Source organism: Giraffa tippelskirchi, chromosome 6 (assembly GCF_054371585.1).
Source record: "Giraffa tippelskirchi isolate mGirTip1 chromosome 6, T2T-mGirTip1v1.2.pri, whole genome shotgun sequence".
Classification (NCBI taxonomy): Eukaryota; Metazoa; Chordata; class Mammalia; order Artiodactyla; family Giraffidae; genus Giraffa; species Giraffa tippelskirchi.
In genome coordinates, this window is record NC_137280.1 from 18,803,767 (window position 1) to 18,865,322 (window position 61,556).

A 61,556-nucleotide genomic window follows, 5' to 3' on the forward strand; every position below is an offset into this window, starting at 1 on the left:
CCAAGACCAGCCCTAATGAACAACTGACAGACACAGGGATATAAATGTTGCCCCCCCTTTCCTCTGATGGAACAACGCTGAGATGTGACCCAGCCCCTCTTCAAATCACCTCTGCTTTGTGTCACTTCCTTACTTGGTCCTCTTTTCTTTCCTGCCCCACTTCCTAACTCTCCTAGTGATTTTTCCTGAGAACACTCCCTAATGCTTCATTTTCCAATGGATATTCCTTGTCTCAGAATCTGCTTCCAGGGAAAGCAGAAATGGAAAACCACCAATTCTGTAATAATAATTATCATTATTTATTATTGTTATTATAATCACCTTTTTTTGACCACCTTCTGTGTAGAGATGGGCATCAGGGAAACACAGTTAAAATCTTGGATCCATTACTGACTCGTTTGATTTCAGACATGTTATTGGGCCTCTCTTATCTAAGTTTCCTCCTTTGTAAAATATGCAAAATAACCTCTCTCTCTCTCCAGGATATGATGTGCCTCTTTTTATATGGGTGTGGGCGGGCCAGGTCAGTGCTTTGGTGGCTAGTGAGGCTGCACCCAAACGACCTGCCCACGTGTCTATCACTGATGCTGGGCACCACAGAGAGAAAAAAATTATTTCCAAACCTGGCTGATTGGTGGGACCAGAGAAATGGCATTTTTCTGTATCTCTCGTGGAACTAGAGCCTCGAGGGTTTTGTAAGCGCCCATTGACACACTGGAGAGCACAGCCAGGCCAGCTCCCAGAGGGGAGGGGGATTTGTAAAGGACACTGCATGAAAGGCAGAAGAAGCCGAAGGAGAGGGAGTGGACCAGGCACAAAATGCAGCATTTAAGCCTGAGAGAGAGGAGGAAAGGGGGCCTGGACTCGCAGCTGAAGATGCCAGAGGAGGATGGGATGGGACCCGGAAGGCCTGGGGCATAACTGAAACAGATGGAACTGGATGGGGACGCGACACAGAAACACACCCAAGGTAGAGAAGCTTCCCCCAAATTTCCAATTGCTTCCTAACTGCCAGTCAATACGGTCAGAGACTTACAGCTAAAAGATTCACAACACATCCTGTCTGTGTAGCAAGAACCTTCACTGGCCAGCTGCAATGACTAGAATTACTAGGATTAACCAAGTCATTTGATTAAGGCAAGATTTCTTAACCTGAACCCACATTCCAAGGACCTTGAATTCAGAGAGTGCATGAACTTGGAGGAGGGGAAAATTGAATTTTTATTTTCACTCTTGTCTAACTGAAATTTTAATTTTGAATATAGAGAACAAAACTTAGCACTACCTAAGACTTGGTCACCAATAAAAATCATAGATATTTTCATGAAACATTACAGTTGCTGTGACTATTTCAAAACACTATGTATACTCATCCTACTTTGAAATTAAGAATACGATTAGGACTTCCTTGATGGCACAGTGGATAAGCATTCGCCTGCCAATGAAGGGAACAGGGTTCAATCCCTGGTCCGAGAAGATTCCACATGCTGTGGAGCAACTAAGCCCCTGCACCAAACTATTGAGCTTGTGCTGGGGAGCCCGTGAGCTGCAGCTACTGAAGCCCACTCACCTACAGCCTGTGCTCCACAATAAGAGAAGCCACTGCAATGAGAAACCCAGGCAACAAAGGAAGTGTAACCTCCGCTCGCCACAACTAGAGAAAGCCCGCGCAAAGCAACCACAACCCAGGACAGCCAAAAATTAAAGGAAAAAAAAAATAAAGAAGAACATGACTAAACCTGCCTCTAGATCTTATTTTCTATGTATTAATAGAGAAGAATATGTATGTTTTATATTTCACATTTTAAAGTACAGTTTGAAAACAGTATTTCAATATGATTGGTTTCCTTTTTATTTTATGCATTTGAAACCATTACTCTGTTCTGAAAGGGGCTTCCCAGGTGGCGCTCGTGGTAAAGAACCCACCTGCCAATGCAGGAGAACTAAGACATGGTGGTTCAAACTCTGGGTGGGGAGGATCCCCTGGAGGAGGAAACGGCAACCCACTCCAGCATTCTTGCCTGGAAAATCCCATGGGTAGAGAAGCCTGGCAGGCTACAGTCCATGGGGTCGCAAAGAGTCAGACATGACTAAAGTGACTTACCACACTCTTCTGAAGAGGGGTCCATGGAAGAAGAAAAAAAAAATTAAGGTATTGCAAGTCACAGATAAAAGCTCTCGAGTAATGGTTATCATTTCAACATTCATCAGATGAGCTTCATTCCCCAGTGAAGAAATTGTACAACAGAAAAAGTGAATATTGATGAGCAAAAGAGATGAGTAAGAGATGCAGCAGAGGACAGATCTGGGTGTTGGCCCCACATCCGGGCCGTCTTCAGCACCCTGGAAGGAAGTTTTAAGAGAAAGCCAGAGGATCTGTTACCACAACAAACAGACAAACAACAACCAGCTTTCTTGCTGCCAAGTCATTTTGGATTGGGGATGGGTCAGTCAAAAGGTGGGCGTTCATTCAAAATACAGATTCTCAGACCTTAAATTGAGCATGGAGATCTGTACTTTTCTTTTAAAAAAATAATATTTATTTATTTGGCTCTGTTGGGTGTTTGTTGCTGTATGGACTTTCCCCTAGTTGCCAAGAGCAAGGGCTACACTCTCATTGCAGTGCACGGGCTTCTCATTGCAGTGGCTTCTCTTGTTTTGGAGCACAGGCTCTAGAGCGTTTGGGCTTCAGCAGATGCACAGGCTTAGTTACCCCATGGTACGTGGGATCTTCCTGGACTGAGGATCGAACCCATGTCTCCTGCATTAGCAGGTAGATTCTTTACCACTGAACCAGCAAGGAAGCCCAAATCTGTACTATTTAATAAGCATCCCAGGTGATCTGGGGAGAAAATGTAAGTTGGGGGTCTTGCCTACATAAAAATGTTGGGACAGAAGAAAATGCTGTGACTTTCCAAGAATAGCTCATCTGTCCTTGTCGTACTAACTTATACTGAATTCCCTGAGAAACGGAGCTTGCAATCCCTGTGCCTTACAATCCAGCCCCTTGCTGGGGCAGTCAGTGAGTGGGGGCCAGGGCTCCATCTCTAGGAATTTTAAATCCTGTGTCATTCATAAATGTGTGACGCCATATTTTTCAAAGCACCAGGTCACACTTTACTTGGACGAAATGAGCTGTTTTAAGTAGGTTTGAGTTCTAACTACTCTTCTCATCTCAGTAAAATATTTACTTATTAACAGATACTTATGTAAATTGTAATAGACGCTTATGCAAATCATACTTATGTCCTAACCTTAGTGTAACTGAATGCAGTTTGGAGATTTTGGGGGAAGTGCTGAGAAGTAAATCCACAGCAGGTTTCAAAGAGAGATTTCCATTGCTGATTTCCCAGAGTTTCAATGTAAGGACTGTAATAGATTCAGCTTGAAAGCCATGTATTTAACATTCCTCTGCAGTAACTGTCTCTTAAATTGCATTTTGGTTTGAGAAGCAGCGAGAACAAATACAGCATGAAGGGGGAATTTTGTTGTTTATTTTAAAGGGTATGAAAATGAATGAAGAGCTTCTGCTCACCAGGAAAGAGCTTTCTCTCTTTAGTCTCCCACATGATTTTGTACCTCTGGTCACATCGGAAAGTTCTTTTTTTTTCCTAATGCTGTCTGAGTTCTGCATTTTGGTGCCCAGAACAAGGAAGTGTGGGATTTATAAGATACACACATAATAGATATATAAAGAACAAGTGGGCTTCCCTGGTGGCTCAGTGAGTGATGAAGTCAGAGCCTAAACCAGGATAGTGGCTATAAGAACAGAAGGAAGGGGCGTATGTGAGAGAAATTATGCAAGAGGACTTGTTAGGACTTGGAGCTACGTGAAAATCATAAAGAAAATAAAGAGGATCTCAAGGTCTTCATCTTGATAAAATTATGGTAACATTTCCATAAAAAGAAGATGGTTTACAGATGTGAATTGGTGGTTCTGACTTGGAAGACATTGCTTTTGATTAGAGTGAAATATCTAGGTGACAGTGTCCACTAAGCAGTTGCAACATGGGAGGAGTAAATGGCTTAAACTCTAGCTGAATGGAAGGAATGGAGAATGGAGTGTTCATTCTTTGGACGAACCCGTCTTTTATGGGAAGGAGCCATTGAAGGAGAGGGAGGCAAGTTGGATGGGTGAGAAGAAAAGTGATGTGATAAGCATGTGTCAGGTAAGCCGAAAGAGGAGACAGACTGAAGCCAAGGGAGAGGACAGGTCTTCTCTGGCGGTCCAGTGGTTCCCCTGCGCTTCCACTGCAGGAGGTGTGGGCTCAATCCTGGTCAGGGAAGAGCCCACATGCGGCAGGGTGTGGCAGGAGAAAAAAAAAGAAGAGGGCAGTGTTGGCCACCAGATACTTGTGGGGTCCACTCTCATTCTCCTTACCTTCCTGCCTCTGGATGGCTCATAAGGAGGTCATGGGGGCTTAGGAGAAAGAGGGTAGCTCTGTGGAGCAAAGACTGTAGGTCTTACACCTGTATTTTTATTCATAAATAAATCTGATCACGGCTGGTGGCACCATCGTGGAATACAGCAAAGTCCACCATTTTGATTTTTCACATAACTGTCAACATCATCGTGAACTGACATTTTCTGAGCATCAGTGTGGATGCTTTGGCTGCAAGTACAGAAACACATACTCAAACCAGTGCTAACAATAAATTGGAACACTGAGGTAGACAACCAACAATGCTTGGTTGATCAGTGGCTCAACAAAGCAAGGACCCAAATTTTTTCCATTTCTTTTCCCTGCTATTCCGGTGGAAGCTTCTTCCTCAGGGAAGTAACAAGATAGCTGCAGCAGTTCCAGGTATCATAGCAGAAGTCCATGTAACTATTTGGAGGAAAAGAGAGACCCCCTTTTCTTGTCTCTTTCTTCTAACAGTGAGGAAACCTCACAGAAGCTTCCAGCCAACTTCCCCTCATGCCTCACTGGCCAGAATTAGGTCACATACAAATTCACAACACGGTCATTGGTGAGGGAAATGGCATTGCCTGCAGAGGCAGGAGACCCATTTCTCACCATTTCCACCGAAACTATTGGCTATATGGTTGGGTCCCTAACAAAACTGGACTCTGTTAGAAAGGCGAAAGGAGTTGAATGGGGGGTACATTATCAGCCTCTGGGATTACAGAGAAATGTTTACATAGTACAGTGTTGGACTCATAATAGGAACCTAAACGTATTGGTTACATAAAAATTATACAGTAGTACACCCTAAATGTTAAATGAGTAATAGAGCCAGGCCACAGAGTTTCAAAAGAAGAACTGCTAATGGGTTCTAGTGCAATGATTTATTAAATATAATGAAAGTGTTAGTCGCTCAGTCGTGCCCGACTCTTTGCGACCACATGGACTGCAGCCTGCCAGGATTTTCCAAGTAAGGATACTGGAGTGGTTTGCCATTTCCTTCTCTAGGGGATCTTTCCGACTCAGGGATCAAACCAGCTTCTCCTGCACTGGAGGCAGATTCTTTACCAACTGAGCTAGAGGTTCTATTAAAATGCAGATACTCAGGCCACAGCTCCCAGTTCTGATATTGTAAGGTGGTTGCTAGGATCCACAGTTCTTATCAAAGAGTCATATGTACAAAGGGAACTTATGCAACATTTCCCTTCTGGGCCTAAAATTGACTGATGAGGAAAAGGTGAATTATGTCTTAGCAATTAAACAGTGTTTCCAAGTTTGAAGATACCTGTTTATTTTAGAGTACAATCACATAGAACTATCAGGGTGCATATTAATAATGAATGGAAAACATCGGCTCATGTTTATCCTTCCCCCAACCCCAATTTTTCCACCCTAAATTTTTTTATAATTTATCATACCCAGCAAACTTATAGGTCCTGGGAGAGACTATTCTTTCCTCCTTGATTGAAAAATTTATGTTTATGGAAATAAAATATTCATTTGCTATAGCTCTTATTTAACTGTCTAAAGTGAAGAAATGGAGTCTAAATTTCAACCAACAGCTTCACTCATGCTTGCTTTCATGTTGCCAATGCCATTTTCATTTATATCCTATTAACATTTATCATTAATTCACCCTCTTACTTCTGAGGTGTTGTCACTCCCTTTGCTTGGGGTGTACATGTGTACATGTTACGTATTTTATTTTTTCAAAGAATACACTCGTATTGACACACCATTTTGGATTGGATATTTGTAAAGCCTAGTTGGAAAGTGTACATGATGATCATAATCATTACAAAATTTATATGTAGCAAGTCTAATTTCAAAATCAGGTTAGGAACTTGATATTTTTTCCAGGATCATGAAGGTAGTGGAGTCAGGAAAGGAAAACAAAGATTTGATATGCCATGGTGGATTTGGTGGTATCATATAAACTGGATTTGATTTTTTTAGTATTTTTTTTAACCAGTAAGATCACCTCATAACCCTTCATACAGTATTAGCTATATCTATGCGCTCTGTAAGCAAATCGATGCATTGGGGGTATTACTAATGTCAGGGATTGTTTTGATGCAATCTGGTATTTAGTTATTTAACTTTTTTTTTTCTTGTGATACTTTAACTTTTGAAGGTGAAAAGTTTTACAAGTTTTAAGTGTTTGTGTGAGTAGAAAATAGGTTATGATCATTCACTTGCTTCTTAAGACACAGCTTGTGTTCAGCCTCTTCTTAAAGAGGGTTTTTAATGCGGACCATTTTAAAAGTCTTTATTGAATTTGTTACAACATTGCTTCTGTTGTTTATGTTCTGGTTTTTTGGCTAAGGACACATATGGGACCTTAGCTCTTAGATCCCTGACCAGGGATCGAACCCTCAACCCCTGCATTGGAAGGGGGAATCTTAACCACTGGACCATCAGTGAAGTCACACGTGCAGCTTCTGAGGCAGGTGTTTTCTGGAGTCTCAGGGCTCATCTATGAGACCAACAAGCAGGGAGCAGATGTGAGGCCCTCCGGCTCCCCATGCTGAGATTCATGACCACCACCCTGTGCCTGACTGGTAACTATTCCAGTAACTTGGCTACAGCCTTTTTGAGATTCAGTCCTCTTGTTTATGTTCCAATTCTATTCATAAATAATAATGATCATTATAGCTAGCAGTTTGTGGAAAGTCACTGGATGCCAGGGACTTGCTTAAATGCATTATCTCATTTAATTCTCCTAATAAGCCCATTGAGGGGTATATAGATGAGAACACCCAGAATCATACACAATAGCGAGTGGTAGACCCAGGTCCAACGTACACATTACATGGAGTCCCTACCTGATATCCAGTCCCTCTAAGACTGTACTTCACAATCCTCCTTCTCTTTATCTAACTCATGCTCACCCCTCACAGTCACAAAACTTTCATGGCCCCCAAGAGGAACAGTTATTTTATCAGATGTTAATTCATATTAAAAGCATTGTGCCTCCCCACCCCAACAAAGTGATATTATGATATTAATTGTACTTTTCAAAGCCATCCCCAGCCTGCTTGAGGTTTTCTACTTTGGAATTCGGGTCCCATATCACACACGCCTTTGGGAGCTGTACAACTCAGAACTGAAATCCTACTGCTGAACTTAAGACCAAGAGCTGAGATATCTAAGCAATCTAAATATCCATTGACAGAGGAATGGATAAAGAAGAAGTGATTCTATTTATACAATGGAATATTACTCAGCCATAAAAAAGAATGAAATCATGCCACTTGCAGTAACATGGATGGACCTAGAGATTATCATACTAAGTGAAGTGTGAAGTAAGCCAGGCAGAGAAACACAAATATCATATGACCTCACTTATACGTGGAATCAAAAAAAAAAAAAAAAAACAAATGAACTTACATACAATGCATAAATAGACCTACCTACACAGGAAAAAAGCTTATGGTCGCCAAACAGAAAAGGGAGAGGGGAGATAAATTAGAATTATGGGATTAACATATACACACTACTATACATAAAATAGATAACCAACAAGGACCTACTATTTAGGAAGGGGACAATTCTCAAATTTTGTAATAATGCATAGTGGAAAAAATCTGAAAAAAATAGATATACATATGTATGTATGTATAACTGAATCACTTTGCTGTACACCTGAAACTAACACAACACTGTTAATCAACTATATTTCAATAAAAATGAATACTAAAAATTAAAAAAAAAAAGAGCAAGGGTACTTTTGGACTCACGGGCCTCACTGGTGTCTCTGGCTTGCCTGTCCCTGTGCTCTACTGAGACAGCTTGCTGTGCATTAAGCCCTCCTGACGCACCCTCCTGGCCACAGGACAGCACTACCTGAGGGCACTTCTTGCCTCCTCCGAACACCAGGTTCTATCAGTTGGCCTACCCTCCCCTCACACCTCAGCACCTACCCGTTCAGTTCTCCCAACAGTCCGCTCTCTCTTCCGTTTACCCTTAGAATTGACTTACTCCCCTGGGTCTGTAGAGTATCTTCCATTTTCCTTCAATTAATAGACAAAGACTGACTGATTTGGCCACGTCCTCTGCAGATACCAGCCTGACCTCTGACCACGACTGAGCGACTAAACCACCAATAACAATAACTGAAAAAGATGATGATAATAGTGAAAATTGAATGTAGGGTTTATAGGAATTCTCTGCTATCTTTACCACCTTTCTGTCAATCTAAAACTATTCTAAAATAAATTGCTTACTTTGCTCTGGAGGGTGAGGGTACTATTAATATCTCTACTTTCTGACACTGTTTGTTATACAAACACTCTTGAAAAGACAATCCAGTCAAACAGCAGAAATGTGAGGAATTCATGAAACATCGTCTCTCGGCAATACCCACCCATTGTTTCTACACCATCTTGGTTTCTGGTGAATTTTTCCCATAAATAGCCACTCCACTGGCTGGTCTGATTAACTGACAGAGACTGGGAACAAATCTGTTCAATTTGTCTCATACAGCATCTTATTAAGGTCACTGTGATCAGGAATCTAGCATCATGAGGAGGCCTTCCTGTAGTAATGACAGTTATACTCCCCAGGATCTTAGAATCAACCCATTGAACAAATCCCTCAAACTACCAGGGTCTTAGTTAAGAAAAGTCATGGGGTTCTCTCCTTAAGTTTCTCTATTTGTCTCTCTCCTTGGCCCAAGGCATTAATACAAGCATGGCAGGATTTATTAGCAAGCCTAGAAGCAACCCTATAGACTCTGCCATGGCGCAAGAGGAAGAAGTTTAAAGCAATTCTACCATCTAGAATATCTCTGACCAGAAATCTGAGTCAGGGACAAATTTTGTACTGTTTTTTTCTAATTGGATGACTTCCACTGGAGGAATAATTGGCCACAGATTGTGCATAAATAACGAGTCACTTATCCCTTTGGGAAGCTCTTCCAGGTGATCAAAGGAAGCTTCATTGGGGGCTCTCAAGTTATTTGAGGGCCATGTGATCTACTAGCGGTATTTCATTAAATACTTGAAGGTCTCATAATCACCTATAAGGTGCAAGTCACCATGTTTTGGGGAGGAAGTCAAGGTAACACTTGGTTTCCATGCGAGTGATACCGTCCCGGGAATGCACACTGGAGCACTGGAGAGACAGGGTGGCTGACTCTCGGTGGCGCCCCTCAGGTCAGACCTCCACTGTTCCAAGGACACAGGTTGGCAGTACCACCAACATGGCCTCTCCACCGGCTGTTAAATCTTGGCATTCTCAGGTTGCTTTGAATAATCAGGTCTGGCCTTTGTTTATGGAGGAACTGCCTGACTGCAGTCAGACTAAACTCTCCTGTCTGTCCATGTCACCAGGCGGGTGGCATTTTTTCCACCCCGAGGAATGACTGAGCAATGGCTGTAGGAATGGGGTTGGGGAAGACATCTAGAGGTGTGGACAGGGGTTTTGTGTGGGAGGTGCAGGAGTTGGGACACCCCTTGCTATTTCAGATAGATGTTTTGGATAAGTTAAGGAAAATGAGGATCAAACTTCAAACTGTGTTCAGAGCCATCTGGCAGGGGATGGCAGACCCAGCTAGCAGTGATTTAAATCACCGTGCTTACAAGAGTTTAGCAGAATCATGCTAAGATGTTTTCATTCCAAAAGAAGACTCCAGGGACAATTCCAAAGGACAAAGGTCCTTAGGGTTCTTGCTCCCCCACCCTGGATGACCTGCTGTCTAAGGTGTTATTTGCACAGGTGGTGGGTTGCTGTTCTCCTTTCGTCATCACATATTCTGTGTCCCATTCCAGTAGCTGTACCTTCGCCTCTCCCCAGTCGTTCCCTCCTCTCACCCAGACCTTTCATCTCTGAGTCAAGCACGAGAGAGAAGGCGTTTTATAAACTTACAATGACTCATGATGTCCCCACTTTGGCCCATGAGCCACTGTAGAGAGAGTTGATGAGCAGTGTATTGAACCAAGTGGTCACTATCCGTATGCTCTCTATCACTGTTGTTTGACAGGCTGTGGAAACTTCTGTCTATCCTGGACAAATATTAGTACCAGTCATTACAAGGGGCGGACCTGAGGCTAAGTGCCAGAAATGTAGGAAGAGAATACCCTAGCAACCATGGCCACATTTGGAGTCTTTGAGATGACATGGCCTGCAACCACCTCTCAAGTTTTCCTCATTTACAGGCAATTATAATTCGATCCTTGGCGGTTCAGACAGTAAAGAATCTTCCTGCAATGCAGGAGACCTAGGTTAGATTTCTGGGTCGGAAAGATCCCCCTGGAGGAGAGCATGGCAACCCACTCCAGTATTCTTGCCTGAAGAATCCCATGGACAGGGGAGCCTTGTGAGTGACAGTCCATGGGGTTGCAAAGAGTCAGGCGCAACTGAGTGACTAACACAGGCAATTAAGCAGAAGATCATTTATTGCTCAGCAGACCATACAATCTAGCCTACAACTGATTCCCAGAAACCGTACAGTTGGGTTTACTATCAATTTCCATGGACTTCTTGCAAATTCCATTAATTGACCTATGCAATGCTCATCCTTTGTTTTTCAAAAAACTCTATCTTTGATATATCCCATCCTTGTCACCAACACTATCAAGAACTGGGAAGGGTTTGAGATTTTACCCAACAAGTTAGCCTGGCCTGTCGTGGATGCTGGTAGTGGACATAAAACCCCTGGGTCAGAGACAGAGGATTTTTTTTAAAGTCTTATTTATTTATCTATTGACATATAGTTGATTTACAATGCTGTGTTGGTTTCAGGTATACAACAAACTGATTCACTTATATATATATATACATATATATATATATCCTTACATATATATATGGATATATTTTGATTCTTTTTCTTAAAGGTTATTACAAAATATTGAGTATATTTCCCTATGCTACACAATAAGTCTTTGTCAGTTTTCTATTTTATGTATTGTAATGTATATATATTAATCTGAATCTTCTAATTTATCCCTTACCCTCTCCCCCTTTGATAACTATGTTTGTTTTTATGTCTGTGTATCTATTTGTTTTGTATGTAAGTTCACTTGTTTTTTTTTAGATTCCACATATAAGCAACATAATATATTTGTCTTTGTCTGACTTACTTCATTTAGTATGATAATCTCTAGGTCCATCCATGTTGCTGCAAATGGCAGTATTTCATTCTTTTTTATGCCTGAGTAATATTCCACTGAATATATGTACCACATGATCTTTATCCATTCACCTGTCAATGGACATGTCCACATCATGACTATTGTAAATGGTGTTGCTATGAACATTAGGGTGCTTGTATCTTTTCAAATTATGGTTTTTCTCCTGGTATATGCCCAGGAGTGGAATTGCAGGAACATATATTGTTTGTCAAGAAATTGGGACTCTGAGAACATTCTGGGTCTAGTACTAGGGTTCTCTGCCTCAGCACTACTGACATTTTGGATCAGATGATTCTTTGTTGTGGGGCTGTCCTAAACATTGTAAGATGTTTAGCAGCATCTATGACTTTTGCCCTGATTTCACTAGATACTAGGAGCATCTCATTCCCCACAGGCTGTGACAAACAAAAACATCTCCAGACATTGCCAAACGTCCCCTAGTTGAGAACCACTGGTCTCGTGTATCTTATTATTATTCTTGGCTATGCTCTGCAGCTTGTGGGGGGATCTTAGTTCCCTGACCAGGGATTGAACCCAGGCCCTCGGCAGTGAGAGCACAGAGTTCTAACCATTGGACCACCAGGGAATTCCTTAGCATATCCTATTCATTAACCCTGAACATTAAACTCTAAAAATTCCAGATGTATCAAATAATTTTCAATGCTTTACCTTCAGAGTAGGCTTAGTTCTTCAACTAAATCTTTAATGTTGATGATGAAAACAGATATTATGATGTAATGAACATATTTTACATAAATATTTTCCTACCTTTTCCCATTATTTCCATCCTTATGTGGATGAAAATAGAATGAGCATTTTTAAGGCTTCTCGCCTATACTGTCAAAATGCTGACCATAAAAACTGTACCAGTTTACAGACCCACTAGCAGTATAAGAGATTCTGTCTTATCATACTCTCACCAGCACTGGCTATTATGTATATATTCCTATCTTTGCTAATGTAAGTTATTATTTACATTTATTTTTATATTATTTATTTTGATAAATATTTATATGTATGTTATCTTATTTATATCTTTGAGCACTAGTAAGAGGGTGCATTTCCCCATATTATTTCAGCCAGTGGTATTTCCTTTTATCTCAATTTTTTGTGCTTTTTGCTCATTTCCCAGTTAGGGTCTTATTATTAATAAGACCTTCTTATTAATTTGTCTGAGCTCTTTACAGAATATAAACTGGATACCATAAATTTTTACCAAAAAAAAAAAAAAAACCAGTTCATGAAAGCATTTGAGTTCTTAAAGGTATGGGCAGATGGCAATGGATTTACATTACAGCAATTAAAGTGATCTCAAATGGGGTTCTAAGCAGACCTAATTTTACAAGTTCTTTATCACGTTGCTTTCTTTCTTCTCTGCTCTCTATGCCTTATGCATTCCTTGCATGCCTTCACCTGCTCCTCCTGTTTCCCTTCATTTCCAATCTCTATTGGAAACTAGTTTAGATATGGCTTTTGTTCCTTTGTCTCCATGTAACCAAGCTCAGCTTATCTTAAACTCTGCTAGTTTATCTAAGTGTTTTCCTAAACAAGGACACTTCCTTTTCTAAGAGGAATATCAGTGCTACCTTTCAAGATATTACAGTTGTTGTTGTTTAGTCGCTTAGTTGTGTCTTATGACTCTGCAACCCCAGAGACTGCAGCACACCAGGATTCCCTGTCCTTCATCATCTCCCAGAGCTTGTTCAAACCCATGTTCATTGAGTTGGTGATTCCTACAACCATCTCGACCTCTGTTGTCCCTTTCTCCTCCTGACTTCAGTTCATTTCAGTTCAGTCGCTCGGTCGTGTCCGACTCTTTGTGACCCCATGGACTGCAGCATGCCAGGCCTCCCTGTCCATCACCAACTCCCGGAGTTTACTCAAACTCATGTCCATTGAGTCGGTGATGCCATCCAACTACCTCATCCTTTGTCTTTTCCTTCTCCTCCCGCCTTCATTCTTTCCCAGGATCAGGGTCTTTTATGAGTCATTTTTTTGAATCAGGTGGCCAAAGAATTGGAGCTTCAGCATTAGTCCTTCCAATGAATATTCAGGACTGATTTTCTTTAGGATTGACTGGTTTGATCTCCCTTCAGTCCAAGAACTCTCAAGAGTCTTCTCCAACACCACAGTTCAAAAGCATCAGTTCCTTGGTGCTCAGCCTTCTTTATGGTCCAACTCTCACATCCATACATGACTACTGGAAAAACCATAGCTTCGACTATACAGACCTTTGTCAGCAAAGTAATGTCTCTACTTTTTAATATGCTCTCTAGGTTTGTCATAGCTTTTCTTCCTAGGAGCAAGTGTCTTTTAATTTCATGAGTGCAGTCACCATCTGCAGTGATTTTGGAGTCCAAGAAAATAGTCTGTCACTGTTTCCATTGTTTCCCCATCTATTTGCCATGAAGTGATGGGACCAGTGGAGAAGGCAATGGCACCCCACTCCAGTACTCTTGCCTGGAAAATCCCATGGACGGAGGAGCCTGGTAGGCTACAGTCCATGGGGTCGCTAAGAGTCGGACACGACTGAGCGACTTCACTTTCACTTTTCCCTTTCATGCACTGGAGAAGGAAATGGCAACCCATTCCAGTATTCTTGCCTGGAGAATCCTAGGGACGGCAGAGCCTGGTGAGCTGCTGTCTAAGGGGTCGCACAGAGTCAGACACGACTGAAGCGACTTAGCAGCAGCAGCAGCAGCAGCAGCAGATGGGACCAGATGCCATGATCTTAGTTTTCTGAATGTTGAGTTTTAAGCCAGCTTTTTCACTCTCCTGTGAAAAATGATTTTGATTCCTATTGTGCAATTAATTTCAAATACTTTCCCCACTTAGTTTCATTGAAACATTTACCTTTTTCCCCTGAAAAAATTATGAGGAAAAGATAAATCTTCTCTATGCATTTTTTTCAGTGCTTTAAGCTTAGAAGGTGCTTTAGGTACGTGGAAATGCAGGAAAAGATGTGTCATGCCTGCTATACATACTTAGATACCTATGATGCTCCTATGCATAGTAACGAAAAGCAAGCGTCCCCACTCTTTGTAAAACACATTTCCTTCCTATCAGAAGCCATTAGAAAGCAAGCATGCCCTGCTTATTTTAAACATGTTTGCTAGATTTTTAAATGAGACATGCTAGGTTTGATGATAACTGGAGCTAACATTTATTGAGCAATGCTTTATACTGCCTCTCAAGTATAACACTGTGCTTAAAACACTGCAAATTGTCCAGACAGCAGAAATAGATGCACTTGAGTTTAAAAATTAAGAAACAGACATGAGAATTCTGCCTCATGGCCACACACAAGCATAAAGAAACCAAAATGTTTCAAATGCAGACCCTAATTTTCACTGCCCAAAGCAGCTATCACTAGTCTCACTAGAGGGTATTTAAATTTTAATTAATGAAAGTGAAATAAATTTTAAAACTCAGTTCTTCAATCACACTAGCCACATCTCAAGTGCTCAAGAGCCACTTCAGTCTAGTGGACACAACATGGAGAGCACAGATTAACAGTTTCACCACCGAAGAAAGTTGTATTGGACAGAGCTAACAAATCATGGCCTTTGGGCACACGTTATGATGCCAGATAAAGCCCTTGGAATTTCTGAATAGTTTCCAAAGCTGTGTTACAGACCCGGTTGTTGGAATTGCCTGAACAGCATCCAAAATTAGTGAAAAGCATTAGGTTGAGGATAGGTTGGTTGGTTGGTTGTTACTTTTTATTCAGATGTATTACTAAGGTTCTAAGAAACTTTGTGGTGAATTTCTGCATGGACACAACATCCTGTAAAGGCATAAGATAGGTCAGAAAACCTGGGTTCTATATAATGCATAGTAATAACAGCAACCCTTCACTAGGCATTTCCTATGTGCCAGGCACTACACTTCATGTAATCCTCACAACACCCCTATCACGTATGTATTATTGCCACCAGTTTACAGGTGAAGAAGCTGAAATTCACAGGCCTGGGGTCACACAGCTAGTCAGCAGCAGAGCCAGGACTGAAAACCAGATACGTCTATTCCCTTGTGCTAAACAGCTCTGTGATCTCTAGCTCTTCACCTTCCCTAATATAAAAGTACTGAATTGAAAAATCAAAAAGTTTTTGATTTTTTTATGCACAGAGAAGATTTGTTTTTTCCTCATAATTTCTTCAAGGGAAAAAGATAAATGTTTCAATGAAACTAAGTGGGGAAAGTATTTGAAACTAATCGCACAATAGGAATCAAAAAAAAAAAAAAACTGAATTAAAAAGTTCTCTAACGTTTCTAAACGATGTTCTGAACCAGAATAACACCACCTACCTTCCCAAGCCAATGGAATACGCACGGCTCAGGAGAGGGGCTTGCTATCTTTTTTTCTCCCAAAGGATATGATCTCTCCTGTCTGTGCCTCTGCCCTGTAACCTTGTTTGGTTTTCATTTTTATCTACCGTGGTTCCAACTATCCGATGTTTATCACATACCTCACAGACGCCCGAACTAGATTACAAGCTCTCTCCTGCAAGGAGTGATTCACGCCGGTAGACAACCCTAAGAAAATGAGCACAATGACGAGCGCAAGGTAAATGCTCCAAGGACATTTATGGAATTAACTCGAAGTGGACTGGAAGGAAAAGGTGAATCAGGGGCTGAAGGGAACTCTTAAGGATATTACTCAGAAAACCGCGGTGTCCGAAGAAAATCGTGAGTGGAGAAGCCTGAAGGCAAATTCCAAGCCGTAGAAACGTGAAGAGAAGCGGGGTAACCTTAAGGATGGCAGCGCTGAAATTCACAGGTGGCGGACGGGACTCCGGCGGAATTCCAGAAGCAGAAACCCCACCCACCCCGGAAGAGCTCCGCCCGCTCAAACTCCCGGCTCTCCCCTGCTCCCCGGGGAGCCTCCCAGCCCCGCCCCTCTTCCGAGGGCTCGGCCGCGGCGGCTGCGCAGTGGCGCGCGCGTAGGCGGAGCGGCGCACGTAGGCGTGGCGGCGCGCGCCGCGGTCAGCTGACCGTCCCGGCTGGCACGTGACTTGCTCCGTAGGCGCAGGGGTCGAGGAAGCTGTGAGGCCGCAGCTTAGGTCGCGGAGGGGATGGAGCGCTGAGCCGTTAACACCTGCCAGGCTGTACTCCTCTCTGCCTGTTACTGCCGCCACGTCCTCGTTTGACACTTCCCTGGGTTAGTGAGCGATGGCTACGCCGCCTCGGGAACCCCGGCCGGGCCGAAGCTCGCGCTGCGGTCGCCGATAGGGAGGGATGGGGGCGGGCGCGGGGGCCGAGGCAGTGGCGTTGGAGCCGCCGGCTGGGTGGCCGTGTCTGGTTTCTCGGCGCGAGTTTGTCGTCGCCGTGGGCCTGGGTTCTGTCTCTAAGGGGAAGGGAAGGAGGGGAAGAGAGAAAGGGCCCTAGGGGCTGTTCTGTGGCAGAGGCAGAGATAAACACTGCGGGTCTGAGGCGTTTCTCCTTGGGTTGGGGTAAGGGTCACAGCGAATCCTCGCTCAGGGGGACGAAAGGTAACAGAGTGGCCCAGGTGAGGATCCGGGGTAGTGTGTGTGAGGTCACAGCGAGCGGGACAGCCTCCCCTGGGCGTACGCGCTTGCGAGTAAGGTGATGGCAGTTTAGAGGGTGTAGGAGACCCTCACCGAGGACGCAGGGTTCCTGTGACAGGGGAAAGAACGGGATTCCAGAGAACTCAGACCGTTTTTTTTTTTTTTTAATTAGAATGGGGAAGGGTAGGCAAGAAACCCTGAAAAGGAACTGGAGGAGAGAGTCACACAGGCAAATTGAATCACCTGAGAAACAGAGGAGCAAAGGGGAGAAAAGATTAGATTGTGTTTGCACCCCTCACTAAGGGTGATTGTAACTACCACCCCCCACCCCCCCCGCAGACAGCGCTTCGAAGTACATAGGAGATGTTGGATTATTTGGGGGTTGGGGAGACTGTGAAGATCTGTTTTGGCCTTCCAAACTTAGCCTTTGGTACTGTCATCTACTCCCGAATACCTTTTATTGAACAACAGTCACAGGAATTACGGTTTTTGTTTCTGTTTTTTTAAAATTATTCTGTTTTTGACTGTGTTGGATCTTCCTTGCTGTGAGCTGGCTTTCTCTAGTTGCCGCGGGGGGGATACTCTCTAGCTGTGGTGTGTGGGTTTCTCAAGTTGTGTGCTTTTTTGTGAAGCACAGACTCTCTAGCGCGCTGGCTCAGTAGTCGTGGTTTAGTTGTCCTGATGCATGTGAGATCTTCCCTGGCCAGGGATCGAACCCATGTACCTGCATTGCGAGGCAGATTCTTCACCACTGGGCCGCCCCGGAAGCCCCTTTCATGTTTGTTTTGTTCTCACAGGTCTTTGAGAGGAAGTAGATGAAAATGCCATTCATTGTATAGACCGGGACCTATCTAGCTCTAGCTAGATAGGACCTAGAAACAGATCAAATGATGTGTTTTAAGTCTAGCATAACTTATACTGTCTTCTGACTGCCAATTACCTGCCCAGTACTTAAGCACAATCTAGAGAGAAGGGTGAGTTTCTCCTAGTGCATTCTTACCCTTGATTCAGCACTTTAGGTGAAACTTGAGTAGGGCAGCTTCAAAGGGATTCTGCAGCGGTGGTCCGTGCTTTAAAAACCGCTTTTTAGTTAGCTTGGGTGAAGCTGTTCAGTTTACAGTTCAACTGGAGGAGATAATAAGCAGCAGGGTGGGCAAAAGGTGCTCAGCTTGTCAATCACGGTTCTCTGGCAACCAGCATGTCTCAAATTGTGCTGAAGCCCGGGTTTGTGTCTCAGAACTCCCGGATCTTTTTCTCATTTGGTGTATCTTGCGGGGACTAGATAAAATCTAAAGAAACAGTACTCGGGATCTGACTAAAGTAAATGCTGAGAGCTAGATGGTTCATGTAATACTGCTTTTAGAACTGGGCAGTAAATGATCGCTCTTATTTTTTTTGATGTCAGTCTTTGGAGCCTTAATTACATTAGTTCTCTCTACCTAAAAAGAAACATTTGGGCTTCAAAAGTCTGATTCTCTGATTATTTCCACAACTTTATAAATAATTGCATTGGCCAAAGAGCAAAGCTGGAATGCCAAAATAAACCTTTGCCAAAGGGTCTCCTTGTGGTCCACCAGTCCCTAAGTGATCAATCTTCCTTTTGAGCTTGAGTCTGCTTAGGGGTAACTACAGAGAAGGCAATGGCACCCCACTCCAGTACTCTTGCCTGGAAAATCCCATGGATGGAGGAGCCTGGTAGGCTGCAGTCCATGGGGTCGTGAAGAGTTGGACACGACTGAGCAACTTTAGTTTCACTTTTCACTTTCGTGCATTGGAGAAGGAAATGGCAACCCACTCCAGTGTTCTTGCCTGGAGAATCCCAGGAACGGGGGAGACTGGTGGGCTGCCGTCTATGGGGTCGCACAGAGTCGGACACGACTGAAGCGACTTAGCAGCAGCAGAAGCAGCAGGGGTAACTACAGTTTGCACCAAATGTGTGTGTGTGCTCAGTCCCTCAGTCATGTCTGACTCTTTGTGACCCCGTGGAAATACGTACCTCTTTGTTGAATTTTGTTCTTGTGCGTGTTCTGATCTGTCTGCCAGAGTAAATCTTTTCCGTTCTTTGGATGTACAACTTTATACCTTTTTATGTACGATCTAATTCATGTTCAGCTCACATTTCACTGATATTTTAAAGACATAGTAGAAACCATTAGCATGGTGCTCTTGGAAAGACGGCTCAAGCGGTGAAACCGGGCAATCTAAATTATCCTTTCGACATGAGTGATCCTTGGAACTAGAAAATTCAAACTCTATTCTTGATAATGAAGCAAAATTCTGTTCCACAGGTGTAGCAAATCTGCTGTATATTTATTGAGTTCCAAGAGGAGTCCTTAGGGCAGTGGAGGAGAGGTGCTTTGGTTCCATCATAGACCAGAAGACGCAACCTTAGCTCTGTGTTTGAAAATAAAATGCTAGACAGATTAAAAATGGTGTTTTATAGAAAGAGGTTGATGTATCTTTTAAGATACTTTATGCAAACTATCCATGAATAGGAAGTTATGTGTAAATAAAGGTAGTTAACAAGTGGATTGACTTAACCATGACAGTTTTTTTGATGTTGTTAATGAGCTAGCCTATAGTTTAGTGTTTCCCCACGGGTGCTGTTGGCATTTTGGACAGAACTGCCTCTTGTTTGGCCACCAGCTGCTAAATGGTGGTAGTGACCCCCATGTTGGGACAACCTAAAATGATCTCAGACATTTCCAAACTCTTCCTGGAGGAGAGAGGTACCATTTGGTTGTGTAGAACCCTATGCGATGGCATCCTTTATCTGTTGAACATATATACCTGAGTGCTTCTTAGTGACAGGCTCTCTACTATATGTTGGGGGCATAGAGGTTAAGAGTAGTGTTTTAATAAACTTGCATGTAAAATGTATGTAGTCACTAGCTCTGTGACCTTGGCCAAGACTTCATTAACTTCCCTCTCATCTGCAAATAGGGGTGGTGATACCATCTTCCTCGAAGGAATCAAGTACAAAATTGCTTAGCATGTTGAGTGCTGATCACATACTGCATATTCAGTAAGCTGGTTGTCATTAGCAGGAAACAGGATCTCAAGCTTACTTGAGTGATAAATTGGGGAGAGCAAACTTGTTTCAAGTATTTGGCTTGTTGAATTTCAGGCTAGACTACATCGTCTTAGAGATATTAACACCTTTTGGTGAAAAACGTGGTGTTGTGATTCAGTCACTATTATCAGATACCAGCCTGAAAGAGAAGGGAAGTAACATTTTGGGAGACAGTGAGTGTAGAGTCAGGGAGTTCGCTGGCGTGGAAGGGATTGTTTGCTCCCTGGGTCAGTGTTGAGTGGCAGAGAGGAAGTGTCTGGGCGCTCCGAACCTTCTGGTGATTCCTTTCAGTAATGGTACAGTGCCCTCCTTGCCTGTCTATGGATTCCACTTGCTTTAGCAGAAATTGCAAGAGATTTTTTTTTTTAAACATTGTGTTATGTGTTATTATCTTTATGGCTTGTTTCTGTTTTTATGATGGCATCTATGCCTAAGTAAGGCTTGGCTTTTGCAAATGTATTTCTAGCCAAATACAAAGATGTAAAAAAGATGGCTGTTTATAAAATACATCTACTAAAGGTCTTTCACATTTCAGTGTATTTATGGCATGAAGTTCAGGTAATCCTTAATGTGATTATAGGCCATCTATAAGTGCTGTTTCAGTTGAAGACAAAACAACACAAAAGTTAAGATTGATTTAAAGAAGGTGTGTGTCCTGACAATTTTAAACTTAACATATAAATCACTAAAGTCTTCCTTGGGAGGTAAAATTCCTTGTTGTTATTGGACGCTTTTATTTAAACAAGTTTTATTGTGAGCAAGCCCCTCCAACAATCCCAGTTAAGATGTTTCCTTGTTGAAGGATAGAATTTAGCATTCAGAATTACTCATTCATTCAGAAGTTACCATTCGGGTAATTATTCTTACCTTTTATTTGTGTGGTATTAAAATTTCAGGGGAAGAATATAGCAACCTTTTAAGACAGATGGATTGTGGCTGTTTTGCACTGTGATCAGTTCTGTTTGAAGTTGACGTGTCACAGTTGGAAGGCTGTGTGATATTTCATGATATCTGAGGTATTCCTCCTCGTGCAGGTTGAAATAAGCCACTTTAGTGAATAGCTTGGTATTTTCAAGGACGGTAAAAGGATGTTTTTTTGCATGTAGACCACTGTCAGTCTTTATTGTGAAATTTAAATTTACTGTGAAAGGTGGTTGCATTTCAGAGACTGAGGTGTTGGTTTCTTGAAAGCAGTTAAATATTGGAGCACTTACTGGGATGCTCTATTTTCTGTGGTTGCCCCTGTCTTGCGTCAGGCTCGTACTTTCATCCACAAAAGAAGCGCTAGTAGCTGTTTGGGTTTATTACCCTCATGTCTTGTGTTATCATGATAGTTGTTATTTACTCTTCTTTTGGGGTAGGGGTACACTGCGAGGCATGTGGGATTTTAGTGCTCCTGAATCCATGACCCCTGCAGTGGAAGCACAGGCTTAACCATTGGACTGTCAGGCAAGTCCCTATTTTACTCTTTTTATTTTGCATCCTAATCACTTGTGGTCGGAAAATAATCCACTGCTTTTAAATTCTTAGAAGTGGGTGATACAATAATGAAATAAACAGGCTCTGAGCTTTGAACCCAGGATTTCCTTTCTTCTCTCCTTCTTTCCATTTTGAAAAAGACTTATTACTGTTTTTTTTTTTAAAAAGCATGCTTATTGCAGTCAGACAAGATAGAAGTATTTAAGAAATTTGACTAGAGTTTCTCTTGCGCCTCCAGTGTAGTCTGCTTGATTTTTTTTATGTTGTCATGTGCCTTGTTTTCTTTCTACTCCTCCTTGGAGGAGGGCAGGGCAACCCACTCTAGTATTCATGCCTGGAGAATCCATGGACAGAGGAGCCTGGCGGGCCACAGTCCACAGGGTCACAAAGAGTTGGACACAACTGAAGCGACTTAACACGTACAGCCTCCCATTACCTAGAGCATTTTTTTTTAATTCAAAAAAAAAATTTGTGGCACCCTAGCTCCCCAATCACGGATCGAACCCCTATCCCTGCATTGGAAGGTGGAGTCTTAACCACTGGACCTCCAGGGGAAGTCCCTGTAGCAGTTTTTTCAGCCCTGGAAAAAATTTTCAAGAAGTTTTGGTAGTGAATCAGGACTCTACACTATGGTCACAAAACCACCTATTTATATATATGGTATTTAAAATCCTCTATATTCTGTCCTTCACAAATGAAATAAAATTGTGTATTTCTTGAACAAAGTAATAGTTTACCCAGATTTTGTTTTGTTCTGTACTTGATTTCATATATCATTTTGCTTTTCACTTATTGTTTAAGTTCATAAGCCGCCATAGAAAGCATGCAAAAAGTGGGTTGATACATTTAAAGTTTCTACATTCCATAGAACAAAAATCATTCCTGCATTATAGAACTGACAATACTGTGTGATTCTTGATAGTGATGATATGACATGTAGCCATCTTATTAAGGAACGGTTGCCATTTCATGTAACATTTACGTATAATTCATTAAATAATCATGGAAATGCTTGTTTTACTACAGTGGTTCTAAAACCTGACTGATCATCTGATTTACTTGAAGGACTTAACAAAAAAATAAAAGAGTCCTGGGTCTTACCCAGTATAGATTCATGGAATATAGGAGCAAAAAAGGATCCTGGATGTGGGAATCCAATCCTCTCATTTTGCAAATGAAGACATTTACGCAGACGATGACATGTAGAACTGGGATTAGATTCCAAGTCTTCATATTCTCAGTGCAGTGCCCTGGTGGTTACATTGCGTTTCCTGAAGCTCGCCTTTGGATTCTTTGTGGCTGCAGTTGCCAGTGAGATAAAAAGACCTTGATCTCGTGCTTCAGGCACAGGTACATTCCAGCAAAGAATGACTAAAGAGCTTTAAACTAGACAGTTGGCAGAGCTCATGGTGCTGAAGGGCTTATGAATACCTTATGAATCCCTGGGGCATCCTGAGGAATCCCAGGAAGATCAGATCTTAACTGATAGGGCTAAGTTAGCCCCAGAGTAAAGATTTAGACCTAACCTAACAAAGTATTAGGCTGGCCAAAATTTTCTTTTGGGTTTTTCCTTAAGATTTCCTTAAGAAAACCCAAAAGAATATTTTGGCCAACCCAATGCAACAACCAGCCTTGAATGAAACATGCTAAAAGCTTAAGTAATTTAATTGACTGTCAGAACAAAGTGCAACATACTTTTATTAATATTTAGTTTTTTGGTCGCATCAAGTGTCTTGCAGATCTTAGTTCCCTGATTAGGGATTGAACCTGGGCCCTCAGCAGTGAAAGCGGAGTCCCAACCACTGGACCACTTGGGAGTCCCCCCTTTTTTAAAAAAAAAAAACTTTAAAAGCATGACATTCTTTAAAAATTGTTTTTTAATTAGGTTTTATTGGAGTAGAGTTGCTTTACAGTTGTGTTAGCTTCTGCTATATAGCAAAGTGAATCTGCTATATGTTTACATATATTAAAACACGACATTCTTAAAACAAAATCCAGTGATCAACAATTTAATGTTGTAAATTACAGATATGCTCAGGGATTTAATAGAAAACATGAAAATAATGAAGAAAGAAGTTTTAAAAGACGGAACTTATAAGGCTGAAAAATACGTCTAGAGTGAAAAATTCACTTCTTGAGACAGATAGCAGATAACTGTAAAGAAAAGGTCAACCAACGAGAAGATATAGCAAGAAAGTTTCTAAACTGAAGTGTAGAGAGAAAAAGAGTTGAAAAAAAAGAAAGAATGGAAGCTCAGTGACCTGTGGGACAGTGTCAGGTGGTTTAATATACATGCCCTTTCTGTCTCAGAAAAGGGAAAGAGAAGCAGGAAAAAATTTTGAAGAAAATGAATTTTGTCCTGAATTGTTGAAAACTCTAAACACAGGTTCAGGAATCTCTCTGAACTACAAGCAGGATAAATCCTTGTGACCCTGGGGTAAGCAAATCATAAAAGAAAAAGTTGATAAACTGGACATCAGAATTGAAAACTTCTGCTCAAGAGCACCATTAAGGAAAGGCAAGTCACAGAATATATGTTTTATACACACACATATCTCAAAGAAATTGCACCAAGATCATAAAAAAACTACTATAACTCAGTAAGGTCAATGCAATTTAAAAAAAAAAAATGGACACAATATTTGAATAGAAACTTCACAAAGAAGATATACAACTGGCTGATAAGGTGAAAAGATCCTGAACTGTAGCCATCACGGAAATGAGAGCTACAACCCACTGGAATAGCTCAAATGAAAAAAGCTTGCAGCACTAAGTGTTGGTGGGCATGTGAAACAACTGGAACTGTGTATCTTGCTAATGAGATGCAAAATACTTCATCTGCTTTGGAAAAGTTTGGTGACTTCTTATAAAGTTCAATATAGGTTAATCATTTGACTCAGAGATTCTACTTCTAGATGTTTATCCAAGAGAAATGAATATGTATTTTCACAAAAGCTTTGAAAAGGAATGTTCTTTGTTGTTAGTGGCCCCAAACCGGTTACAAACCAAATGTCTTAACGGGTGAATGGAACCCCAAACCATAGTACATTCATGTAACGGAACACCAAGAAGTAAAACAGAATGAATTGCTACACAGCACGTGGACAAATATCAGAGCCATGCTGAGCAAACGAAGCCAGATACAAAAGAGTATGCAGTGTGGACTTCCATTTACACTGGAATTCTAGATTAGGCCCAATGAGCCTGTAGTGTGACAAAAAAACAGATCAGCATCTGCCCAGGGTCGGCAGTGGGGTTGGGATTGACTGACCCTACATGTGAGGGAAGGGTTTGGGAAGACAGAAATATTCCTAACCTTGGTTTTGGTGGTGGTTACACAGGTGTATGTGTTTGTCAAAAACTCATCTAACTCTGCTCTTGTGGGTACATTTTATTGTATATAAATGATATTTCAGTGAAATTGATTTTTCTTTTAATGTAAAGGAAGTAAAGGGGACCTAACCAATTTATAAGCAAGGTACTTTATTATCTTGTTTCATCTTCACTGTTATGTATTCATTCAGGAATATTCAACATATAGTTTTTGAGGTTCTGCATACCAGCTTCTGTGCCAGGTACTGAGAATACACTTGTGAGCAAAAACCATCATGCTTTCCACCTCCTCTAATGTGCAGTTTATTTGGCAGAAAGATATCAATAAAAAGTGTCTCTCAAGGAAATATTGAAAAGGTGCTATGAGAGCATGTAACACATATATCTTAGCATATAAGCATGTGATATATGACACTCATGTGATATATGACATAATGCACTATAATATATATTTCATAATTTATGAGGCATTTTCTGTGCCTTGATTTCTTCTTTTATAACTGCTGTCCATCCAGTATGCTAATTGAGTTAATTGATATAAACTGTTTTAACTGGTGCTGGTAGATAGGAAGTGCGCAAGAAGTATTGGCTGCTATCTTGATGACATTTGACAATTATGGTTGTCCAGTGTTGCGGGGTATTAGGTGTGCTAAGGGAACACTGAAGTAGGACCAGGTTTGGGGGAAGAGGTTAGGAGTTTGACTAGAAATGTTTTTTTGTTTTTGTCTTTTGAGATAATTCGGGTGGAAATGTCTTGTAGTCGAAACTTGTTGGGTACGGCTCTGGATGAGCAGACAGTTTGGGAGTATTCAGCACCTAAACTGGAATCACCTTGAGTATAAAAAAGACCACCCAGAGAGCAACCGTATACACACATATAACAGAGGGACTTAAACCTAGATCCGAGTTTTGAGGAGTGCCTTTTAAATCATTTTCTCTTTTAACATGTGATTTGCCTATGTTAATGCCTGACTTCCAATATACAAGATGAAACAAAGGGAAATAATTAGGCATAAAAACCAGTGAGTTGAAGCAGGCAACAGAGGTAGAAGTGTCCAGACTTTTTGGACAGGTTTGACTGTTTCTGTGCAGCTCAGAGAGAAAGGGAAATGTGTTTTGTAACATGGATTTCATTTTTTTACCATCCCTTTCCCCCGCACACACACACAAATATGTTCATCTGCAGAGATTAGTTTGTTGGAGCTGAGCTTAAATTGTACTTAACTTTCAAAGAGAAAATTTTTTATGTGACTTGTTTAAGTGACCAGATAACAGTGGGCATTGTTTAAAAAATAAAGAATTTGTTTACAAACAGGGATTTTGCAGAAGACTTACTGATGCTTTTCTCATGAGCAGTTCTTACATTTATCCTTAGATACTTCAGTAGCTTGTCTTGCCCATCAGGCTCCTCTTGTATAGTTAGTTTGCTTTGACCAGAGGATAGAAGAAATGAGGCCATTGCTTTGCCTCAAGTACCTAGAGGTTCTTTCTGAATCCCTCTTTTTTATATTTCTGTATTCACACCTAAAATAATGAAAGACAAAGGATTAGTTACTTGCAGCTTTACCAATTTTTAATGTCTGTGTTACTCTTAGGTTGTTTTCTGAAAGACTCTAAGTTAAAAAAAAAGTTTAAAAACATTTAAATATTTTTCTTGACACTGATTTTTTTTCCTCCAATCAGATTTTTTGATTGGTTCAGAGTCATTGGTATATTTCATTTTTTCATAAAACAAGCATTTATGAAGTCCCTGATGTTGACAGGAATTGTGTATGCTGGGCTTTCAGGGTGTTAGAAAAGAAGATATGATTATAGTCCTTCAGGATTTCCCAGTCAGGTGGAGAGGAAAAGATGTTATGAAAAAAATGAAACAGAATAGTGTGATAACTGCATTATAGTGGCATTGATAAGATAGTAAGTAAAAAAGGTAATTCCTACTTGGGATACTGGGAACAGCCGTTGAAGGCCAGAGGGGACTCTAGTTCTGTTTAGAAATAACATGATATTTCATTCAACCCTAATGAAAGCTCAGTAAGTCGGGCAGGTATTTATTTATAAATGAGAAAATGTGGTCCTCTTTCTTATTTCTTGAAATCTTTTGAAAACCTGTTGGCTGAAAAAAGATTTTCTAGAACTCTTAAGTGGTATGATAGTGACATCTACTGTAATAGCTCATATTGTTACAGTCTTTGAAGAAACTGCAGTTTAGATAATTTAACAGTGTCATAGTAAAAAATTGATTCCACCACCTGCCATTTTTCGAGGAGAGGAGGTGTGAAAATGTGTCATCCAAGACTGGTTTTCTGGCCAGGCTGAGTGCTTTGTCTGGGCCTGCCATCTCTATAAAAGCTCTGTTTAGTTTGTTGGCCTTTTGAGAGAGTGTATGTAGCTCTTAGTGCAGCTTTTTTTTTTTCCCCAGTAATGTTGGAAAGATTATCTTAGAGTAGGATTCTTGAGAGATTGATTTAGTACTGCCATCTGTATTTTTATCAGTCTCGTCTCTGAGTATGTTTTTTAATCTGTAAATGGAAAGGATCATATTTATCTTATAGAGGTGTTAGGAAGATTAATTGAGATGATAATGTATAATAGAGCAGTACCTAGTATATGGTAGATGCTCTTGAAATGGAAGTTAGAAAAAAACGACAAGTATGTAGAATGACATCTGTGATCACCTTCAATTGTGTAATGACTAGGTAGGGTTAATTACAGTGGGCTTCTAAAATTAGAAAAGTCCATTGTAACTATCATGCTTTACATTTTAAAGGAAATTTAAATTTGCAGAGTTCTTTCACATTCATTATTTGATTTATTATCAGAACAACTTTGTAAGACAGTTAATCTTCTATCTAAGACTCCAAATTTCAGAAAAGGTTTAAAAACAAGCTGTGGTAGTAGAAAGTTTATGTTAGTTATAATGAAAGCATATTAAAGTAGAAATAATGATACTGTTATATTGAGTTCTTTTATATTTTGTGTTTTCGTGCTTTACCTACTTACATTCTCAAGAGATTTGGCTTTGGGCTTTGTTTTCCTGTGTGTGTGAGAGAGAGAGGAAGGAGGGAAAAGGGGAGAAGAAGAGAGATTGGGGAAGAGGGTTGTGTGCTTAATGGAACTCTGGAAAGCGAGAGCCACAGCCTCTTACTCAGATTCAATAGTGTTGTATGTTATGCACCCCTCCCAGGCATATTTTAAATAAAAGACTGATTTACAAGGCTGACTGGCAGTATTTTTGTGTGTGTGCAAATTTGTAAGCGGTTGATGGCCATTAAGTATATGCTAGGGATTGAGATTAGTTTGACTAGGGATTAGAATTTGGCTGACCTTGTAGGATTTGCTAAACCAGATGTGGCAAATTTATTTGGTGGCAACTGTTGAAGTGCATTGATTCAGTTTTTTTCAAAGGTCAAAGTTATGTATGGTTTTCACTTCCTATTTAGGTTTTTTATTTTAAAAATGTAAGATAAACCCATTAATTGGTGACTCTCCAACTTCTTTGGGGTATTGTAACTGTTGGTGGCTGACATTTTTCATAGTCTCCCTTCTTGACTAGCTCCCATTTTAGGATGTTGGGTAATTTTTTAAAAATTGTGTACTTCATGTATTAGGTGTTTATTATCACTTTTTCCTAATATCATAAATAAATCACCATTTCCCATTTATATGGACTTATATCCAGGTTAGTAAATTTGACTCTGTTTAGGATTGTGTGCCGCTGTTGAATCCAATTTTGCAACAGGCTGTGCTTATCACTCTGAAATAATTTAGAAACAAGTGGTAGTAAATGTATTTTTAGTTTGTTTTGTTTTACATTTCAGAGTCTTAATTTTGGAAGAAATATCTGGTAAACAACATGACTGAGTTCTGGCTTATATCAGCTCCTGGGGAGAAAACATGTCAGCAAACATGGGAGAAATTGCATGCAGCAACTACAAAGAACAATAACCTTGCAGTTTCTTCAAAGTTCAACATTCCTGACTTAAAGGTAAACCTGTGCTGTGCAGAGTAGTTCCTGTGAAGGAAAGGACAGCTGTCTACTTACCTTTTGGTCAAAATGAGATACCCAGGTTCTTTGGAGAGAAAACTCTATGGATTGGCATAATTTACAACTTACCTTGTTCTTTCTAATTTTCAGATTTCAGATAACAAGAAAATTGAGTTTTTTGAAGAAAACTACTAAAACAAAGTAACATTTTCCCCTAAACTTCTGTGCTTTTCTAAATTATAATTTAAATTTTAATGAGAAATCTTATGAAAATACTTGATGTGTTACTTTCACAAATATGATTTTTAGAAGTGAGAAATCTTAGGAATATGTATTCTTAAGTATCACAGTGAATACGTTTTTCTGTTATTCATGTGATACTCACTGATATCGTAACTGTTTTACCATTGCATCTCTTTAAATTATTCTTGGCAAATCTATTTATTTAATGTAGTTCTATCTATTTAACGTTTATTAAACATCAGTAACCTAGCAGCCTCTAAGTGAAGCAGACTGCCAGTAATCAGTTGACTGAACTTTGTAATGGATGGAAAAGATCATTATATTTATATTTTGCTGGTTAACCAAATTGAGACAGTTATACACAGCACTTATTTAAGAAACCCACTCCACTACTCTCGCTTGGAAAATCCCATGGACAGAGGAGCCTGGTAGCCTGCAGTCCACGGGGTCGCTAAGAGTCGGACATGACTGAGTGACTTCACTTGCACTTTTCCTTTCATGCATTGGAGAAGGCAATGGCAACCCACTCCAATATTCTTGCCTGGAGAATCCCAGGGACGAGAGAGCCTGGTGGGCTGCCGTCTATGGGGTCGCACAGAGTCAGACACGACTGAAATGACTTAGCAGCGGCATTTAAGAAATACTTAAAGCCCTTTGATACACTCCTATAGACTGTGGACATTTCTTCTAAAACATGCTCATTTATACATACATGGTTTTGTGAACAAATTGAATTACAGGGAATTCTCTGGTGGTCCAGTGGTTAGGACTCAGCGCTTCCACTGCTGGGGATGCAGATCGATCTGGGGTCTGGGAAATAAGTTCCCGCATGCCCTGTGGCATGGCTAGTAATAACAAAGATTCCTTTAAAAAAAGACAAAAAACTCAAATGGAACTAAAGACCCTCTGATGCACAGCCCTGGATCCGTGTTTAAAAGCTGCTAATGTAAACCACAACTTCAAATGAACCCTCCCACTGGGCAGGACAAGTAGAGGCACGGGCCTGTTCTTGTGGAATCTTCACATCTAAATGGTTGTCCTCATAAATTAGAGGATTATCTTGTGCATATAAATAGCTTTGAAATGTCTTGCATTTTTTCACTGCACTTGCATATTATGAAATAAAATATGGAGAACTTAAGATCTGCAGGCCTTTCAAATCAAGATGTTGTATTACCTTGTTTTTTTAAAAAAGGATGAAATCTAAGTAATAAAATGTTGTATTTCCCTTCTAGGTTGGCACACTTGATGTTTTGGTTGGTTTGTCAGATGAACTGGCTAAACTGGATGCATTTGTAGAAGGGTAATGTATTTGTTTATATGCACGGGCTAGAGCAGAATGAGAGTGGCTATTATCAGGCTCCCTGGGATTGGGTTTATTATTATATATATACATCCTCTGCTTATTGGAATGAATATAGAGATCAGTCAACTTTAGTACCTTTTCATCCCCCTTCTGTTATCATAAACATCCTGTTCCCCTTAGCGGTTATCCCCTACCCCCACTACCCACTAATCTGCGTTCTGACATTATAGATTTGCTTTTTGTGGGCATTTTATATAAATGGAATCGGAAAATACATGGTCTCTTGTGACTGGCTTCTTTGCCGTACAGTGTTAGTCACTCAGTTGTGTCTGACTCTCTGCAACACCATGGACTATAGCCTGCCAGGCTCCTCTGTCCATGGGATTTTCCAGACAAGAATACTGAAGCGGGTTGCCATTCCCTTCTCCGGGGGATCTTCCGAACCCAGGGATCAAACCTCGGTCTCCTGCACTGCAGGCAGATTCTTTACCATCTGAGCTTCCAGGGAAGCCCTTCTTTACCTTAGCGTAATGTTTTCAAGGTTCATCCATGGTGTAGCATGTATCAACATTTAATTTCTTTTTATTACCAAATAATGTTACATTGTACAGATAGACTGTATTTGATTAATCCATTCATCAGTTGATGGACATTAAGGTTATTTCCACATTTTGGCTAATATGAAAAAATGTTGCTATGAATATTTGTGTATAAGTATTTATATGTTCATATGTTTTCATTTCTTTTGGGTGTGTACTTAGGAGTGGAATTGCTGAGGCATACAGTAACTGTATTTTCAACATTTTGAGGACCTGATTGTTTTTCAGAGTTGGCTGCACTATTTTACAGTCTCACCAGCAGTGTATGAAAGTTGTGATTTCTCCACGTTCTTGATGAGACACTCATTACTATCCATCTTTTTGATTATAGCAATCCTAATGGATATTAAAGAGTATTTCACTTAAAGAGTGTTTTTGATTTGCATTTCCCTAATGGCTAATAATGTGTTAAGCATCTTTCCATTTGTTTGTTGGCCATTTGTGTTTCTTCTTTGGAGAAATGTCTGTTTGGATCCTTCGCCTGTTTTTTAATTGACTTATTGTTCTTTTGATTATTGACTTGTAAGGGTTCTTTTTATAGTCTGGATACAACTCTCTTATCAGATAGGACTTGCAGATATTTTCTCGCATTCTCTGGTTTGTCTTCACTTTCTAGATGGTGTCCTTTGAGGCACAAGATACTTTGCTGTCCAATTTTATCTCTTTTTTTTTTTTGTGGCTTATATTCTTGTCCTTGTATTTAAGAAACCATTGCCTAATCCAGGGTCACAGTTTTGTGTCTATATTTTCTTCTAAGAGTTTTCTAGTTTTAGCTGTTACATTTAGGTCTTTTTAATTCATTTTGAGTTATTTATTGTATATGGTGTGAGGTAGAAGTCCATCTTCATTCTTTTGACTGTGAATATCCAGTTGTCCTAATGCCATTTGTTGAAAAGACTATTCTCTCTCTGCAGTGAATTGTCCTGACACCCTTGCAAAAATCAGTCGAACATAAATGTAAGGGTTATTAACATTTCTGAACTCTCTTGTGTTCCATATTCCTGTCCTTACGCCAGTACCACATTGCCCTCTTTACTGTAGGTTTGTAGTTAAGTTTTAAAATCAGAAAGTGTGAGTTCTCCAAGTTTATTTTGTCTTTCAAGATTGTTTTGGTTATTCTGGTTCCTTTCGTTTCCATTTGAATTTTAGGAACACTGTGTCAAATTTCTGCCAAAAGTCAGCTGGAATTTCAGTGGGGATTGTGTAGAATCTGTAGATAATTTCAGGAGTGTTGCCACCCTAACATATTAAGTCTTTGGTCCATGAACGTGGCATGTTCTGCCATTATTGGAAGATTTATTTGTTGATGCTTTTGTGTTCAAGATTCAGTTACATTAAAAGATTTTTCTAGACTACAGGTTTACTTATGAAATTCAGTTCCTGTGTATTTTAGCTGAAGGTGGATATGTTATCCTTAATAACTTTCTGTATCTTGATTAATTGACAGAATCAGTCTACAATCCATTTGAGTCTTGACATACAGAGCTTTTAATACTTAGTTCAGCTCAGTCGTGTCGGACTCTTTGTGACCCCATGAACCGCAGCACACCAGGCCCCCCTGTCCATCACCAGCTCCCTGAGTCCACCCAAACCCATGCCCATCGAGTCGATGATACCATCCAGCCATCTCATCCTCTGTCATCCCCTTCTCCTCCTGCCCTCAATCTTTCCCAGCATTAGGGTCTTTTCCAATGAGTCAGCTCTTCGCATCAGGTGGCCAGAGTATTGGAGTTTCAGCTTCAACATCAGTCCTTCCAGTGAACACCCAGGATTGATCTCCTTTAGGATGGACTGGTTGGATTTCCTTGCAGTCCAAGGGACTCTCAAGAGTCTTCTCCAACACCACAGTTCAAAAGCATCAATTTTGCGGTGCTCAGCTTTCTTTATAGTCCAACTCTCACATCCATATGTGACCACTGGAAAAACCATAGCCTTGACTGGATGGACCTTTGTTGGCAAAGTAATGTCTCTGCTTTTTAATATGCTGTCTAGGTTGGTCATAACCTTCCTTCCAAGGAGTAAGCGTCTTTTAATTTCATGGCTGCAGTCACCATCTGCAGTGATTTTGGAGCCCAGAAAAATAAAGTCAGCCACTGTTTCCCCATCTATCTGCCATGAAGTGATGGGACTGGATGCCATGATCTTAGTTTTCTGAATGTTGAGCTTTAAGCCAACTTTTTCACTCTCCTCTTTCACTTTCATCAAGAGGCTCTTTAGTTCTTCACTTTCTGCCATAAGGGTGGTGTCATCTGCATATCTGAGGTTATTGATATTTTTCCTGGCAATCTTGATTCCAGCTTGTGCTTCATCCAGCCCATCGTTTCTCATGATGTACTCTGCATATAAGTTAAATAAGCAGGGTGACAATATACAGCTTTGACGTATTCCTTTTCCTATTTGGAAGCAGTCTGTTGTTCCATGTCCAGTTCTAACTGTTGCTTCCTGACCTGCATACAGGTTTCTCAAGAGGCAGGTCAGGTGGTCTGGTATGCCCATCTCTTTCAGGATTTTCCACAGTTTATTGTGATCCACACAGTCAAAGGCTTTGGCGTAGTCAGTAAAGCAGAAATAGATGTTTTTCTGGTACTCTTTTGCTTTTTCCATGATCCATCGGATGTTGGCAATTTGATCTCTGGTTCCTCTGCCTTTTCTAAAACCAGCTTGAACATCAGGAAGTTCATGGTTCACATATTGCTGAAGCCTGGCTTGGAAGATTTTAAGCATTACTTTACTAGCGTGTGAGATGAGTGCAGTTGTGCAGTAGTTTAAGCATTCTTTGGCATTGCCTTTCTTTGGGATTGATATGAAAACTGACCTTTTCCAGTCCTGTGGCCACTGCTCAGTTTTCCATATTTGCTGGCATATTGAGTGCAGCACTTTCACAGTGTCATCTTTCAGGATTTGAAATAGCTCAACTGGAATTCCATCACCTCCACTAGCTTTGTTTGTAGTGATGCTTCCTAAGGCCCACTTGACTTCACATTCCAGGATGTCTGGCTCTAGGTGAGTGATCACACCATCGTGATTGAAGCTTTAAAGGAACAGGCTTGAATACAGGGGAACTTATTCTCCAAATCTGTGCAGAAGGGTCTTCCCTTCTGTGTTCGACTTTTCTGAATTGATAGAACTTGAAATGCACTGGCTCTGGTAATAGAGACTGAGGTGTTTCAGAGAGATCTTTCCACATAACAACATGTGGTAAGGAAATAAATAGACCTAAAGATGTACTGGGTTTCCCAGGTAGTGCTAGTGGTAAAGAACACACCTGCCAATGCAGGAGATGTAAGAGACGCGGGTTTGATCCCTGGGTGGGAAAGATCCCCTGGAGGAGGGTGTGGCAACCCACTCCAGTATTCTTACATGGAGAATCACCATGGACAGAGGAACCTGGCAGGCTACAGTCCATAGAGTCACACAGAGTCAGACATGACTGAAGCAACTTAGTACCACACACGCAAAGATGTACTCCTGAGGTGAAAGGCCAGTTAAGAACCAGTTTTACAGTCGAATTAGGCAAGAAATAATGAAAACCTCAAGTAAGAGCAGGCATTAGGCAATAAAAATGGAAAAGAGAGGATGAAAGCAAAAGTAACAAATTTGCTTTTAGGATTAATAATTCCTTGCATTCGTATAGAGCAAACGTGAAAGTAATTATTGATGATACTCAAAAAATCGACGATACTAAGAATTGTCTCTTGGTTTCTTGATTGTAAGTTTTTAATTAAGAAAAGGGTTTGAGGAAACTTTCTGCGGTTGCCACCTTGAAGTGATTGTCGGTGCTGCTGTCCCACCTACCTCATTACAATGTTAAGTCATGACCAGGAAATAGACATTGGGAGGGGAGGCTCCTGAAAATATAGTTATCAACACGTATTTGGAGCCTTATTAATCACCTCAATAGCTTTCTAGATTTTTCTTTAAATCATCAGCAGGATGTCCTGAATATAGTATAAGGTTGGTGCACATTTTTTAGGAAAGTAAGTGCTGGGCAGATGCAGTTCATTTTCTTAGAAGAATTGCAAGTTACCTATGCAGTTTGTCAGCTATTCTTTTCTGCACTGTTATGCAATCTTGTCCTTATCAGTCTCCCTGAAAGATTTGAGGAATTTAAAAAATCATATGGTTTTAGACTTTGGTAGAATTGATAGATGCTAGCTTAATGAGTAAGTGTTACAGTTTTTTAAGTTGGAACATTGTGGTGGAGTAAATTATAGTTTGTACTTTTTAGTGGTCTGTTAGAACTGTTTTTTTTTTCTTTTAAAGGTGACTGTATGTCATAGATACTCTTGTAGAGATGCAGAGGGAGATGGTGAATTTCTGAGTTATGTAATGTTAAGTTGATAAATTTGATATCAGGCAATTTTATACTCTGAACTATTTTCTGTGGTAAACCTGCACTTTTTTTTTTAATTGAAGTATAGTTGATTTGCATTGTTGTGAATATGCCCATTTTTGAATGTTCATAGCACATGGTTCTGTTTACAAGATTCTCCTCAAGTTATATGGGAATAATGGTTCATCTTCGAAGGAATGGGTGAATTTTGGAGATACAGCCAAATGTATGTACAGATCCCAGGTTAAGCATGTTGAAGATTTACAGTTTACATCATTGTTTCTGAATTTGTTCCACTTTCTTAGGATTGAGGTCATTCAGCTTAGGATTGTCATTCACATCTTGTTCTTCTGTTGCTTTTTCTGGCCCTTCTTGTTGCAGGAGTTTTAAGTTGCCTTCCAGTTTACACTCCCTGCCATTAAACACAAAAGTCATAAGAGAAATTGTCCCAAGTCCTGACCATGTTACACCTCTTCCTGCTCACTGCCATCAGAGGCGATCCACCTGCAGACTGGCCCCAGCCTGTCTTCCTAGCCCAACCTCCCTTTCTCCCCAGCGTGACACTCGAGACTGTCTGGACACCTCCTCATTCATTGCTTTTCTCTCTCTCCAGATCTTGACTCATACGATGCCCTGTGGCAAGAATATACATTCTTCGTGCCTAATCAGCCTTTGAAAACCATTCCTGTCCTTCGCTGCCCTGCTCTTGATCCATTATGCTTTTTTGATTACAGCTGCTGGGAGTGAAATCTTTTTCCTTTATGCATCTCTGTCTGTAACCTGGTCATCTCAGCTGGCACTCACCACAGATTTGCTTTGAATTTAGTCATCTGTCTTTTTTGGTTTTAATGTTTCTCCATTTCAATTTTAAGCATTGGGAAGCTAGACGGTTTGTCTTACATATCCCCCCATGGCCCATAGGTGGACAAGAAACGGGGAAAGAACACAGAACCCCAGAGTCAGGGTGACAGGTTTCTGTCACTGCTCTGCCAGGAACTGGTTTTGTGACTTTTGGAACTAAATCACTTACTGTCTTTATACTTGGGTGTCTGTATAAAGTAAAGGGGTTGACAAGGTGATACACAGTTGCCTCAGTAGTTTGGCACCATGGTTTGTTTCCTCTTTATCACTGAGCAGGAGATCCCGTGGACAGAGGAGCCTGGCGGCCTATCATCCATGGGATCACAAAAGAGTCAGACATGATTTAGCAACTAAACAACAACAAAACAAATCTCAAATAGTAGATGTTCAGTAAATAGGTAATGAATAATAATGTAGGATTGCACTGTTGCTTGTTTCCTGTTGCCTGTCTGATCCCTTTTGTCCTGAGGGGAAGTACGCATCTGATGAAGGCAAGCTCCTGCTTCCCGCTTTATTCTCGCAGGGCGGTGAGATCTGCTGCCCACTCTTTCAGCTTACCCTCTCCAGCTTTCCACTACTCTGTTTCCAGACTTGATAAACGTATTGCAGGTGATCTCCTTAAAACTACAGTTATTCAGTTGAGTTTTACATATAATAAAATCTTGGTTCAGTTTGTCCTTAACATTATTTTAGAAGTTAGGACCCATTGTTTAATATTACTATACAGATGGGGTAATGGAAACAAAGAGAGTCAAATTCATGTGTTCATGTAACGTGTTCATCATGTAGCATGGAATTTAGGTTGTTTTCCTGAAAGTGACCACTGGTTTTTTTTTCTCCTAAGGGTGGTTAAGAAAGTGGCTCAATATATGGCTGACGTGTTGGAGGACAGTAAAGATAAAGTTCAGGAGAACCTGTTGGCCAATGGAGGTAAGCTAATGTTTCATGATTTGATTTTGACTTCAATAAAGTGAACGACGTAAAAAAGATCTGTAGATAAGGGTATTAAATGCAGTAGAAAGCCATTAAAATAGAATTATTATTAACAATTTGGTGATACTGCCAGTTACATTCTATCCTCTGAAACACAACCTCTCATAAGACAGTCCTACATAATGTATAGTTTTTTTTTTTATATGGATCCTTCCAAAAGCAGTGTCATAAAGATTTACCTTAGTTCTTTCCAGGATCTACCTGTCAGTTCCACTTTTAAGTGTGTTTCTGAGTTATGTGTCTCAGCATTGTTCCAGTTTGAATACTTGCAGTTTTCTCTAGCCTTTTGTATTTAATTGTGTCCAATTACAGAAGCTTTAGAATAAAAATTATTAATCTTATTGCAGAGTAATGCCTCTTCCTCTCAAGTTTCATATGGGATTTCTTTAGTACCCATAGAATAGTCTAGTACTGACCTGTGTAGCTAGAAACTAATATTTAAATAAAGTTTGTTCTGTTTAATAATAGCTTTATAAAGATGGTTTCAGCTGCATCATTGTCACTTGTACTTGCGTTTGTTGTTTTCTCCTGAAATATCAGTTTAGCTTGTGTTTCATCTTCAATTCAGCTCAGTTCAGTCACTCAGTCGTGTCTGACTCTTTGCGACCCCATGGACTGCAGCACACCAGGCCTCCCTGTCCATCACCAACTCCCAGAGTTTACTCAAACTCATGTCCATCAAGGCGGTGATGCCATCCAACCATCTTCATCCTCTGTCATCCCCTTCTTCTCCCGCCTTCAATCTTTCCCAACATCAGGGTCTTTTTCAATGAGTCAGTTCTTCACATCAGGTGGCCAAAGTATTGGAGTTTCAGCTTCAGCATCAGTCCTTCCAATGAACACCAAGGACTGATCTCCTTTAGGATGGACTGGTTGGATCTTTAGTGATATGTCATTAAAATAAGAAACAATCCTTTCCTCTCTTTCTGTTCTATATAGCCTACAATGGTAGGTCACTATGATAAATGAACATTTGTTAGGTAGAGCCCTGGGTTATCATAGGATGGTGAGCCACAGTTCAATGAATGACCACAGGGGAAAGAGAAATAGAGAAGTTTATTACTCACAGGTCCTGGAGGGAGGGGAGCAATGCAGGGAGGTCAGGGCAATGTGCAGACAGGAAGAACAGCAGGACTTGGGACACATACCTTTATTAGGGTCCATGGGTGGAGTGATTTGGGATTCCCAAGCCAAATCCTGATTGGTCAATTCAAACTGAAAAGAGGAATTTTGATTAACTTTGAAGAGCCCTGTGCATGCTCAGTCGTGTCCGACTCTTTGCAACCCCATGGGCTACAGCCTGCTAGGCTCCTCTGTCCATGGAATTCTCCAGGCAAGAATACTGGAATGAGTTGACATTTCCTGCCCCAGGGGGTCTTATCTAAAGGGTCCACTAGCAGGGGAGGCCCTGGGGAGCAGGGGAGAGTGCTTATCACAGGTTGGTATTGGAAATTGAACCAGGAGCTGAGCTTATGTTTACTTGTGATTTCAGGCTGTTATCTAGGGCTGTTAGCCAGGAGGGCTGTTACCTAGTGTGATTTCTAGGCCCCTGCTGGCTACTTGGCCACGTAAAATGGATGCCGAGGCAGCAGTATGGAGGTTTGGCTAAACTCTTAATGGTCACTGTATTTTAAATTCAGTGTTTCTCTAATCTCATTTCTTTCTTTGCAAATCATAGATGTTCAGTAGGGACTTAATCAGTTAAAAAAAATTAGTAATTTATTTTTGCTTTCTGTTAAAATAGCAACCCTAACCTGCTTACTGTTTCTGTTAATGTGTGGCTGGGGCAGAAGGACAGGAGTTAGATGTGTTAACTTAGGTGCCTTTGCTGATCTCTAGGTACTTGATGAAGTAGGGCAGTCAGTCTACTTGGCAGAATGGGGAGGTGACAATCTAGGGGACATTGCATCCAAAACTGCTTTTGAAAATACCAGATATGTTGCTGACTTGCTGGTATTCTGTTGGGAGAAGTTGAGGAGAGAAGATATTTTGATATGAATTACTTTCGCCAGTTAACTATAATTGACATTTGATTTCCCTGACCTTGATCCCATCAGGCTTGAGGGATAAAGTCATCTTGACTACCAGACTTCTAGGGAATTAGTTGTGGAGTTTCTCTTTGGCTCTGCATTTTTTATTCTTTTCCTTTGAAAGTGAAAAGGTCCATGTTTTGAATATTACTGAAATACAGACTCCTAGAAACAATCATCACATGGTTTTAAGAGACAAGTTCATTTTCAATTTGTTTGGGTAAGTTGCATAGAAATAACATACTTTTGTCCAATTCTTCTTATTGAGGAGACACTTGGCAGTAGTTTCTCAATCTCTGTGTCTCTTTCACCTTCCCATGTATCATGGGTATGTGCATATTGCATTTATTAAGTCATCAAGTTAGAAGGAGCATTTATATATATATATTAAATTTTGAGTAAGGAGAAGAGAATTCAGTCAAATTACAGGTAAAAATTTTGATTAATCCATGTTACCTAATACAGTCCCACATTTATTTAACCTTTACAAATGATATCTTTACTGATTTTCTTAATGCCAATTTTGGCATTACTGTGTAGCAAACTATAAAACAATTCTATTGCTTCTCCTCAGTAATTAATTTCTTCCCTTATTTCAGTTGACTTGGTTACTTATATAACAAGGTTTCAGTGGGACATGGCTAAATATCCAATCAAGCAGTCCCTGAAAAATATTTCTGAAATAATTGCCAAGGTAAGATAAAAAAATGACACAGGTAGGACACATTGATTTATAGTGATTCTATTTATTTTATAAGTATTTAGCTATTAAGTACTCTAATTTAGGTTTTAACAAGGCAACTTAATTATATGTGACTCGCTGCAAGTTTACTTAAAAAAGAAAGTTGTCAGAAAAGAATAACACTTTCACGTGCACATTATCCACGTGTGCAGTTTATTTTTTTAAGTGGCTAAGTTAAAGGTTGTATCAACAATGTTTGAATAAGAAAAGTAACTTTAAAATTAAAAATTTTAAGCATAACTGAGATCACATAGAATTAGAAATTGGAATTGATTAGAGATTTACAAATCATTCAGATATATGATAATGGTCACTTAAGTTTGTTTATGTACAGTACTGATTCAGATTAAACTTTATGGGTTCTGATGCCTTCTGACGTTCGGTATTGATTCCCTACCCAGAAAAATTGCCCGTATTCTCGTACTGTGTATTCTCATACTGTGAGATTTTATGAACAGTTTCAGGGAGTCCGCAGGTGTTGAAAGTCCATCCATGAACTCACTAAACTAAGAATTCCTTTTATGTTGCAAAGTCCTTGAGCTTGCGAGAAAAATGTAAAGTTTTACCTGAAACTGTAATGAGGCAGTAGACAAGGACCTATTCAGTGTTTGACAACATATCTATGACCTGGCTAGGATGAACAGTACAGTTTAAATCATTTGGACAGACTTCCTTAGCTTCCACTGACTTTATTTGTACATTGTGCTCTATGGTTAAAAGTAAATAAATTAGTCTATCAAGGATTTTAACTCAGGGTCAAATAATTTAATGAAAATGCTGCTGCTGCTAAGTCACTTCAGTCATGTCTGACTCTGTGCGACCCCATAGATGGCAGCCCACCAGGCTCCGATGTCCCTGGGATTCTCCAGACAAGAATACTGGAGTGGGTTGCCATTTCCTTCTCCAGTGCATGAAAGGGAAAAGTGAAAGTGAAGTTGCTCAGTCGTGTCCGTGTCTGAATGAGTAGTCAGATAATATAAAGTGGTGTTCTTATGACTGAGCATTATTATCTTTTAATCCTTATCAAAGATTTAGTCATCTTCTTCCTGATACTATTATAGATGAGGAAACAGGCTCAGAAAGGTGAGGTGATTTACCCCAGGGTGCCACACAGCTGATAATGGTAGAGCTAAGTTGAAATTAGTTGTTCAAATGTTAAATCTACTGCTTTGTGTTTTTTCTCCTTAAATTGTTAGTAGTTTTAATCACCTTTTTGAAAAATCAGCTTGTGTAACACTTATAAATAAGTTGAAGCAAAATTTTAATTTCATTGCAAAAATGTTTTGTGTAAGAAGGGTGGTGTTATAAACAGCAAAACTCTGTATGATTTCGTTCCTTTGGAAATTAACTCTTCAGACTTCTATATTAAAACCTTTTAATTAGCCATGTCTTTAATCAGTGTCCTAGATTTCATTTACATGGTTTAAGAATATAGTAACAATAATGAAAATGCGTGTAGACTAAAACATTATCTTTAGTAGAAAAGATTATATGAAAATTCCCATAGTTATTAAAAATGAAGTGGGTTATTTTTTTAATGACCTTTAAAAATAATGCCTTTAAAATAATAGAATATTCTTACATCAGGAACTAGTGGTGGGTTTGTTTTTTAAAGTTTAAGCACAGCTACTTTAATTGTATTAGTAGAGGCAGATTTAGGAAGATTCTCCCTATTTCTCTTCTTTCTTCTGTAAAGGGTGTGACTCAGATTGACAATGACCTGAAATCTCGAGCATCTGCATACAACAACCTGAAAGGGAATCTTCAGAATTTGGAACGAAAGAACGCGTAAGCATGTCAACTATATGTGAATAATTTAGAATTGGAGAAGCACTGTGGCACAGGGGTCCCCAATCTCTGGAATCTAATGCCTGATAATCTGAGCTAGAGCTGATGTAATAATACTAGAAATAAAGTGCACAATAAATGTAATGGGCTTGAATCATCCTGAACCACCCGGCCCTGCCTCCCTGGTCCATGGGAAAATTGTCTTCCATGAAACTGGTTCCCAGTGCCAAAAATGTCGGGGACCACTGCATAGCATACACTGGATAAACTGTTGTTGGGGGTTTTAGTAAGTTCCAGTTTGTGCCATTTCTATAGTCAGATGGTGTTTTTTCACTTCATGGAGAAAAACTCATTAATTCAGGCTAGTCAAAACAGATGTGAGGCTGATTTATTATGCTCATTTCATACATACTACTTCTGAGCTGGGTCCTGGTTGATCCTTTATCCATCTGATTTTTCACTAATTATCTAAAGTTAATTGTTTTAAATTAAATCATAATTTAATTACATAGCAATTATCTGCTGCTTAAAAGAATTCTATAGAAAAATCCTTTTTTATGTAATTTGCATTCTTTGATTTATCTGTTTTCCAATCTGTTTCAATTTTTATCTGTTTTTATGTTTCAGTTTTTCATGTTAGGTTTTCTTAAAATAGAACACTCTTCTTTTGGTTGATCTCACTGTAGTATGACTACTACAAGTGTAGCTTTAAGCACTTAACTCTTCAAGGTATACATACATTCGTATCCCAGAGGCAAAATTGACTTGTCCTGTAAGAGGTACAAACAGGGCAAGTCATTTTCAGTGTGAAATCTACTGGGAGACCAAATGAAGACTTGCATTCATAGAGTTGATTGTTGAGTTAACTAACCAAAATTGATACCGAAGGAGAGGGAGGAAAATCAAAGGTTGGGCTTAGATGATATGATTTCATAATTATGGTGAGGTAGACTTTAATTGATGCCTAATGAGTAACACTGTCCCAGTCAAGACATTATATATGTAATCAAGAGAAGGGCTGAGTTATAATAATTAAAACAAACACAAAGGGAGACACTAGAGGCAAATTCTGATAAAATTTTGACATTTCTTTGGGTTTGGGTATGGGAAATACTCAGCTAAATTTTGGCTTCTTACCAAATAAAAATGTTAACTCAGGCTAATCCCTCTCCAGATATATGTATAGCATATGTAACTATACTTAGCCTGCTGTTTCTTTACTTGTGTTATGGAAGCACATAATTACCAGCCTAATGATCTTTTTCTTATTCCTCAGAGGGAGTTTGCTAACTCGAAGTCTAGCAGAGATTGTGAAGAAGGATGACTTCGTTCTTGACTCAGAGTATCTCGTCACATTACTGGTTGTAGTTCCTAAGTATGTCTTTTCATTACAGAAGGTTTTTACTTATTAAAATACAAGAAAAATGTTAGTGTCTGATACTGTAATTTGAAGTTTTCCACAAAACCCAAGTGTAAATGGAATATCACCTTGTCATTTGTTCTGTCATTTTGTTTTGTCAAACAACATATACTCCACTCATATGGCACATACAGTGGAATTTAGTTTGTAACCTGGTAATGGAGATGTCAGTTATAAATTGAGATTCTAAATCAAGTTCAACTTAGTAGAGTTGACCCATTAAAAAATTCAGTTCAGTTCAGTCGTTCAGTCATGTCTGACTCTTGGCAACCCCATGAACCGCAGCACGCCAGGCCTCCCTGTCCATCACCAACTCCCGGAGTCTACCCAGACTCATGTCCATTGAATCGATGATGCCATCCAACCATCTCATCGTCTGTCGTCCCTTCTTCTGTCCTCAATGTTTCCCAGCATCAGGGTCTTTTCAAATGAGTCAGCTCTTCGCGTCATGTGGCCAAAGTATTGGAGTTTCAGCTTCAACATCAGTCCTTCCAACGAACACCCAGGACTGATCTCCTTTAGGATGGACTGGTTGGATCTCCTTGCAGTCCAAGGGACTCTCACGAGTCTTCTCCAACACCACAGTTCAAAAGTATCAATAATGCTAAACCATTGGATTTTTTAAAAAATACTGTTTTTAGATATTTCAAAATAAGTAGTTCTTTGTTTTCCTGAAAAATCTTTATGATTGATTAGGATGAAGTAAGCCCTCTAAGAAGTAAAGGATTGGATTAGATCAAAGGTTAGCATATCTTTTATATAAAAGGCCAAATAGTATTTTACCGTTTGCAAGCCATATGGTTTGTGATACAGCTACTCAACTCTGCCACGTCAGCTTTGCAGTTGTAGCTGAAAGCAGCCATCCCCAGTATGTGCATGAAGTGATGTGGGTGTTGTCAGTAAAACTTTATTTACAAAAACAGGTACAGGTTATGGACATAGTTTGGGTCAGATAATTCTTTGAAATCTCTAGATTGGGCCTTCTGTATTAATTAACATTTGGGCATAGTTAATCTTGATAAAGAACTCGATAAAGAGAGTTCCAGAAAAACATCTATTTCTGCTTTATTGACTATGCCAAAGCCTTTGACTGTGTGGATCACAATAAACTGTGGAAAATTCTGAAAGAGATGGGAATACCAGACCATCTGACCTGTCTCTTGAGAAACCTGTATGCAGGTCAGGAAGCAACAGTTAGAACTGGACATGGAACAACAGACTGGTTCCAAATAGGAAAAGGAGTACGTCAAGGCTGTATATTGTCACCATGCTTATTAACTTATATGCAGAGTACATCGTGAGAAATGCTGGGCTGGAAGAAGGACAAGCTGGAATCAAGATTGCCGGGAGAAATATCAATAACCTCAGATATGCAGATGACACCACCCTTATGGCAGAAAGTGAAGAAGAACTAAAGAGCCGCTTGATGAAAGTGAAAGAGGAGAGTAAAAAAGTTGGCTTAAAGCTTAACGTTCAGAAAACTTAAGATCGTGGCATCTGGTCCCATCACTTCATGGGAAATAGATGGGGAAACAGTGGAAACAGTGTCACACTTTATTTTTTTGGGCTCCAAAATCACTGCTGATGGTGATTGCAGCCATGAAATTAAAAGACACTTACTCCTTGGAAGGAAGGTTATGGCCAATCTACATAGCATATTTAAAAGCAGAGGCATTACTTTGCCAACAAAAGTCCATCTAGTCAAGGCTATGGTTTTTCCAGTGGTCATGTATGGACGTGAGAGTTGGACGGTGAAGAAAGCTGAGCGCAGCAGAATTGATGCTTTTGAACTGTGGTGTTGGAGAAGACTCTTGAGAGTCCCTTGGACTGAAGGAGATCCAATCAATCCATCCTAAAGGAGATCAATCCTGGGTGTTCGTTGGAAGGACTGATGTTGAAGCTGAAACTAATACTTTGGCCACCTCATGTGAAGAGTTGACTCATTGGAAAAGACCCTAATGCTGGGTAGGATTGAGGGCAGGAGGAGAAGGGGACGACAGAGGATGAGATGGCTGGATGGCATCACCGACTCGATGGACATGGGTTTGGGTAGACTCCGGGAGTTGGTGATGGACAGAGAGGCCTGGCGTGCTGCAGTTCATGGGGTCGCAAAGAGTCGGACATGACTGAGCGACTGAACTGAACTGAATCTTGATAAAATGAAATCTTTGGAAGATTAGAATTCTGTATGTGTGGGTGGGTGGCAAAAAACATTGTTAATGGTTTAATTTCTGACCCACACTGAAATCTTACTATCAGGAAATCATTGGGGGATCCAAAGTGGCGTGGGAGATTTGAGGACTCTTCTCAGCATTATTCATAAAGTTCTTTTGCTGCGCTTTCCATTTTTATCTGGTTAGAAACTGGGAATATAGGAAAATGATGCCTCCTGGAAAGGAGTGGGAAAGCACCTCCATTGAATTTACAGTGTTGACAGTATCCTCTGATTTTCACCTTTCCCCGCTTACTGCAGAGTATGGAAACATTGATCATTTCTGAAGAATTTCTGTGTATTTGTGTTTTTATAGTATGCAGGGAAATAACCTTTGCCCAGATAAAAGATTTGTCTTATGAAACCTTTGCTTAAAATTTGTGTTAAAACAAGAAGTTTCCATAGTTTTCTGTACACTGTACTTGAAACCTAGGATCAGACCTAGGGTACCTTGTATAATGGCTTATTTATTATCCTGGCTACAATACTGTCAATACAGTTCTTTATTTTTTATTGCAAACATAATCATCTCTTGCCACACCCACGAAGCCAGTAGTCTCTAGAGGAGGCTGTCGCACAGTGATCTGGGGCAGCTCGGTTACTGTCGCTTTGGTGACTCCATGCTTCTTGGTACCTTGTGCTTTCAGTAAAGGTGCTTTTACCCAGTGCTTCTTAATGGCCACTGAATACAAATGTTAGTGATTTCAGCATGGCTTCTCTCTCTGTCTCATTTCTCTCTTTCTTCCTTCTTTGCTTTCTTCTTCTTTTTTTTTTTTTAGTGAGGTAACATAAATTAACCCTAAAGTTTGAAAATAATTTCAAATCTCCATTTTGCTTTGCTTCTTTTCCAAACTGAGTTCTGCGATGTGCCTCTTTTGCAATAGTTACTGGATGTAAGAGATGGTGAGCTGTATTTCCTCCTTTACCACTCAGTGCATTTGAATTCATTCTCTGTAGGAAACTTGATTTTTCTTTTGCTAGATAGATTTGAGATATACTTACTATAGTTGAATTTCCTATTTGTCTCATAATTTTTTTCTCTTTCTGGGTTTGGCAGGAAGTGGGACTTGTTTTTCTCTTCTAGTAACTTAAGTGTACCTTTTCTGCAGGTTAAACCACAATGACTGGATTAAGCAGTATGAAACACTAGCTGAAATGGTCGTTCCACGGTCTAGCAAGTAAGTAGTAGACTTAAAGCCTGCTCTTTCCTAGAATTCCTTTGGTAGTTTGGGTGTTGGATTAGGAAATATCTTTATCTTTTCTTTGTGGTAAATTTTACAGTTTTGGAACCATCTTTTTTACCTAATAAATGAATTATATTAACTCTAGTTACTATAATTTTAGACTTGGAAGGGCCTTTGCACAGTCTCACCAACCCACTTATGTTTATAGATGTGGAAGTTTGAGGCCACAGAGCTGAAGTGGTTTGCACAGAGTCACACATCTCATAAGTGGCAGAACTGTAACCAAAACCCAGGTCTCTGGTGTGGTACTTTTTCTGCTGTACAAACTTTTTAAGATCCTTCTTTCAGTACTTATCTCATACCTACTGTGTGTCTATAACTCCCCATTTATCTTGTCAAGGAAGTATACCAGAATGGCTACTAGGGTACCATGTTGGTCTGCAGATATTTACTATCACTTTCCAGTGAGCATAGATTCTACCTAATCTGTACTTTCCTCTGAAAAAAAGATTTATGAAGCATTTTTGAACTTATGGATTAATATTCATTGTCTACAGTTCTGTGAAGTAGTTTGGGCAGTTGTTATACTTTTTCTCATAGAGGAATTAAAAATGCAGAAGAGTTAAGTTGTTGCCTAAAGCATATGGCCGTAAAAGTGTCCAATGACAAACTTCAGGTCTTTTCACTGCAAGTTGTGCACTCATGACACTATAGCATATCATCTTTTCCTTATTCTGCCTTTCCACATGAGATACTTACAAAGTAAATAGAAGTACAGTGTGTATGCACCCCCATAGAATTCTTTTGTGTGTATTATCCCTCAAGAGGTGCCAGCATGATGAAAGGAAAGTCTGGGAGGTTGTAGAGAAGTGGTGGTAGTAAGGCCAGGCCCATGAAATATTTTCTTTTCCAGTTTCATTGTGTCATATGGGAGGTAGCTTAGTATAATGGAAAGAGTCCAGGACCCAGGGATCTTGAGTTCTTTTGCTGGTTCTGCTACCAACTTGCTGTGTGACCTAGGGTAAATCTTCTAACATCTCTGGGCCTCATTTTCTTTGTCTGTAAAATGAGCATCACACCTTTGCTGTACACATTATGAGGTCCTTTTAAGACTTGATGAGATATCTGAAGTAGGAGTTCCCTGTTGGCTCAGTGGTAAAGAATCTGCCTGCCAATGTGGGAGACGTGGGTTCAGTCCCGTTCTGGGACGATCCCACATGCCGTGGAGCAGCTGAGCCCGTTGCCACAACTACGAGTTCACACTTGGCAACTAGTGAAGCCTGCATTCCTAGAGCGGGTGCTCTGCAGCAAGAGAAGCCATCTCAGTGAGAAGCCCAAGCACCACAACGAGGAGTAGCCCCTGCTCGCCGCAGCTAGAGAAAAGCCCTCGCAGCAGCGAAGACCCAGCACAGCCAAAAAATAAAGAGAGAAATAATTTTGAAAAGATATATAAAGTAGAAGGTAATATGAATCTTGTAGTTTCATAAATGTTGACTTTTTCTTTTTGAGAACAAAACCACAAACTTGTGCTCATGGTGAATTTTTTTCCCATTTTCGGGGAGTGCTTTCCATTCACACCGGCCCCTCATATGGTAAACTGAAGATTGAGGTGGTGTCTTGATACTAGTTTTCCTCTGAAGCTGTTTATCCGGACAGATGACACGTTCTTAAACCTTGCTCTTTGGAGACCGTTAAAGCCACAGAGATTGACTTGACGTTTGGGGGCGGGGGAGGAGGAGAGTGGGGACGCAGTGCACGTGGCATGTCCTCCTGCGCTGTGGTGAGCCGAGCCTGAGTCCAGGGGAGTGGTATGTAAGCCCAGGTTTACTTGGGAAGAAGGACTTCAGAAATATTACTTCAGGGATTTACATTGTTTGAAAATAAACTTTAGTAGTTTAAAGGAAAAAATTTCAGATGCTGCCAGTTGAGTATAGGCAATACCTATCTTCTGAATGACCCCCTGAGCACCCCCAGCCCTTCCTTACTCAGTGAAAACATCTGTTTATCTGTTTGGAAGTTTTAAAGACTGATTTCAGATCACCTCCTTGAAAAGGTATTTGAGTAGTCATTGAAAACAGAGCAGTAACTCAACCAGCCCTGAAGAGGATGGTTAGTTTATGTGAGGCAAACAAGTTTTAGTGGGTCAATCTGAAATTTTATACACTGTTCAGGAAAGAGCTCTATGACCTATGCTGGATTTTTTGCTGATCCTAATAACTAAAATTTTTGAGTAATTACTATGTGCTAGTTATTGTTCTAAGTGCCTTATTTTAAACTGAATTTTAAGTAGCAACACTCACTTATTGCTTTTTGGTACAATACTTGAGTGATTACTCTTGGAAGCAGTGAAGATGAAAGTGGACTTTTGAGGAAGAAGAATAGATTGAAAAAGACCATCTTCAAACCTAAAGAAATAATTTCACTTAAACACACAAAATCTAGCTATTTGCAAAATGTTCTGCATAAATCTTAAAAGATTGGACCATGTGAAATACTGCCGTTATTGGGTAGCTAAGTGCAAAGACATGTATAAATGCTGCATCAGAGTTCACACAGCCAGAGAAGTGGAGGCTAGACTGTTGTTCCGCTTCTTTTTGTTGGAGAAACTGTTCAAAAAGAGGTGCTTTTCTCTTACAGTTTCACAATTACCGCTTAGCTGTTTGTCTTTCTACTTTGGCCTGTTCAGATAAACTAGTTGGGTCAGATCATTGGTTGACTCTGGCCTTTTCTCTGTTGTGGGAAACAGCACCACAGACTTGGTGGTGCTTCACAGAAGCTGTTTTTTTCAGGGAGCTAGAGTAGAAGAAGCAGAGGATGCTAGCAAGGAAGACTTAAAAAAAAATGACACTAGCCATTGGGCAGAGAAAAGTTTCATCTGTGCTTTGGAGCTGGGATTGCAAAGATAATTTATGACGAAAAGCAGGAAAGATGCTTTGGCAGTGAAATGGGTCAGTTGATTGGAGCAGAGCAGATGGCAGGACTGAGCCTTGGAGAGGTAAGAAGGGAACAGGAAGAGCTCGTAAGCTCCAGAAGCACTGCCACACATGTAGGTGACTGACAATGCCATGAGACAGCTGAAAAGCACTGACTTTTAGTTTCGTCTTCGCTTGGTTACACGGATGAGAATATACTGTTACTGCTTGTACACAACAGTAGAACTGAATGCAGAGTTTGGAGACTCAGACCTGCAGCTCACAGACTGTTATCTCCACTTGGTTTCTGTAGGCTGTCCCCCTTGGTCTCACCCTCAACCTCTAGAAAGGCTTTACCTCTGAAATCTTGAACTGTAACTCAGCCTTCTTTCCATCTTTTTCAGTGCCACAGAATCGGCTATTGTCCACGCCTGCGGCCCCCACCCCTTTGCTTGCATGGGCCTTCAAAATGGCAGAGGACTAAAGTTTAAAAGATCAGCTGAGATTTTATAAGATCAGTTTAAAAGATGAATATGATATTGGTGGCATATTGTTAGAATCTGAGATCGCCTGTCAAGTTGGATTTGGCTCTGTTTTGATCCCAGTTTGCACATTACTGAGTCAGTTCTGGCAAACCTGAAGATCATTAAAGGCTTTTTTAAATCAAGTTCTGCCCACTTGGTAGCTGCCTTGCTTTGGATCTGATGGGCACTGGGAGCAAGAACTAAGTGTGATAGTCTCAAGAGGGCACAGATTAAAAGGGGTGGGCCAGGCCTCTGGGGGCAGGGCTGGAGAGAGAAAGAGAGAATTCAGATTCCAAAAGAGAAGAGGGTGTTTAGCCAGGAAGCAGGGAGAGTCTGGAAACCAACCAGCTGCTGGACAGTTTGTCCTTGGCTGGCCTGTTGCTGATAGAGATTGAAAAGCATGGTTCTTAGAGTTTGGAAGATTTTCCTGAGGTGACGCTTAATTTTGCTGGTTAGGAAGAAATGTGCCAGGGGCCTGTTAAGACACTGTAAATAAAAACATCATAAAGACTGAGTGTCCTTGGTGTTTGAGGCAGTACAGGTGAAAAGCACAGAGGGTTCAGGGAGGGCTGCCATACCTTTCCGTTTGTTCCTCCTCCCCCCCGTTTCTGAATTCTGCCCTCAATGTGAGTGTGAGCAATAAATATAAAGGTTTAAATGGACTTTTTCTTTCTTTCTCTAGTGTTCTCTCAGAGGACCAAGACAGTTACCTATGTAATGTCACCTTGTTTAGGAAGGCAGTTGATGACTTCAGACACAAAGCCAGGGAAAACAAGTAAGATTATTATTTAAAATTTTTTTTTTAATTTCTTAGATTACCTATACTTTCTGTGGACAATTTTGGTTTTCTTTTTTTTCTTAATTTAGATTCATCGTCCGTGACTTCCAATATAATGAAGAGGAGATGAAAGCAGACAAAGAAGAAATGAACAGGCTTTCTACTGACAAGAAAAAGCAATTTGTATGTGTTTTTAATATTTAATATTATCAGTGTTAAGCAGAAGAAAAACTGGTACTGCTTTTCTTTAAAAGAAAAAACTTTTCTGATTTTGATTTTAGTTATTTGTTTCTATTAAATAGTCAGAGTTTTCTCTAAGCAAGCTGAGATCTGTGAATTGTTATCTTAAAATGTATATTTTAAAATTAATCCCTCTAAGTCCATATCAAAAGTTAATTTTAAATACAGTGTTTTGATTAATGCCCCTATAGCGAGGGGTCATTTTAATTAAGTAATTGTTCTCTCTTTTCAGTAGGAAATTTCATTTTCTTGAGGCAGCATTTTTTTTTAATGCTGTAGTCTTTTACTGAAGGAATTTGTATTTAAACCATTGGTGAGTTAGTATGTTCTAGGCACAGTGGAGAACAGGGATGGAATTGTGAGTGAAAGATAGTGTTGACTTTCTTGCTATCCTCAAGTAAAGGATTTTTGCGAAGATTAAAGAGTGTATAGAAGGGAAAACATGATGAGTGAAAATGTGTTTCTCTTGTAATGCAAGAGGAAACAAAAGCACATTCCATTTAGAATTATTTCCAAGTACTTTATAAACCATAACATCTCAGTTGGACGAAAACTAACCCTAATGAAGTAACGTCAAGTAAAACCAGCTGGTTGAGGGGGAGATCCAAAACCCTAAAAGAACAGATATTTTAACCAGAAACTTTCACTTTGTTGTGTTGTTATCCTTTTTGCATAAATTGATTGCTGTATCCAAATGAGCCTAGTAATATTACCCAAATAACTGTTAGCTGAACTGATCGTGTGTGTCTTTTGAGTATGGAGAAATGGTAATAAGTTGTTTGAAGTTTGTTTCTTTTAAAGACGTGTTTTTATTTAGTACTAGGAATCATATTGAATAGTTTAGTAAGTTCATAAAGAATTTATGCTGTCAATACATAATAGAATCATTAAGAAATTAGAACATAATGAGCAAGTTTTAGGGATCTAGGTCAACCCCCTGATTTTACAGATGAGAAAACTAATACCTAGAAATATTAAATGACTTACTACATATTTTTCCTGTTCCTGAGAAGTTGTTCGTAATTAATTTCTATTTTGAATGTATTAAATGCTTAACAGTATTGGATAGTAAATTTAGATTTTTATACTTTGGTTTTCAAATCTATAGGACACTTCTATATTCTGTATCATTTTAAATGACTTTCACTAAAGTATATGCCTTTTTGAGAATTCCCTGGCAGTCCTGGTGGTTAGTACTCCGCACTTTCACTGCAGCAACCATGAGTTTGATCCCTAATCAGGGAACTAAGATTCTGCAAGTTGCACAGCATGGCCCCCAAAAAGAAAAATACACACACACACACACATACACACACCCACACATGCCTTTTTCTGTGTAGTGAAGAAAGTCAATGGATATTTGTATCTACACACACACACACACACACACACACCACACACACATACACGCCTTTTTCTGTGTAGTGAAGAGAGTCAATGGATATTTGTATCTACTGAGGTTACACAGTAGTAGCTAACCTTTTCATCTTATGTAAGGTAAAGTATGCAACATATGAGAATAATGAAACATTTTTAAAGTGAATTACAATGTGATTGGGGCTTCCCTGGTAGCACAGATGGTAGAGAATCCACCTGCACTGCAGGAGACATGGGTTCGATCCCTAGGTTGGGAAGATCCTCTGGAGAAGGGAATATCGACCCACTCCAGTATTCTCGCCTAGAGAATCCCCATGGACAAAGGACCGTGGCAGGCTACAGTTCATGGGGTCGCGAAGAGTTGCACATGACTGAGCAACTGAGCACACAGACACATAATATGATTGAATTCTCCTTAAGGTTCTTACTGGATAGTTACTCCTTTAAAAATACTTGATTTCTAACTGCCATTTTCAAGACCAAATTTGTGGTGATTCTCTGTTTCTTTCTATAGGGACCACTGGTACGGTGGCTGAAAGTGAATTTCAGTGAGGCGTTTATTGCGTGGATTCATGTGAAAGCTCTGAGGGTTTTTGTTGAGTCTGTTTTGAGGTAAAGAAAGCCAATTGAGAAACTTGGAACTAAAGAATGTGTAGATCCCTTGACATTGCACCTCTTTATTTAAACACAGTCTGCTAATAGGAAATTGATTTGGAGAAACCAAAGGGCTACTCATGAGGGAGAGATTGTCAGTATCATATTGCTTATGACGTGCATGTTGGTCTTGCCCTTAATACCGAGTTTAGAAAAAGATCATGCTGCTGTGCTCTGGTTCTTTCCATATTCTGTGCTTAAGTTAAACATAGGTTATGAATATTAGTCAGTGTTTGTTTAAAAGTCCTATCACATATTTTACATGTAGTTTGATACACAGTATACCTTATTTGAAGTCCTCGTTTCACAGTAGCCTAAAATATTTTATTACTTTGAGATACTTAAAATCTCAACCATCTTGTGATGCTCTGTACATGTTGCTCATATTAGAAATAGTTCAAAATATTTATCTGCCATCATGCTATTTGTAAATTTCTTTGAATTTCCATAGTAGATGGGTAATCTCATGCATTTTTTTTTCATATTCTTTATTATCGTGAAGGAATCAATAGTTGACTCTCCATATTCTTGGGTTCCAAATCCATGGACTCAACCAACTGTGGATTGAAAATATTTGAACAAGAAATTCCAGAAAGTTCTAAAAAACAAAACTTCAATTTACTGGGCACTAGTACTCTTGCCTGGAAACTCCCATGGACGGAGGAGCCTGGTAGGCTGCAGTCCATGGGGTCGCTAGGAGTCGGACACGACTGAGCAACTTCCCTTTCACTTTTCACTTTCATGCATTGGAGAAGGAAATGGCACCCCACTCCAGTGTTCTTGCCTGGAGAATCCCAGGGACGGGGGAGCCTGGTGGGCTGCCATCTGTGGGGTCGCACAGAGTCGGACACGACTGAAGCAACTTGGCAGCAGCAATAGTGGCAGCAGCAATAGCAGCAGCAGCAATGATTTACATAGCATTTGCATTTTATTTACAACTAATTACATAGCATTTACATTGTATTATAAGTAACCTAGAGATGATTTAAAGTATATGGGAGGATATATGTAGATTATACACAAATCTTACACCATTTTATTTAAGAGACTTGAGCATCCTTGGATTTTGGTATTCACAGGGGTCCTGGAGCCAATTCCCTGCATATACCTAGAGACAATGTACTAAATTTACACATTATCACTGTCTGCTGAGGGTGGTCATAAATTACTTGAAAATTGAAGAGTAATTAAAAGTAATTCCTAGTAGACAGTTGGCTCTCATTTTAAAGATTTCTAGTGGACAGTGAGGACCAGAGAAGGTGTGAGTTTCTGAACTTGTAAAGGTGGTTATTAAAATGAGGCACCTTCTCCCCATTAACAGTGATTAAAGAAGAGTATGAGAATATTTGCTTTTAAACAGAAAATCTCTGCATACGTTTGCTTGTGTTACATCCTGTATTTCTGCTTCCTTATAAGGTATGGCTTGCCAGTGAACTTCCAAGCAATGCTCCTTCAGCCCAATAAGAAAACAATGAAGAAACTAAGAGAAGTATTATATGAATTGTATAAACATCTAGACAGCAGCGCAGCAGCCATTATTGATGTAAGTATTTATTAGCCTGGTAGAATAGGAACTGGATGAATTTCAGAAAAAATTATTGGAAGAAGATGTTATTTAATTGCTTTAATATTCTCAATTTGTTAGTAAATAATTTACCTTGCTTACCCCATTTTATAGTAGTTGCTTCTTGGTATTTCTAAAAGCCAGTCATTATTTTGCTGTAGATCTGATGTTTATAGCTGCAGAAATACACACACAAGCAATGATACTAGTTGTTTACAAGAATTACAGATTGCAGAGAGGAAGAAAATAAGTCACTACTGTAACTTTATTTGGTAGAAGTAGCAGAGTCAGTAGAGCATTTTTAAAGGGAATTATCATTTCTCTAAAATGGTGTATGTTTATATCTTTTTTTAAAACAGAAATGTATGAACATTTATGCATACAAAAATGTGTGCTTTTTGTTGTTGCTGTTGTTTAAAATTGTAGCAGGCTTTTATATTTTTGTTGCAAATACCTTGCTGATATTTTTCCTCTAGTTTAGAATGGCAGTATTTCACATGTGCATTAGTTAGAACCCATGGAAGAAAAATCAAGGTTTTTTAATGGAAGAAAATGGAGGAAATGACTCTAAATTTTTGTGGAATTGTTGATTATATGTGAAGTCTAACTAATGCATAATTTCATACCAGTAAATTCTTATAACATGCATACATACTAAGTGGTATCAGTAAAAATCACAGTTGCTTTATTTTTATCCATCATTTTGTAAGCCTTGTATCTCATAAACTCAATACCCCAAGCCTGAGACTAAAAAAGTATTTTTATACAGTATGCATAGAAAAGGACAGTGGAGTCATGGTTAAACCCACACAGGCTTTGAGGGCCGAGTACTTGAATCTGGCATTACTACTCACTTGCTCTGTTTCCCAGGGCAGGTCAGCCTTTCTGAGATTGTTTCCTTATTTGCAGAATGGAGTTACAATGTCAAACTCAGATTAAATTAGGAAAAATGTATAAACTTAGCCCAGTTCATTAAGAAGGTACAAGCATACCTCATTTCATTGTGCTTTATTTTATTGAACTTTGCAGATACTGCACTTTTTACAAATTGAAGGTTTGTGGCAACTGTGCATTGTCAGATGATGGTTCTCATTTTTTAGCAATCAACTATTTTTTAAATTAAGATAGGTACATTGTTTATTAAGACAAAAGGCTATTGCACACTTAGTAGACTGTAGTGTAAGTGTAAACATATCATTAATATGCAATGGGAAACCAAAAAATTCATGTGACTTGGCTTATGGTGACACTTGCTTAATTGCGGTGGTCTGGATTGGAATCTGCTATCTCCAAGGTATGCCTGTGAATGGTAATATTTTTTCTTTCTCTTTTTTCATTTCTCTAAGTACTTAGTTGAATAATCATCTGATTTTTCCATAGGCTCCTATGGATATTCCAGGCTTAAACCTGAGTCAACAGGAATACTACCCCTATGTGTACTATAAGATCGATTGCAACTTGCTGGAATTCAAGTAAAATGAGCCCTCCAGACAGCCCTGTCCTCGTGTCGGTGTTGGTGTTTGCTAACAGACATAGGCTGCAGTAGGGCCGCACTTTTAACTCTGTTTTACCCCTTGCTTGCTTCTCACCTCCTCTCCTAGGCGCCTTCTCTCCTAGAGGTCCATTTCACAACATTTTCTTTTTAAAAGGAAATTATATGTCTTGTTTCTTTTTATTGATCAGGTCTGTAAATGTGTACTGAAAAAAAAATCAGAGTTTATTTATGAACTGAATAGTTTATTTAAAAAGGTCTTTCCTCATCCATATTGTGGTCTGCATTAATTCCATTTGTTACTGTTGTGACAAAAGCCTTGTTTACAAGGGAATGGTGTAAACAGTTATGCCATTTTGTTCACTGTATTTAGTAGACATAATTGTTTAATAGTTACTGAATAGTGATGTAAAGAAATGTGACAATATTCAGGTATGTGCTTTCTGAATGTTTCAAATTACAATCTCTGAGCACTGTTGACACTCACAGGAGAGAATAAAATTACCTGTGCAAAGGTGGGTTGTGGTGTGCCTAACTTCCAAAGAGTACAGTTCAGTTTGAGAGCTTAATAAACGGTGTCATCACTAACTCCCTGTGCCGCTTTCAGGACTGTGCTATATATACCAAGAGATGACCATCATGGCTGACTTGCGTGATGATTCAAGTGTGCCAAATCTAGGTCCAAGCACCAATTGGAAGATTATTTTTGAACATGTGATGGGTATTTATATTTGCACACTAGACTTTGGGGTACCTCAATTAGGAAGTAGGGCCAGTTTTGAATAAAGTTTAGTAGAACTCTGCTGCTTTAGTCGTTTGTTTTGTCTTAAGTCCTTACTGTATGTTTGTTTTTTAAGATTGTTAATTTTGCCCTCATCTTGATGTTGATGTTATTTTTGATACAGTTTGAAAAGAGGCATGGCTAGCCTTTTTTTTTTTTTGGCTAGCCTTATAGATCTCTGAAATGAGACTTAGGTTAATGTCCTGAGTGAGCTTTTGAAAGCGGGTTTTGTGGCAGTGCCTCCTTTATTATGTCCTCACAGGCTTGTAAATGAAAGAGGTTTTTACATTTTAAGGGCATTTCTAAACGATCATATTCCATCTAGAAAATTAGCCTCCTAAATCCGTTTGGTTTCAAAATTGTATATTGTTAAGTCAGAAGTAATGGTTAACTTCAAACAAATCCAGACTCCTATAAAGTAAAACGTGAGGCCACCCTTCCTGCCCCCTCAATTTATTCTTTGCAAGGAAGTTTTTACAGTTTTTCAGGTTTTATCCTATATCTCTATAACATACAGTATCCACACAGTTTATTTTTAGATAAAAATGATACCACATACCACACATACTCTGTCACTCACTTTTTTGCTTACCTAGTGTTCGTTGTTGTTTGGTCACTCAGTCGTGTCCAACTCTTCAGAACCTAAGATTTCCGACTGCCTGGCTCTTTCTCTTCCTCTCATGCCTGCAGTCTCCAGTAGGCACTGAATGATTGAGGCAAGCACATTCCATAATCTCTTTCAAGATAGACAGTAATGTGGAGAAGGCATGGAGTATGGGTCATCAGATAATGAACTCTGACACTCTTTGGCCCGGAACACTTGGACAGTGTGTCCAGGTGTTCCGTGCTAGTTTTTATATCCTACGTTATTCAGCCTGGGAGATTTTTTTCCTACTTGCTGGAGTCACCCTTCAGCAGACACTGTATGTTCTGCGTGGAGCTTTTTGAATAAACACATATTAAGTAGTACCTTTAAAGTAATACTGTGTATGTAACAGATACTCAGCAGATGTGAACTTTGCTCTCACTTTAAATAGCCCCAGATGTTGGAAATTAACATATACACAAGGTTAAAAGGGCTTCCCAGGTGGCACTAGTGGTAAAGAACCTGCCTGCCAATGCAGGAGATACTAGAGACTCAGGTTCGCTCCTTAGGTCAGGAAGATCTCTTGGAGAAGAGCATGCAGCCCATTCCAGTATTCATGCCTGGAGAATCCCATGAATAGAGGAGCCTGGCAGGCTATGGTCCATAGGGTCGCAAAGAGTTGGACACAGCTAAAGTGACTTAGCACACACACACAAGGTTAAAAATTGTATACACAAATATGGAACAGCTTATAATGAAAACCTTGCTGGCCTTTAGAAAAAACGTGGTTATTGTTTCCTGTTAACAGTAAAAGATGGTGTGTCCTAGAAAGTCTGTAACAGTATTATGTTCTAGAGGAAATGTGTTGAAAACTTCCCTAATTTAGTGCTTGTCTCTAAATTGAAGTTTACCCATTTCAGTATTATAAACTTTTTTAAGGTCTTTATTTTGCTAGCATAGATAGTTTTATGTTAACATATGAATGTAATTCTGCCCTTTTAAAAAGTAATACAACACATCAGAACTATTTACTGGCAGATTTACCCATAGCCGAGTCCAGTGACTTGTGAGAGGAAAAAGGAAACAGAATAAAACCATGGAAGTGATTAGCAGTATAGAATACCCCCTGGGATTGTTTAGCTAGATTAAAAAAATGAAACTGAGGAGAAACAGGACAACACCCTTCATATCAAGAATGGTCAAAATAATGCAAGAAGAAAAAAGTGTACAACAAAGCAAAAGGCAGGCAGCACACACAAGCGACATTTCCTAACAGTTGCTCAGTATTGAACTTTATTACATCCACAGTGGTTCTTTACCTGCAGAATTTAATACAAGTGCAAATTCATTGCTAAATTCTCTAGAGCTGTGGTTAACAGTCTGAGGAATTACCTACAAACCACAGAGTTTCAGATGCTAGTGTCAGCCAATTGCAATCTGAGACTGTCTTTTAAAGATTCATCTTCTGAACCCCTCCACCCAGATGGGGTTGTTGACTTAAAATTTGTGAGCTTCTTGAGGTCTCATTCAGATAGTGATTCTTCTCTATTTTACACAGACAACACTTAATAGGATCATCATGGATAAGTCAGCTTTTCCTACCCTGTCAGCCAGACCAGCATTCTATATCTACATGGAACAGGAGAAACAGAAAGCTCTGCCTTGGCCAAAACTGACCAGCGTTGGTGTTATTGCCCTTGCAAGGCCATAGAGTATCAAGTTGAAATTTGCAAAGATCAGCTAAAATGATCAAAGTCCCATTTTTAATCTTTTAATGGAAAATCCACTGTGGGTATGATTTATCACTACTTAAAAAGTGTAAAAGTACAGCCATAACACAGTTTGAAAGAATGGTTTCTGTAAGGAAACAACAAAAGATACCAAAAGTGAAAAATAAATTGGATGCAGCAAAAATTTTGTTGATGTTTGACCAAAAGTGGAGTAAACAGTATGTATGACACTGCCTTAAACATGAAAGTAGTAGTTGTTTTCTGTTTTTAACTAGAGGATAAACTAGAATGTCAAACCTAAAAAGAACTCGCATGGGTCTCACCATACTTGCATGGGTCTCACCGTTTCCTAGGTATGTAGATGACCTCGTTGAATAGTTCTGTGACAAATCATTCTTATCTTTTTCACCAACACAACTGGCCAGATTTTACAGTGATCGGTATACATATGTGGGCTGATTCTCAGAATAATTACAGGTCAGTACAGGTTTTAATGTGTTACTAGAAACAATTTGTTTTTTTTAAGTTGAGACCACGCAAGTACTTTGTTTTACCACAAGAGGGCAGTCTGGTGCCGTTGAAAAGCTAACAGTCTCTTTCCCCCCTTCACTGCCCCTCAGGTTAGTTGTGAAATACACAGTTTAGAGAAGCCCATTCTGATTTGTTATATTTTGTTACAAGTATTTATTAATGTAAGTTCTTAGGTGCCAGCCAGTGACAGAGTTTTCACAAAAAATAAAATGAAAAAAATAAGGATGTCTGTGTGTACCTGTATAATCACTTACTTAGCAAACAGTTATTGAGCAACTATGTACCAGGCATTGTTTTAGGTACAGGGCATATACCTAAATGATGCTGGGCAGTAAAAAGGCACAGTGGCTGCCTTGGTGGGCCTTACAACAAGGTCATCTGGTGGCAGCCTTACTTGACAAAGTATAAACTTGGCAACCCCAAATAGGAAAAAGTATTTTACCGATCTGTGAAATCCAAAGTCTGAAAACAGTTAAGGATATCGGTCCAAAAAAGTCAACCTGTCATTTCTGTGAGTGGGTACAGAATAGACTAATTTTTTTCAGATCTGACCACATGGTTGGTCTGGTTCAGCACTGTCCAAGAGATTTTCCTGTGGTGATGGACATTCTGTGTCCCTGCTACCCAGTGTGGTAGCCTCTATCACACGTGGCCACAGGTCACTTGAAGTGTGGCTGGGGTGAGTGAGGGATTGCACTTGTAATCTTATTTGAATTTAGTTAATGTGGACAGCTACAGGTGACTGGTGGCTAGCGCACTGTGTCAGGTTGGACACACTGGAGCAATGAGCTGTTCTGCCCTTGATGTTCTAACATGCCGCATATCTGTTGGCTCTGTCTCTTAACTGGCAGAGCCAGCCCAGCTTCTTTTCACTTTGATTGCCAGACTTGATTTCCCAGGAGAGCAAGGGCTTGCTTTCTGGGTCATTGTTGATGGGCCTCAGATTGCTACACGAGATAGCTTTCTCTTTGATCACAAAAGACAGCTACGTACACTTTGTGCGCAGGAGGGTAAACCAGTTGCAGTGTTGAAAGGCCAAAAGCTGTTTCTGATGGGAAATATTGAATCAGTGGAATTGAAAACACAGCTGGGCGGCTCTAAAGGGAGTGTCATTTCTCCTGTCAGTCTGTGCTCACTTAGCACTCATTGTGTGCAGAGCGGCTGCCATTCCAGGCTCTGGAGGGAGACTTGGAGGGGACGTTCAGTACATGTTCTTGAAGGACATTATTTGTCTCTGTTGACTCTTTGAGGGATTTAAGAGGTTCATAAAATAGTGAACAACTTAGGTCTTCAGCAAAAGTCTAGCAGTTTACAGCGTGGCCTTGGAAAGAGGCAAGTTGTGTACACAGACATGTACCTTGTGTGCGGGTGGTTTTCATCAGTGATGTGTTGTCATAGATTTTGCCTCATTCGTGAACCCAGTGGCAGGATAACTGGCTAAGGGAGGAGTGACATCCAAACGCAAGCCTCCACACCCTGTCACCCCAGCCTCTCACACCCATCTCTGCTCTGTTCTCTGCTCCTTGTCTCTCACCCCTTGCATCCAGGCACTCCAGCGTTTGGGGGTTCCTCCTCCCCTTCTCCACTCCGAGCCCTCCCTCTCCCAGCTTGTTCTCTTGACAGCCTCCTAACCAGCCTTGTCGCCAACCTTGCTCACCCTCAGAGTGCGCGAGCACTGCTGCTAGAGGACTGTCTGCTCACAGATCTGCAGAGCTCACTCACCCACAGAACAGTGT

The 61,556-nt window shown here is 39.9% G+C and overlaps 1 protein-coding gene across 2 annotated transcripts; it reads left to right on the plus strand.

The window, feature by feature from the left end:
- Positions 1–16,564: 16,564 nt before the first annotated feature.
- Positions 16,565–56,995, plus strand: ATP6V1C1 (ATPase H+ transporting V1 subunit C1). Of its 2 annotated transcripts, none has more exons than XM_081503543.1 (13): positions 16,565–16,707; positions 28,774–28,940; positions 30,419–30,486; positions 37,127–37,212; positions 39,905–39,999; positions 41,744–41,835; positions 43,112–43,210; positions 46,577–46,645; positions 50,770–50,862; positions 50,955–51,048; positions 52,997–53,094; positions 54,553–54,679; positions 56,081–56,995. In XM_081503543.1, the coding sequence occupies exons 2-13, from the start codon at positions 28,809–28,811 to the stop codon at positions 56,174–56,176; spliced, it is 1,149 nt and encodes a 382-aa protein (XP_081359669.1). In that variant the 5' UTR covers positions 16,565–16,707; positions 28,774–28,808; the 3' UTR covers positions 56,177–56,995. The 2 variants fall into 2 exon arrangements, with proteins under 2 accessions (XP_081359669.1, XP_081359668.1); XM_081503542.1 differs by having other exon boundaries at positions 16,565–16,703.
- The last annotated feature ends 4,561 nt before the right edge of the window (positions 56,996–61,556 follow it).

Bases quoted from the DNA above. Each gene is read 5' to 3' on its own strand.
- ATP6V1C1 (XM_081503543.1), top strand. From the start codon at position 28,809: ATGACTGAGTTCTGGCTTATATCAGCTCCTGGGGAGAAAACATGTCAG. The intron at 41,836-43,111 runs GTAAGCATGTCA...CTTATTCCTCAG, and splicing joins AATTTGGAACGAAAGAACGC to AGGGAGTTTGCTAACTCGAA. The intron at 43,211-46,576 runs GTATGTCTTTTC...CCTTTTCTGCAG, and splicing joins TTACTGGTTGTAGTTCCTAA to GTTAAACCACAATGACTGGA.